Source organism: Siphateles boraxobius, unplaced genomic scaffold (genome assembly GCF_051911475.1).
Source record: "Siphateles boraxobius isolate OS27281-9 unplaced genomic scaffold, OSU_SipBor_1 46, whole genome shotgun sequence".
Taxonomy (NCBI): Eukaryota; Metazoa; Chordata; class Actinopteri; order Cypriniformes; family Leuciscidae; genus Siphateles; species Siphateles boraxobius.
Window position 1 is genome coordinate 19,324,340 of NW_027509097.1, and position 72,089 is coordinate 19,396,428.

General features: G+C 41.6%; 2 protein-coding genes across 2 annotated transcripts; both read right to left on the bottom strand.

Moving 5' to 3' along the window:
• Nucleotides 1-6,195: 6,195 nt before the first annotated feature.
• On the bottom strand, nucleotides 6,196-8,256 carry LOC143710337 (uncharacterized). The gene is made up of 5 exons (XM_077201295.1): nucleotides 8,070-8,256; nucleotides 6,710-6,820; nucleotides 6,559-6,627; nucleotides 6,426-6,473; nucleotides 6,196-6,297 (listed from the first exon to the last, which is right to left on the bottom strand). Exons 1-5 carry the CDS (start codon nucleotides 8,175-8,177, stop codon nucleotides 6,196-6,198), a joined length of 438 nt encoding a protein of 145 aa, XP_077057410.1. The 5' UTR covers nucleotides 8,178-8,256.
• Nucleotides 8,257-38,380: 30,124 nt separating this feature from the next.
• On the bottom strand, nucleotides 38,381-59,333 carry muc13b (mucin 13b, cell surface associated). The gene is made up of 14 exons (XM_077201198.1): nucleotides 58,985-59,333; nucleotides 56,949-57,053; nucleotides 49,463-49,564; nucleotides 48,684-48,788; nucleotides 41,802-41,918; nucleotides 41,392-41,498; nucleotides 41,156-41,214; nucleotides 40,694-40,809; nucleotides 40,440-40,571; nucleotides 40,303-40,345; nucleotides 39,832-39,869; nucleotides 39,634-39,721; nucleotides 39,345-39,540; nucleotides 38,381-39,246 (listed from the first exon to the last, which is right to left on the bottom strand). The coding sequence occupies exons 1-14, from the start codon at nucleotides 59,046-59,048 to the stop codon at nucleotides 39,109-39,111; spliced, it is 1,410 nt and encodes a 469-aa protein (XP_077057313.1). The 5' UTR covers nucleotides 59,049-59,333; the 3' UTR covers nucleotides 38,381-39,108.
• Between the last annotated feature and the right edge of the window lie 12,756 nt (nucleotides 59,334-72,089).

A 72,089-nucleotide genomic window follows, 5' to 3' on the forward strand; every position in this document is an offset into this window, starting at 1 on the left:
CAGATCTGGTGGAGACCTTCATGGCTGCCAGACAATCCAGAAGAGGCTATCATCTGGGTCTACAACAACAGGACTGGAAAAGACCCTACCAAGCAGCCCAAAGAGAGCCAGAAATGACAGTCCCTGGTAGGTCTGCGGGTGGTAATAGTCGTGTGTTTAGACCATCCAATAGCCCCAATGTTAGCCCCGCTCCAACTGGAACACCTAGAGTACCTATATGTCACGGTTGTGGTCAACAAGGTCACATCAGGCCCAATTGTACACTGAAGAAAGTTTCTGATTCCAGACTATGTTACCTACCTGGCCCTAGCAAGCACTTACCTTGTGTGTCTTCTGATGTTACTGTCCCTGTGAAGATAAGTGGAAAGATGGTCCAGGCTTTGGTTGACTCAGGAAGTAGTCAGTCTTTCGTGCTTCGCTCTTGTTTGAGGTCTGATTTCCAGCCTGTGGGCAAAGTGAGAGTCCGTTGTGTCCATGGTGATGAGTCTGAGCACCAGACCAGTGAGGTTCTCATAGATATTAATGGCCAAAAATATTTGTTAACCGTAGGGATTTTGGATAAATGCCCTTACGCAGTGATTTTAGGCCAGGATGTGCCAGTTCTTACAGAGCTATTGCAGAGTGTTAACACAGTCAGTGCTTATGTTACAACTAGAGCACAGGCCAATACCAAAATAGACTCCAATGTGTGGTCAGAGTTACCATTTGAGAATTGTCCTGGTGATAAACCTAAAAAGTCCAAGGCAGAGAAGCGTAGAGCAAAGGTGGCAGGTACATTGGTGCAGGAAAGTCTGTCCTTTCCACAGCTAGTGATCATTGAAGTATTTGAAGACTTCAAGAAGCTTCAACAGGAAGACCCCACACTTAGCTCTTGCTTTTCTTCTGTTAAGACCGATGATGAGGCTAGGGATGCCATGAGGGAGGGTGACAGGTGTTTTGTTATTAATAATGGGAAACTGTATCGGGTGAGTACAGACACAGAGCAGTTAGTGGTTCCTAAGACTCTAAGAGCCAAAGTGTTACACCTAGGTCATAGTATTCCATGGTCAGGACATCTAGGCAGGGAGAAGACTGAGAAGAGAATCCTGCAAAGATTTTATTGGCCAGGTGTTAACAGGGACATAGCAGAGTACTCTAGGTCTTGTCCAGAGTGCCAGTTGTCTGCTCGCTCCAAAAGAGGCTTAAAAGCTCCCCTCATCAGTCTCCCAATTATTGACACGCCTTTTAGTCGCATCGCTATGGATGTAGTTGGTCCCTTAGAGAGGAGTAGGGCAGGGCACCGCTATATCTTGGTAATTTGCGATTACGCAACACGTTACCCTGAAGCATTCCCCCTCAGAAATACTAAGGCAAGGCAAGTGGCCAATAGTTTGATTCAACTTTTCTCCCGTGTGGGTGTCCCCAAAGAAATCTTAACTGATCAGGGAACTAATTTCACCAGTAAGGCATTGAGACAGGTGTACTCCCTGTTAGGGATTCGGGGCATTAAAACCACACCCTACCACCCGCAGACCGACGGTATGGTTGAGAGATTCAATCAGACCCTGAAGTCGATGCTGCGGAAGTTCGTGTCGGAATCAGGAACTGACTGGGACCAGTGGCTTCCTTACCTATTGTTTGCCTACAGAGAGGTACCGCAGGCATCCACCGGGTTCTCCCCCTTCGAACTCTTGTTCGGGCGGGAAGTGAGAGGCCCACTTGACATTCTCCGAGAGAGTTGGGAGGGGGACGCTCCTCATCAGCCAACCAACATTGTGAGTTATGTCCTGAAAATGCGAGAGAAGCTGGAACAGCTGAGTTCTAGGGCTCACCAACATCTGGCTCAGGCTCAAACGAGGCAGAAAACGTGGTATGATCGGACAGCACGTAGTCGCACCTTTGTGTCCGGACAGAAAGTGCTGCTGCTGTTGCCTTCATCAGAAAGCAGTTTGCTGGCGAAGTGGCAAGGCCCTTTCAAGGTACTTCGCAAGGTCGGTGAGGTTACCTATGAAATCTCAGATTTCAGACAGACGTCGCTCTAAACAGATCTTCCACGTGAACCTCTTAAAACAATGGATTGATCGAACATCTTCTGTCCAAGATCAGCTGTGGGCGCGGACCGTGGAAGAGGAAGAAGAACCGTTGGAGCAGTACTTTCCTACTGTGGGCGGCGAGTCAACCAACCCCTCCGTTACCCATTTGACAAATGAACAGCAGGAGGACCTAAAGAAAATCATCCCAAGAGGCCTGTTCCGAGACCAGCCAGGGCGAACCGACGTCATCACCCACGACATCCGGCTGACTTCTCCAGGTCCTATCCGGCAGACCACCACCAGGGTTCCAGCGCGACTGATCCCCGCGCTGAAGCAGGGGGTGGTGGCGATGCTGGAAATGGGGGTGATCGAGACATCACACAGCGAGTGGTGCAGTCCCGTGGTCCTGGTACCAAAAAAGGATGGGGGGCTCCGCTTCTGTGTGGACTTTTCGAAGCTGAATACCATCTCAGCTTTTGATCCATATCCCATGCCTCGTGTAGACGAGCTGGTAGAGCGCCTGGGAAAGGCTGAGTTCCTCAGCACCTTGGACTTGTGTAAAGGGTACTGGCATGTGCCACTCAATGCCCAAGCACGAGAACTGACCGCCTTCAAAGCTCCATCTGGATTATTCCAGTTTTAAGGTCATGCCCTTTGGCCTTCATGGAGCAGCAGCAACATTCCAGCGTCTCATGGATGAAGTGCTGAGGGGCGCTGAGGACCATGCCGCTGCTTATATTGATGATGTCATCATTCACAGTTCATCGTGGGAAGAACATCTTCAACATCTTAGTGATGTCTTCCGAAGGATTCGTCAGGCCGGGTTGGTAGTGAATGCCAGCAAATGCCAGCTTGCCCGGGCTGAAGTGTGCTACTTGGGATATGTCCTGGGTTGCGGTACTATACGTCCTCAGGTCAGCAAGGTGGAAGCCATCCGCAACTCCCAGCCGCCTACAACCAAGAAGGGGGTTAGATCTTTTCTGGGGTTGGTCGGATGGTACCGGCGCTTTATTTCCAACTTTTCAAGCCGGGCAGCTCCCTTGTCAGATCTCACTCGTAAGACCAGCCCCAATAAGGTGGTCTGGACTGCGGAGTGCCAGGCAGCTTTCCACGACCTTAAGGAGAGTATGTGCCAAGAACCAGTTTTACAGAGTCCTGACTTTTCCTTACCCTTCACGGTGCAAACCGACGCTTCGGGCATTGGACTGGGAGCAGTGTTGTTGCAGGGTGAGGGGGAGGACAAAAGACCCATACAGTTTGTGAGCCGCAAACTGTTCCCTCGCGAGACTCGGTACTCCACCATTGAAAAGGAGTGCCTTGCCATCAAGTGGGCTCTGGACACTTTAAAATATTACCTTGTTGGCAAAGAGTTTGTCTTGGAGACAGACCACAGGCCCTTGCAATGGCTACACCGTATGCGTGACTTTAATTCCAGAATCACCCGATGGCACCTGTCCTTGCAGCCATACAGGTTTACTGTGAGGTATAGAGCGGGAAAGGATAACGTTATTGCTGACTTTCTTTCACGTCATGAGATGGACCTAGACGTTCTCTCTTAAGGGGGGGGGGTGTGTGACGGGGCGCATAGCTATCGTCACGGCAGCGATATGCTGCCTATTCCAGTTCACAAAGACTGAGTGCAAATGTGACCTGTATGTGTTTGTCTAGCACATTAATGTCTACTGTTAATATTTATACTGTTACAAATCTGGTGTTAATCTAGCCTTTCACTACAAAATCTCATATATCCCGTAGCTTTTGTGTGCACACTTTTAACAGCTAATACTGCGGTGATTTATATGCTATAGCTACTTCCATCAATACATATCTTGCCGTTTTAAAGAAAATCATGTCATTTACGTTACAGTCATAATCAGTTACAATAATCACGCAACACATGTTTTCAGTATGTATCCGTTTATTTAGTTTAAGAGAAACATAGCTTTGACATACCATCTTTGTCGTACTGACGTCTCCGGTGTGTTTGTGTAAAGGAAAATTTGCCGCGATTGTGGGGTTTAAATGACGCTATGACTTCCGGGTCAATAGCAAATGACCCGGAGTTTGAGTTATTTATTTGTAGCTGTAGAATATGACTTGTTGCTTGTCAATTGTTAGCTGAAAATGTAGAAATAATATTCTGTAATTTTCTAGTTTCATAGAAGTAGTATTTTAGCTGTCTTTAAGCATTTGTTTTTGTCAGCTGAGCCACCCCTGCACCATAATCATGTGTTGGTATGTTCCAATTCCAGGGGTGACCTCAGGACTATAAAGTTTAGTGTTGTCATTCTGTCGGGAGGAGCGTGAGTGACAGGACATAAGTCTGTCTTTACGTTAAATATAGTGACTTGTGTTAAGGTCAATTTCCAAACAGCTGTAACATTTGATTGTTGTTGTTGTTGTTGTTTTTTTGACTCATGTCAATTTGCTTTATTTACTAAACAGTTTTTTTTTCTTTTTTTTTCTTTTGTTAATTTTTTATTGCCTTGCATTGGCCTTAACTGGGAAAAATAAAAAATATTCCATCTGAACCAAACTCATCCAACCTCTCCTGAGTGCTTTCATCTGCTCACGACAATTCAGTCACGTCTACCCATAACAGAGCCACTGAAGACTGAACAAAGGGCGAATCCACTGGAGGCTGGGCAACATTTACAGGGTCACAGTCTTTTTCTTGAAATGAAAAGAACAGAACTATAATGACAAAACTGTGATTTAATAAGTAGTGTTGAGTTTAAATTGTTGATTTCTCAAATTTAATCAATTCTCATTTAGAAAATCTCATTCTAAAATCCCAAGAATTAACCTTTTACTCTATGCTGAGTATGCTCTATTCTGATTTAAGCTTGAAGCACACTTTGAGTTGCTGAATCATTCTAAGGAACTCAACACATTTGAAGACTATATACTTACACTGGAAAAGATTCCAAACACTTACACACAGACATTAATGTAGACTCACTGTAATCACAGACTGAACACAACTGTACTGACTCTATACATTTGGGCATGATGAGTTATAATCTGTCATGTACTGGATTTTATTTGGTAAATGTGTTTCCATATTAGTTTATGTGCATGTTTTCATGCAAAATGCACATAAAAATAGGTGGATGGACACATAGCGAGGTTTCAAACATGCAAGACCGATGGAGAGGGGGTTTGTAGTCACTAATAATACAAATTTCAACTGATAAAAATGTTTATTTAATGTTATCCATGTTATATTTCATCTTAACTAACAATGTGAACTTTCAAAAATATCCATTATTTCATCAAGTTTTAAATGCATCATTATGCATGAATTCTAGAAGAGTCTTTAGACTTTAGGCTTTAGAGTCTTTACAGGCTTTCCTGTAGCTCAACAGTAGAGTGTTGGCGCTAGCAACGCTCATGGGTTCGATTCCCAGGGAAAGCAAGAACTGACAAAATGTAAAATGTGTACCTTGAATGCAATGTAAGTCGCTTTGGATAAAAGCGTCTGCCAAATGCATAAATGTAAATGTCTTTACATGCAAGACCCATAATTTTCAGATCAACATACTACTTATTTTCTCTCAGGCTAGTAGCAAATTAAATTAAATTAAATGTGGAGGATATTAACTGTGAAAAGAGGATTGACAGGCCAGTTTATGGTGTCCATTAAAGACACAGTTTTATGACTGGATAGTATGTCCTAAAGCTTGGCTACTCTTGTCTCACACACTCAAAAGTATGTACTTTTTCTTCACAAAAAGAGCACATACTTTTAGGGCATGGAATAAGTAGGCAAACTGGGACGCAGGGATTCTTAACAAGCCTTAAGATCAAATTTAACAATCAGGCCAAAAATTATGATAATTTATCAATAAAAGGTAATGCATATGGCCAATTCAAAATCAAAAACTTGCTCAAGTCATACTGTGGTAGTAACTTACCAGATTATCAAAAGGTGATGTCCAAAGGACATACAATGTACAGAACGGTTTGATTCCATGATCTGAAATTGACCCAGTAGAAGTGCTCTCTATAGCATTTGAAGAAGTAGCTTCCTGGATTCTGAACACCTCACTGGCCATTTCATCTTTTCCAATAAAATCAAACAAGACCTAAAACAAAGAGCCCATGATGACAAATATTAATAAAATAAAGAAATCCAGAAATGAGGAAAAATAACTAAATAAAACATCTATGAAAAAAAACCTTAATCCTTCTTCACATCTCCATTTGGATATTTGGCTTTCAGATATTCTCCATCTAGAGGTTCAACACGGGCTGCCATTCGCTGGCGTCTTTCCTCAATGGCCTAAAAAAAATATGAATATGTATGTATATATATATATATATATATATATATATATATATATATATATATATATATATATATATATATAAAGAAAATTAAACAATAAAATATTTAGTGGCAGCACTAACCTTTTTGCGCTTTTCTTCCAGAACCTCGTAGCAGCGCCTCCTTCTGTCCTGCAATACCATATATGTAATACACATTTTTGGTTTTAAACAAAATTGAACCTTGGCAAGCAAACTGCGAATAGTCAAAAATGACCTTTTCTATATCTGCCAACAAAGAAGCATTATATTCTTCATCTTGCTGGGAACGTACAGCTCGCCACTCCTGAAGGAAATAAATTACAACTATGAGTCACAAATCAGTCATATTTACAACCATTGACAACATCAAAAATAACTTCACTCACACAGAGATTTACAGATTCTGTAGTCTCAGCACTGAAGGAGGTTTCATCAAGTGCTGTAGTGCTGGATGATTGTTGTGAGTTCTGGGGAATGGCTGCGGATGGTGTCATTACCTAAGAGAAGACAAAAAAATATAATGACAAAGAATTTGTTAGAGCCACTGCACAGTAAAGAAGTTACTTGAACTGTCACCTAACATTAAATGTGCACTGTGCATAAACATATAATTTATATTAAGGTTAAATGAAAGGCCAATTCAACTGGACATGTCTTAAAGAAATGTCACATTCATTTAAACATTTAGGGCCAGATTTACTTAACAGGACAAATTAGCATAAAAACACAATCCCATAAATGCACTGATGGATTATACAGTTCTGTGGCATATTTACATAAAATTACATTAAAGCTATAGTATACGATGTTAAAAATCGGTCGAGAAAGCCTGAGACGTTAGGGAAGTTTTAAAAAACTCATCCCACCCCTCCACATACACACCCCTCCCCTCTGTGCTACCTGATCCCTCCCACCGGGAAACGAATTGAACAACGTCACTCAGTCAAGCTGTGATCACCGGTAGTAAACATAGGAACTGAGACGTATGCTGTGTCAAGGACTTAGAGAAATATATTACTTTGACCCTTGATAGGCGATCGCGATGCTAAACGGCTAACATTCCAATGCCGACTGGCAGCATGAGCAAGTTGTCAAACTGATAAAAAGCTATTTATGTAACACGTCACACCATAAAAGTATAAATAAATGTTTACCTGCTCAACAAAACGTCAGCCGTGTCAGCGTCGGTCTTCAGTCCCAGATCTCCCTGAAGCTTCCTCCAACAGTCAATGGTGGACCCTGTATTTATCCTACTCAAAGTTCGGCGTTCTTCACTTTTTTTTTTTTTTAATCTCTGCTTGTTCCTCTAATGACTTTCTCTTTCGTCTTAACTTTACTGTAGTGGCAAGCAGGGGACGCTTGCTGCTGTCTTTTTTTTATTTATCCATTGCTGATATGCTACTTAGCTAGCTACCATAGACTGTCAGCTGCTTACACGCACAATTTCATGTCGCAGGAGGGGGGCGGGTGCAGTGGGGTGGAGACGTGAGCGCCAGGCGGAGTTTCAAGTGGAGCTGGTAATTGGATGAGAGCAGTTGACCAATGTAAGCTGTCCGGCCGGACAGCTTACATTGGTCAACTTTTTTGCGGCTGTACAGCCAATAGAGTGAATGGATTTTTTTCATTCTTTTTTCTATTCATATTGTTAGGATTGTACTATATAACCATAACCAGCATCTAAACGAAGATATTAATAATGAACAATCTTTGAAATCGTATACCCTAGCTTTAAATAACTTCACTCACACACAGATTTACAGATTCTGTAGTCTCAGCACTGAAGGAGGTTTCATCAAGTGCTGTAGTGCTGGATGATTGAGGTGAGTTCTGGGGAATGGCTGCGGATGGTGTCATTACCTAAGAGAAGACAAAAAAATACAATGACAAAGAATTTTTTAAGAGTTACTGCACAGTAAAGAAGTTACTTGAACTGTCACCTGGTTTCACAGACAAGGCTTAAGGCTAGTCCCAGACTAAAATGCATGTTTGAACTGTCTCAACTGAAAATATCTTGCTCTGACAGATGTTAAAATATGTCAGCTCCATTGTTCTTTCACAATATGCACACATGTAACATTTTCTTGCACATCATTTTAACTAAGGCCTATTGGCTTAAGCTAAGGCCTGTCTGTGAAACCGGGCCTTAATGTGCACTATGCAGAAACATATAATTTGTATTAAATTTAAATTAAAGGCCAATTCAACTGAACATGTCTTAAATAAATGTCTCGTTCATTTAAACATTTAGGGCCAGATTTACTAAACAGGACAAATTAGCATGAGAACACAATGCACTGATGGAAGTGTAAAGTTGAAAATACACATAAGCAACATAAAATAAACAACAGCTCATCAGCTAATCATATACTGTATGTAATAGATCAGGTTTAATATACAGATCACTACCAAGTTTGGTTAACAATAAGTAACATTTCCTGTTTTTAAAAGGATTATTTATTTCCCTGTATTTAAAATACGTTTATGCCCACCAAGAAAATACAATAAGAAAGTATAATAAGAAAATCATTGCAGTGTAGAGAGCTCCATTGATTATGAGTTTTTGAAAGTGTACTACTTTGCATACCTCAAATTGACCTAAAGTAATAAACAGCTTCAATGATTATAATGCTAGCAATCTTTGCTCACTTTTTTAAGGTTGTATTAAGGCTTTTCATGCTACTAACTACAAAATAAAAAGTTTTTGCTTTAATAAACTCATTGAAATGTGCAGCTAAATCCAAGTGACTATGATGACCATAGCAATGGATGAAACAAAACAATCTGATACTGTGTGTCAAATCAAATGATCTGTCCATTAAGTCTTAGAGTGTAAAAACTAAATTATTGAAAAAGAAATAAAAAAACAAGAGTTCTAAAAACTTGTTTTTATGATCTGTCATGACAGTAATTTCTTTTTATGAATAAACAGGATAAGCTAATGTTTTGAGCAACCTCCGTTACAAAATGGTTTTGAAATTTATTTTGGAATTACAATTCAAATAACACTGTGTTACATCTGAAATCCTTATGTATCAAGTATTTATTTACCCAATCCCATGTTCGCAGCCCGTTCAAGCTCTGACGGTAAAATCTCAATCTCTGGGCCAGAGAGGAGGAAAAGGTGTATTTGCCAGACAGAATTTTCTTGCCTTCCCGGTGGTCCTGGCATACACAAAAATACACAGTTAAATAATATCTTAAACATTGGTAAATCACTGTTAATTATGCAAATGGCTACCATAGCAAAGCCCTACTTACTGTGAAGTCCTTGGATCTGACGCCGGAAAAGGGCGTCTAATTGAAGTAAGGAGGTTGTTATTAGTGTTGATGAGAGCTGCTGTCTGGCTCTTGAGATGCTGTTAAAAATTCTGTCAAAGATTGCTGGCGGCATCTCTTGATCTGATGACATGGTAGGCTGAGAGAAACATTGCATTTGGAAGTTTAAAAAATGTTTCAATAGAAAATTAAAAAATACGTAATAAATTGTAAGACAGAAAACAATATGATAATGAAACAAATTAAACTTACATATTACATAGATTTGTGTGGATGAGCATGTACAGGATTGTCAAAAGCTGAAGCCGTGTTAAAATTATTCAAATAATGGTTTTACTAAATATATACTGGTTTAAAGTGGATTAAATGAATGCAGGTTTGTCTCCTTGGAGGGAGATGTCATAAATACAGATTAAACAATCACTGATTCCTCTTGTTCCTAAATCATATTATATTATTTACATACAAATAACATGTACTCGAACCTTTCAGTAATTGTATTACTCCTGTTTGGTTAAAAGGATCTTGTCCTTTATACACATTGTTCTAAAAAAACCATTTTTAATTCAAATCAAGAACTATTAGAATTTGTAACTGGCTTAAAACTTTTCGAAAAAAAAGAACATACGGTAAACATACGTTTTCTCAAAAGCATCTTGGCCAGGGATTCAATATTGCCTAAAATATCAAAAATTATTTTTTCTGTTTTCATACTTGCTTCTGTCTTGAATCAAGTCTGCACAGACCGATCAGCTTATGACATTAAATTAAGCAACAGGAAAACAAAACCTGGATATTTTAGACGTAGAAATGGCCCGTAATGGTCACTCTACAGAACAGATAGCATAGCTGCTACTATAACGTACATTGCAAAGTGGAATTATTCACTGCCTACACCAGCACATACCTTTGCAGCAATATGCCACATTTTTATATTTAAAGATAAGAGAAAATTATACATTACCAGCATCGAACATGACGATGCATGGAGCCAAACAAGATAGCCATTTTATTAACATTGGTCAAAACGCTACAATAAATAACTTACTCGTTTACGTTCCTACACGAAATCCGAAGACATTTCCACTGACATGTAATGACTAACGTTAAATGGAGCAAATCCGACCATATGTAAACATGGATAAACATTTAAAATCTAAAAAATAGCCTACACCAGATAACTTCTGTCTGATATATCACTTTTGTCACAGAACCACCAGTACCACCTGTCACACCATCAACACCTGATCACCTGACTCCACCCATCCACTCGTTATCACCAGATTACTGACTCTCTTCACCTGTACACGCTCATCACTACACACATATAAACCCACACATCCCTTTACTCAGTGTCTGGTCTCGTCAGAGAAACACTAGACTCTTCCTAACAGAAGTACTCGATCATCTGTCTGCAACCTGTGACTATCCGGTTCTGGATTCCGGCCCGATCTTCCTATCATCTGCAGCCTTCAGGACTATAAGGACTTTCAACTATCGCAACACCCGTTCCAGTTCTCTGTTTCACCAGCAAGTCTGTGTTCTACCACTTCCACTCCTTCTGTGTTTGAATAAACATCACTTACCACTTCATTCCATTGTCTCTCTCCTCTGTCCGTGACAGAAGACCAGACCGACAGGATGCAAAGATCCGCAGGAGCTGAAGAGGATCCTTCACGGGTTTCTCTCCCCGATTCAGCCGCCAGCCAACCACTTCCGCCCGGCTTTCACTCTCCTTCGCCTGCCTCTCACAGTCCCATGGCCCGACCAACGACCTACACCGGTGAGGCGGAAGGTTGCAGTCGATTTCTTCTGCAATGTTCCCTCTATTTTGAGATGCAGGCACTCGCTTTCCCTACCGACCGTAGCAAAATTTCCTATTTAATTTCCCTTCTCTCCGGTCCCGCTCTCCAATGGGCCCAATCCATCTGGGAGGCTAATGGGGCACTCACTCGCTCATGGGTAGCATTCACCACCCATTTCAAAGAGGTTTTCGGCATCAGTACCTCCGCTCTCTCCGTCCATGACCAGCTGTATCGCCTCCGTCAGGGGAATTCGTCTGTCAGTGAATATGCCCTACGTTTCCGTACCCTGGCTGCCAAATGTGGATGGAACGAAACCGCACTCATCACCTGTTTCCGGCACGGATTGAATCCCACCATCCGTCAGCAAATTGCCGTCCATGATGATGTCATCGGACTGGAGAATGTTATTCAGCGTACTATCCTCATCTCTCAACGCCTCACGGCTAGTGCCCGTGACCAGTCCACTGTACACCCTCTGCCTCCAGCACCGTCAATGACCCTTCCAGTAGCAGAACCGATGCAGCTAGAAGCATACCACCTCTCCGGAACAGAATGTCAACGGCGGATCAATCTCGGTCTCTGCCTTTACTGCGGGGCAGAGGGACACCTCATCCCTCAATGTCCGGTACGTCCACCACGCCCAGCGGTAAGTGTGGTCCATATTTCTCCCATGATCTTACCATTATCACGTACTCCAGTTACAATCCTGACCCGTTCACACTGTGTTCCAGCGCACGCCCTCGTTGACACTGGCTCCTCGGGGAACTTCATTTCCCACCAGCTCCTCAAGAAACTCCGCCTTTCGAGGAGAAGTATCACGGAGAAGTTAAAGATACACACCATATTACGTAAGCCGCTGGGCCGTGGTCAGATCTGTCACCAATCCCCCGTGATCACACTGTGCATCGGAAATCTTCACCAAGAGGAAATATCTTTTCTGGTGCTGGAGGGGTCCACCGCGGATATCATCCTGGGACGCCCATGGATGTCACTACATTCACCACAGGTAAACTGGACCACTGGAGAGATCACGCAATGGAGTAATTCTTGCTTCGCCTCTTGCATTCTACCCGTCACCAAAACCTGTCATCAGAAACCTCCTCCAGGGGTGTTCCAATCCTACCCTAATCTCCACATCAACTCGACATCAATCGAAAGTCCTGAATCCAACCTGAAACGAGAGATCCCTCCTGAGTACCGGGCGTTCCAGGATGTGTTCTGCAAGCAATGAGCAACTCAATTACCTCCTCATCGGCCATGGGACAGCGCCATCGACCTGGGGCCACTCCACCTAAAGGCCGAATCTACCCTATGTCCATCCCGGAGCAGAAGGCCATGGATGAGTACATCAAGGAAGCCATACAACAACGGTTCATTCGACCATCCACTTCCCCTGCTGCATCCAGCTTCTTCGTGGGTAAAAAGGACGGAGGCTTGTGGCCGTGTATCGATTACCGTGCACTCAACGAACAGACTGTCAAGTTCCGCTATCCCCTTCCTCTGGTGCCGGCTGCTCTGGAACAGTTGCGTGGGGCCCAAATCTTCAGCAAATTAGATCTCCGAAGTGCTTACAATCTTGTGCGTATCCGAAAGGGCGACGAGTGGAAAACTGCTTTCATCACTCCATCAGGTCATTATGAATACCTCGTTATGCCATATGGGCTGTCCAACTCTCCATCCGTCTTCCAGGCCTTCATGAATGAAGTGTTCCGTGAGTTTCTACAACAATTCGTGATTGTCTACATTGACGACATGTTAATCTTTTCCAAGAATGTAGCCGAACCTCGTGACCACGTCCAACAAGTTCTACAAAAACTCAGAGACCACAAACTGTTCCTAAAATTGGAAAAATGTGAGTTCCACCAAACCACGGTTCACTTCCTCGGATACGTCATTAGCCCTCAAGGAATTCAAGTGGACCAGAGGAAGGTGGATACCATCAAAAACTGGCCACAACCCACCACAGTTAAAGAACTTCAGCGATTCCTAGGATTCGCAAACTTTTACCGCCGTTTCATCCGTCAATACAGCCTCATCAGTTCACCACTCACCTCTCTCCTCAAAGACCGGCCCAAGTCTCTGTGCTGGAATCCCAACGCTTCTCAAGCATTCCAGCAGTTAAAGAAAGCCTTCTGTTCCGCTCCCATCCTGGTTCATCCTAATCCGGAACTTCCCTTCGTGGTCGAAGTTGACGCCTCATCGACATGGGTGGGAGCCATTCTTTCCCAGCAGCAGGGGAAACCTCCAGTAATCCATCCATGTGCCTTCTATTCAAGGAAACTGTCCCCGGCGGAGCTAAATTACGACATCGGTAACCGGGAACTGTTGGCCATTAAGATGGCTCTCGAGGAGTGGAGACACTGGCTGGAGGGAGCACACCATAAAGTAGAAGTCATCACAGATCACCGCAATCTCCAGTATCTTCGAGAAGCCAAACGGCTTAATCCTCGCCAGGCCCGGTGGGCCCTCTTCTTTACCTGCTTCAACTTCCGTGTGACATATCGTCCAGGACACAAGAACTTAAAAGCGGATGCACTCTCCCGTCTTCAGGCACCCAAATCCAACATATCACCTCCAGAAATCATACTCCCTCCAGCCATAATTGTCAGCCCCATCGAATGGACCATCGACGATCACATTCGTGAGGCCACTCGTTCCGAACCAGCTCCACCGGGAGGTCCTGAGGGACGGGTTTATGTTCCATCCTCTCTACGCCTGTCCCTCATGGACTCAGTTCACACGTCTCTGGGCTCTGGACACCCAGGCAGCCAGCGAACCCTCTCACTCCTTCGCAACCAGTTCTGGTGGCCCTCCATCTCGCAGGATGTCTCCCGATACGTTCGTGGATGTTCAGTCTGTGCCACCACCAATACTCCACGTCGGCTCCCTGAGGGAAAACTAAAACCACTACCCATACCCCGTCGTCCATGGTCCCATCTGGGCATTGACTTTATGACCGACCTCCCATCATCGGATTCTCATACCTGCATCCTGGTGGTAGTCGACCGTTTTTCCAAAGCATGCAAACTCATTCCTTTGAAGGGTCTTCCCACTGCCTTCGCAACTGCCAATCATCTATTCCATGTATTCCGTCACTTTGGTCTGCCTGAAACCATTGTGTCCGATAGAGGTCCCCAATTCATATCTCAAGTCTGGCGTGCCTTCTTCAGATTACTCGGTGTCTCAATCAGCTTATCCTCGGGGTACCATCCACAATCAAACGGCCAGACTGAACGCAAGGTACAGGAGATCGGGAGATACCTGCGAACTTACTGCCACCAGAACCAAGACAGCTGGAGCCGCTTCCTCCCATGGGCCGAGTATGCAAAGAAACTCACTACGCCAGGACACCACCGGTCTCACCCCATTTCAATGCATACTCGGGTACCAACCTCCTGACGGTTCTCCTGACCAGGGGAAAAGAGAAGTCCCAGCTGTCAACACCTGGTTCGAAGAGAGTGAGAGGGTATGGGACTCAGCACACGTCCACCTCCAGAGAGCAGTGCGAAGACACCAGAGCCAGGCCAACACCAAAAGAGGACCCACACCCAAATACCAACCAGGGCAAAAGGTCTGGCTCTCGACCAGAGACATCCGTCTTCGTCTGCCCTGTCGAAAGCTGAGTCCCCGCTACATAGGTCCCTTCACCATCGAGAGGCAGGTCAACGAGGTCACCTACCGTCTTAACCTTCCCTCAAACTACCGGATCGCACCATCCTTTCATGTCTCGCTATTGAAACCATTCACTGAACCTCTTGTGTCCTCTTCCCCAGAATCGGATGGTGCTAACATGCCTCCTCCAGAAGTTGAAGAAGAGAACATCATCTACCGTGTACGGGACATCCTGGATTCCCGTCGACGGGGCCACCTCCTACAATATCTCGTGGACTGGGAGGGATACGGCCCCGAGGAGCGCACGTGGGTCGCTAGGGACAACATCCTGGACCCATCCCTCCTTACCCAGTTCCACGAGTCTCTGCCCAGCTCCTAGAGGTCGAGGCCGGCCCCGTCGACGAACAACCGGGGCGTCAGGAGCCGCCCCTGGAGGAGGGGGTACTGTCACAGAACCACCAGTACCACCTGTCACACCATCAACACCTGATCACCTGACTCCACCCATCCGCTCGTTATCACCAGATTACTGACTCTCTTCACCTGTACACACTCATCACTACACACATATAAACCCACACATCCCTTCACTCAGTGTCTGGTCTCGTCAGAGAAACACTAGACTCTTCCTAACAGAAGTACTCGATCATCTGTCTGCAACCTGTGACTATCCGGTTCTGGATTCCGGCCCGATCTTCCTATCATCTGCAGCCTTCAGGACTATAAGGACTTTCAACTATCGCAACACCCGTTCCAGTTCTCTGTTTCACCAGCAAGTCTGTGTTCTACCACTTCCACTCCTTCTGTGTTTGAATAAACATCACTTACCACTTCATTCCGTTGTCTCTCTCCTCTGTCCGTGACAACTTTGATATTACAATTTATCAAACATTACGACAAAATGAAAAACATAAACGTATTTATTATGGGGCTAATGAGATGATACGACGGTATCTGACAACTTACCTTAATAAACGGTTAATTGACAACGCAAAACAATCCCGTGATTTGCAAATAAAGCAGTTACTATTCCATTGTTAATAACTTACACAGTCACTTTTACAGTAATTTTATTACCTGAAAACCAGGTCAGGCCGTTGCCGTTCTTCTGAGATTTTTTGGCGCGCTCCTCGAAGACAAAATGGTTTGAAAAGGCGTGGCTTAGCAAAGGGGTGGTTTGAGTAAACAATTAAGATATCTATCAAATAATTTCAACTAATGCGAAGGTTCATTCAAGATATCTACACTGAAATTCTTCCTAGTCACAAAGCTGAATGCAGATATCTCCAAAGAAAGATCCTCCTAGTCAAAAAGCAGACTGAGATATCTATAATTAAATTGAATATATCTTTACATGAGTTTTGACTAGGACGAGTTCCAATTCAAGATATCTCTAATTAAGTTTTGCCTAGTCAAAAATCCAGTTCAATATATCTACAACTGCAATTTGACTAGTTATAAATTACTTAGAATATAATTACTACATATTTTTGGATATCTTTAAAAACGATGAATTGATATATCCAATTTGATTATGACTAGACAAACCCCAGTTAGAGATATCTCAAATTATAATTTGCACTAGTGTCGATTCAATTAGAGATATCGGTAATTGAATTGCCAATAGTGCAAATTATAATTTGAGATATCTCTAATTAGAAATCCAGCGGAAATAATTTTTTTACAGATATGTTTATTTACAATTTCTACTAGTCAAAACTCATTTGTAGATATCTGAAAATATTTTCCAACTGAAGTCAATGGAAGAATATGACTAGTCATAAAAGCATTATAGATATCTGTAATGTATATTATGACTAGTCAAATTAACATTGCAGATATCTTCAATGCATATTATGACTAGTCACAATCACATTGTAGATATCTTAATTGCAATTACAACGAGTCAAAATTGCAGAAGAGATATCTGGAACTGGAATTATGACTAGTCAAAACTGATTTATGACTAATACGGGAAGGAGTATTTAATGTTAAAATGGCTTGCCATACCTACAGTACCCACAGTACCTGTTAGTGATGTTACGTATGACACTGAAGCTTCGATGTGCGTTTTGCGAAAGCGAAGCAATTTCTATTGAAGCCCCGTGTCGGGGTGTGTATTGGTTTCCCAGAGGTTACGTGATCGATGACAAACGAAGCCTCACTTTCTGTCCAATCACGTGCGCGTTTCGCTTTGGGTGTCAGAAGGCTCGAAGGTCCTTGTTGGCTCAGTCTGGTTGTTGGGTTTGTGAGGAGACTAGAGTGCTGTACTTTTAAAGTTGATCAATACATTACATTTAAATAACCAAAACTACTTATTATGTTTTTGTTATTGTTGTGTAATTTTGTTTTTGTAAGATTGTTGCACTTTTGGTGTTTTTTTTAGGTAATTTGGTGTTGGTATTTGGGTGTTTGGTGAAGGGTTTGTATTTACAGCAATGGCAACAGCCAAAAAAAGGAAGACTTCCCCTAACTGGGAATATTTTGAGCTTATGGCTTCCAATGAATGCATTTCTAAAAAAGTAGAAGAAAAAATAAATATTTATTTATTTATTATTATTTTATTTTTTATCATTGTATTGTATAGTATGTAGTCACTCCCAACAAAAAAAAAATGTATCCTCACACTTCTGAGGTGGAAACCTTTGTCTTCTGTTGGACAGTGCAGTAGACCAGCGCACACAAGCTCAAATGACACTTCTGATGCGATCCTAGAAGTGGATAAATACCTTACAGAGACAAACATACAAAGAGCTGAAGATCCACTTGAATACTGGAGAATGCATAAACATGTCTACCCCCATCTATATACATTGGCATTACAGAATAATTAATTTTTATCACCTTTCTGTCATTCCTACAGTTACATAAGCACTATCACTGCCAAGTGTCAGATGAACAGATGATCCTATCACACAATGTCCTTATTCACTATGTATGTGTGTGTGTGTGTGTGTGTGTGTGTGTGTGTGTGTGTGTGTGTGTGTGTGTGTGTGTGTGTGTGTGTGTGTGTGTGTGTGTGTGTGTGTGTGTGTGTGTGTGTGTGTGTGTGTGTGTGTGTGGAGAGAGAGCGAGGAGGCCTACATTAGATCTTAATAATATTTTGTCACACTTTAATGGGTAAAATAATTTATTTAATAATGAACAAATCAAACACAAACGTGTAAGGCTTTTTATTTGTACACATAACATTGAAACTATGGAGTGTGTTGTGGTTGCTTCATCTGACAGAGAAAGGCTTCTGGCTGCTTTATTTTAAATTAGCACCAGATGGCGCTGTTCTCGACACTCTCGAAGCTTTGAATCTTTTCCCGGAACAGTTAGGGGAAAGGCTCATTGCTTCACGAGGCTTCATTTCCCCATCCCTAGTACCTGTAGTAGGCTACTGCAGGTGGCAGTTATCGTGTGGCTAGTGACAGAGCTCAGATTGGGAATGTTTTTTTGTTTTTTTTATCCGCCCGGGCCATTATTATTTTTAATAGCGCAGGTTAAAATACGGGAGATCTACGGGAAAATACTAAGACGGGAGGACGGCGGGAAAGAAGGGTTAAATACGGGACTTTCCCGGCCAAAACGGGATACTTGACAGGTATGTTCATGACCCTTTAAAGTGCTGTCGGGCCTACCAATCTCTGTATAATGGGCGTTGGAGCCCTCTGCTGGTCGGGAATCGTAAGATGGCCGCTCGAACACTTCCGGTGGCTTAACTGCCTTATGGCAGATTAGAACGTCATGAGCTATCCAGTCATTATATAGATCAGTGAGTTAGACCTATCTCGCCATTTTGCGTCGCTCGCTTTTTATTGTTTTATTAATCTACGTTTTATTGTTTTATGGCATTATTGCAATACATTTAAAAACACGAATTAAATAAACAACTTTAAAAATCTCTATAAATTTTTCCATTTAAAACTGATTTATTTATGTACATTTTTATGTTTGAATTATTAAACTGATATATTGAATCTTCATTTAATTTTTATGGGGCACTCCTGGTCCTCCATAGAAATGTAGTCGAGAGTAGGCGGGTGCAGTGAGAGGAGGAGTGAAAAAAGCGCAGGCAAGTCGGACAGTTCTCGCTTCTCGCTGTGGATCTGACACCTGTGAGATCAATGATGGATATCGCGGGATTCAGGGGATTCACGCTCGTGCACAGTGTTGCTAATAAACTGGATGTAATTTAAGTTCTGTTACCTTTATATGAAAATAAATATAATGAACAAGACAATAAAAAGTACTTGTTATTTAATTCCATTCCAAATAAGTGTTTATGAATCATTTTTTCTTTAATACAGACATAGTGTGTGTGTGTGTGTGTGTGTGTGTGTGTGTGTGTGTGTGTGTGTGTGTGTGTGTGTGTGTGTGTGTGTGTGTGTGTGTGCGTGTGTGCGTGTGTGTGTGTGTGTTCTTTTTTCTATTTTTTATAATAAAATGACATTGCATAACTCATAGAAATCGCACTGTCTGAGAGTTTGGGAATATTCACACATAACATATAGGCCTACACATAAAACATGATATCCGAGTTTTAAATCAAACAATTTAAAAGAGAACAATAGGCCTACATCACGGTTGTTTTAACCAATCAACATTAAGCTGTGTCGTCAGCAAGTCGTTTCCCATCCTGCTTTTGATCAGGGCAGTCGGTGGAGAGCAACTGCACGCGACTGCAGAATCCGACAGGTGCGCCTTGCGCTCGAGAGAGTTTTTTGACGCACCGTCAGCATGACATCAGAGCAAGGCGGACCGCACTCGGACACATTTCTAACCGGCATGCATTACGCGCGCTGATCACCGGTGATCGGTTCTGCGCAGATTTTGCTCATCTCAAACAAGCCTATTCTCTCCTCTTGGTTGAAAGGTAGGTTGAACTTGGAAATAGTGATTGGCAAAATGAGGCTTCCTGAACCACTGAGACCTCGCAGCCCATTGCTTCACCCAAAGGTTCATTACTCGAAGCTTCATTCAGCATTGCTCACTAGTGACACCTAGCTACTGTGCAAAGAAATAGCAGACAAATTAATTAATTCTGAACCAATGACCTGAGCAGACTTATGATGTCCCTGTTACCCCCCTCCCCCCCCCTTCTGTGTCATTTATTTATTTATTTATTTATTTATTTATTTATTTATTTTGTTCTCACTGTTAATGTCTGTAACCTTTCATTTGCAATAATAAAAAGACCTGAGCAGACATTTGTCCATTGCCTGGGTATAAAATATGTAGCCTGTCTTTCTCTGTCTGAATTTACTTGTGCAAAGGCAACTGTCACATACACAGTTAATTAATTATTCATAAATTGTTTGGATAGTGACAGTACGAACAACAAAAGCAAAAGTGACTCTGTGTTGAGTGCAGTGCCTATGGTGGAGGGAGTGTAATAAAGCAAACTGCAACAGATTAGTCTGGGGTGGAAAAAAGTTAAGAATTGTTTCTGGGGGGGGGGGTTTGTGCAGTGAACTGTTACTAGTTTTAGTGCAGTGTTATGCTTATGGGACTGGGGATATAGAGGAACAAACTGCAGTTTGGGGTGGGTGAAGGAACGATTACAATATTTTTTTATTGAGAAACAGATTTTTTTCAAGTGTGTTGGGGTTTAGACGATTCCTCTTCTTGGACAAAACCTCTCCAGCCTTGGAAAAGATCCTTTCACAAGGAACAGAGGATGTAGGGGAACATAAAAATGCCAGTGCCAGCTGCTATAAATGAGGATACTTATGCTTCTGTTGAGCCCAGACAGGGGAGGATCTCCTCTTTCTTGCCGGCTCCATTACCAGGAAAAAGGAAGAGTCACAAAAAGCAAACAAATCCAAAATTGCAATCCAAAACAAAAAGCAGTCCAGATCCAAAAATCCAAAGCAATCCAAATAATCTTATCTCATTAATATAATAAGACTATAATATAGGTACTATAATTAATAATAACAATATTCTATATTCTAACCTGATAGACTATGTAATAATATACAGCCCTAACATATATGACTCAATAACGACAATGACAATGAGAGTTCTCTGACTCTCTGACACTACTACAAATGCTTCTACTACTCCTGATAACACCCACAAGGTGGCGCGAGTTTCGAACCCCCTTTATCCGAAAGCGACACTCAGACCGAACCGATGACGTATCCACACAAACCGAGGCCTCGTTTGTCATTAGCCACGTGATTTTCACGTCAACAACACAAGCCTCCAACCGCGGCTTCATCTGGCACGCCCATTTTTTCTCGACAAGCTCCGACGCCTCGGTTCAAATGTCACATCACTACTTGGAAATTTGTTTTAATTAATATACTTGATAATCCAACATGTGTTTTAGAGTTAATACGCTTATTTCACGCAGCCGTTATTTTGAAATCAAAGCGAGGCTCCGGTGGGAAGAAAACCGGAAGTGTCGCCTTTAATCATAGGAGAGTCGCGATGGCGTATTGTTGTGTTTAATGTAGAAATTAGTTATTCTAAAAATTTACATACATTTCTTTCATACTTTAGACTATACAGTGAAATTCATTTGGGCCTTTTTTTCAGAAAGTAAAAAAAGAAGCAGGAACGAACTATATCCTATATTGGATATTAACATCCAATAGTGTAAATCGCGGCAGCAGCTTCAGGTTGGTAGTCCAAGGCATTGTTGTTTACCTTTACTTCCGATGTTCTTCCCACCGAAGCCTCAATCGCTTTCGATTTCAAAATAACGGCTGAGTGAAAGAAGCGTATACTTGAGTCGTAATTAATCAAATTTTTGAATTTGCTCGACCGTTTGCGATAGGCCATAACGGTTAAACGTTAGTGCCAAGCTACATTACTCAGAGCTGGCAACTTTTGGCGTGAGACTACTCCAACGGAAGTTAACAAGTTTTTTTGTTGGTTTCACAACGTTAGACATTTTTTTTTATCCGATTCCGACACGTTTGTAGCTGCAGCTGTGGTAACTAGAGCAGAGATGGCAACCCGGATAACCCGCAAAACTACTGACTTCGTGATTGGTAGATAGGTGGAGGGTGGCGCATCAGACCAAAACACAACATGACAACATCAAGATCAGTTGAGGGCTGCAACTTCAATTTTTAAATGACAATATCTTGGCCGGACTACTGTTGTCAGTGATATAAGTATTTGAAATGAACATGATTTCTTAATGTCTAGTGACATATCAGGGCCATTTTATGATTAATTGAAATACATTTCTTACATACAGCTCCTTTAAGACTTGGATAGACTATCAACTAAAAGTCTTTATTTTTACTAAAGGGAAAAAAAGGACACATACATCTTGGATGGCCTGAAGGTGAGTACATTAACTAACGCTACCCTTTTAACAAGATTGATCCTTTAATCAAGATTGATTAAATATTGGTGTAAAGATAATTTATGATTTGTTGATGCATGTTTTATTTTCAGACTAAATTATAAATGCAAACACTGGTTCAGATGTATTTCTTAATTGCAAATCTGGCCAGTCGTTAAAACATTATTTTAGTTTTGTAAATTTTTATATTTCCCTGTCCTTTGCTATCATATATCTGCAAAATCTGATTCCCTAAAACTCCTTTAAATAATTCCTTTAAAAATTCCTTTATTTGGACTTTCTAAAATAAGAAAAAATAATCACAATTGCTTTATCACAGACTGAAAACATTCACCTGAGAAGAGTGTGTCCTGAAGGCCCTATTTTCTTCCTGAGAGAAAATCCTAAAGACCTCATCAAAAAGTACCTTGTGAGTTGAACGTCTGCATCACCAAGGTCAGATAAATCCCATCACATAGAGGCTCTTTCACCTAGATATCATCATATAGAGACTGTGTCTGTTCCCCGAATTTGGAAATCCAAAAAACGTCCAAACCGATCTAAGGTTAAAAATGTAATTGATATTCAACAAATAAAAAATAGATATAATGCAGATGAGCAAGCGATAAAGCTTGGGTTGCTGAATATTCGATCCCTTACTTCAGAAGCACTCATAGTTAATGATATGATTTCAGATTATAACCTAGATGTGCTGTGTATGACAGAAACCTGGCTAAAACCAGACGATTACATTACTTTAAATGAGTCCACCCCTCATGATTACTGTTATAAACATGAACCTCGCCTGAAAGGCAAAGGGGGAGGTGTTGCTGTAATTTATAGTAATATTTTCAAAACCACTAAAAAATCTAGTTTAAAATATATTTCTTTTGAAGTGTTGGTGCTTAATGTAAAAATATATAATGTAAAAGATAAATCAAGTTTGAGAATTCTGCTGGCAACTGTATACAGGCCATCAGGGCACCATAAAGATTTTATCAAAGAATTTGCTGACTTTCTATCAGAATTAGTATTGACTGCAGATAAAGTCCTAATTGTTGGTGATTTTAATATACATGTAGATAATGGAAAAGATGCAATGGGGTTGGCATTTAAAGACATTCTTAACTCTATTGGAGTTAGACAACACGTGTCAGGACCTACTCATTGTCGTAATCATACTCTAGATCTAATATTATCACATGGAATCAATGTTGATGCTGTTGAAATTCTCCAGCAGAGCGACGACATCTCAGATCTTTATCTAGTCTCATGTAAATTACATTTAGCCAAGGCTGCAAAGCCAACTCCATGTTACAAGTATGTTAGACCTATCACTTCTGCCACTAAAGATTGCTTTATCAATAATCTTCCTAATCAGTTTCATCGTCTCAGTGTCCCAGATAGCTTAGAAGAACTTGATATTGCAACAGAAACTTTTAACTCTCTCCTTTCCAGCACTTTAGATACAGTTGCTCCATTGCGCTTAAAGAAAATTAAAGAAAATAGTCCAACACCGTGGTACAACGAGCACACCCGGGCCCTTAAGAGTTATTTCGGATTTCATGGAAGGAGAGCTCGATTGCTTACAGAGAGGCTTTAAAAGCTGCCAGATCTGCTTATTTTTCAACTATATTAAAAGAAAATAAACATAATCCAAGGTATTTATTTGAAAAAGTGGCTACACTAACGAAAGAGAAAGCTTCAAGCCCAGAAGTTTCCAAGAAACACAGCAGTAATGACTTTATGAACTTCTTCACTTATAAGATTGATAATATTAGGGACAACATTATAACTATGCAACCGTCTACTACAGCATCACATCAGGGAGTGCATTATAGTCTCCCCGAGGTAAAATTTGATTCATTTGTTGCCATAGGAGAGGAAGAATTTTGCAAACTCGTTAATTCATCTAAATCGACAACATGTATGTTAGACCCTATACCGACTAAACTACTGAAAGAGATGCTTCCAGAAGTCATAGATCCTCTTCTTAACATCATTAATTTATCTTTGTCTCTAGGATACGTACCAAAAACCTTTAAGCTGGCTATGATTAAACCGCTTGTTAAAAAAACGCAACTTGATCCTACAGAATTAGTCAATAACAGGCCGATCTCAAATCTACCTTTTCTGTCAAAGATACTAGAAAAGGCAGTATCCTCACAACTGTGTTCCTTTCTTAAAAGAAATGGTATCTGCGAGGATTTCCAGTCGGGATTTAGACCGCACCATAGTACTTAGACTGCTCTCATTAGAGTCACAAATGATTTGCTCTTATCATCCGATCGTGGTTGTATCTCTCTATTAGTGTTACTTGATCTTAGTGCTGCATTTGACACCATTGACCACTACATTCTCTTAAATAGACTAGAAAACTATGTTGGCATTAGTGGAATTGCATTAGCATGGTTTAAATCATATTTATCTGACCGCTATCAGTTTGTAGCAGTAAATGAAGAGATGTCTTATCGATCACAAGTTCAGTATGGCGTACCACAAGGCTCAGTACTAGGACCGCTGCTGTTCACTCTGTACATGCTACCTTTAGGAGATATCATTAGGAAACATGGAATTAGCTTTCACTGTTATGCTGATGATACTCAGCTCTATATTTCTTCCAAACCTAACGAAACTCACCAATTCACAAAATTATCGGAATGCATAGTTGATATCAAAAATTGGATGACTAGTAATTTCCTACTACTAAATTCTGAAAAAACAGAGATTCTAATTATTGGACAAAAAACTTCCACACGTAATAACCTAGAATACCGTCTAACACTTGATGGCTGCTCTGTTAAGTCTTCGTCGTCAGTTAGGAACCTGGGTGTGCTCTTTGATACCAATCTTTCATTTGAAAGTCACGTGTCTAGTGTCTGTAAAACCGCATTTTTCCATCTTAAAAATATATCTAAATTACGTCATATGCTCTCATTGACAAATGCGGAACAACTAGTTCATGCGTTCATGACATCAAGGCTAGATTATTGTAATGCTCTACTGGGTGGTTGCCCTGCACGCTTAATAAACAAACTACAGCTAGTTCAAAACGCAGCCGCTAGAGTTCTTACCAGAACCAGGAAGTACAACCATATTAGCCCGGTTCTGTCAACACTGCATTGGCTCCTTATTAAACATCGTATACATTTTAAAATATTGCTGATTACTTACAAAGCACTAAATGGTTTAGCTCCCCAGTACTTGAGCGAGCTCTTAACGCATTATAGTCCTTCACGTCTATTGCGATCTCAAAACTCCGGCCAGTTGATAATACCTAGAATATATAAATCGACTGCTGGCGGTAGATCCTTTTCCTATTTAGCACCAAAACTTTGGAACAATCTTCCTAACATTGTCCGGGAAGCAGACACAGTCTGTCAGTTCAAAGCTAGACTAAAAACACATCTCTTTGACCTAGCATTCACATAACACTCTATAGCCTTCTATAATTCAATATTAGGCTGCTTAGATTTGGTCAGCCGGAACTGGGAACACTTCCCTCATATCCTGATGTACTCGTTACATCATAAGAAGAATGGCATCTACGCTAATTTTAGTGTCTTTGTTTATCCCGAGGTTTTCCCGCAGCCTGCTGGATCCAGGCCGTTTCCAGATCTGACGAAGGACTTTTGCCTGGACCTGATGACAATGCAGTGCTGAAGTGCCAACTAGCCTCTCCCTATGGAGGATCCCTATACCACTCTACAGATAAAGCGTTGTGGAATTTTTTGGTTTGCGTACCTACCCAAAGTGATAAGTTAAAATAAAAATTCTGCATCAAAATTTATAGACAAGTAGTTTGTTTAGGCATGGTTTGTAAGGAATTACAAACCTGCGCACATATATTCAAACGCACATAACGTCCTGGTTGCGTATGCAACCCACCGTTCCCTGAAGGAGGGAACGGAGGACGTAGTCGACGCCGACTGAAATGGGATCTCGCTAGAGAGCCTGTCTTCTTCGAGTACTATTGAACGAGCCAATGTAATTGGCGTGCGTGATTCGCATCACACACTCCGCCCCCGCGGCGCGGGTATAAATACGGAAGTGGATGCACGCACTAGTTGCTTTTCGCTGAGGAGCCGAGAGTAACCCGGGGTCAGCGGTGGTCCAGCGGTAGTGGCAAGGGGACTACGTCCTCCGTTCCCTCCTTCAGGGAACGGTGGGTTGCATACGCAACCAGGACGTTCCCTTTCAGTCGATAACGTCGGACGTAGTCGACGCCGACTGAAATGGGATCAACCATTGAACACGCCACTAACGCTGCCACCTTCCAGTGCCTAAACCAAAGCCTCCTGATGCCCCCGCAAACTTAAGGCGGGGAAGGACAGGGCTTAGGCCAGGGAAGTCACTGCTGTTCCTACAGGACCACTGGGAAAGCGTTCCCCGTACGTTGGAAGGAAGGGACGCTGCGGAAGCCACATCCAACCCAGAGGGAGGTAATGTGGAGAATACACATATGAACTGGGCGGAAACCGGGCAGTCTAACATATGGAATGTCACTGGGGTGGCTCCAGCCTAAGACGGGGGGAGACACACCGGACAGTGACGGCAGAGAGACTCTGCCGAGGGAAGACACGGGCTCACCGCAGGGAGCCGTATCGTGGAAGAATACACATATGGGGTCACCGAAGGGACCGCAACATATGGACCCAGCCTAACACAGGTTCCACACTGCTTACGAGTGGTAGGCCTAACACCAGACGTTCCGCACGTCCGACGTCGGAGGGGTGTGGAGGAACTCAACAGGGTTCAATTTTAAGGGAACTCAACTGGAGTAGAAAGGCGCACGTATCCAGTCCATAGGAGGGGAAATGGCGCAGCAAGCCGACACTTGAACCGGGCTCACGGTGAAACTGGCTTCATGAGAAGGGAGCCCACGTGAGGCAGCGGTTCAACTAGGTGTCGTCCAGCCCCCAACTCTAGAATCTGTTTTAGCAAAGCATATCGTCAACGCCCAGGCGGAGCACTTTACACTCATCATAGAGGAGCTCAACACCTAAGGGGACATGTTGCACCTCGGTCTTTGCCGAAATGAAGGCAAGCACTAAGTGCAACTTTGCATGGAAACAGCCTTCCCTCTCTGCTGAATTCCAACAGATATTTGAAGAGCTGGTCTGAGGTCTATGACTTGCATTCTGTACACGTCCAAGCGAACGGACAGAGAAGCCAGGGCTGGATTTTGCAGGAAAGAGAGCACTGAAGTGATCGAAAGCTTTCAGGATCTCCTCTGGAGAGAAGACGCACTCAACGACTAGGTTCCACTTCTAAAGGCGTAAGCACGCTACCCAATTCTAGGGGGTGCTCGCAGAAGTGATGGTAACTATCACATGTTCTTGTGATAGTCACCTGAACCTCCGCGTTCAGATGTAAGACCGCCCAGGCTCCGGGGGAAGAACGCGTGTGCCATCGTGCCCCGTCCCCGAAAGAGTTTTCAGGGGAAGTCAGGAAGGCTGTTGAAGGGAACCAGGTCTAGTTGGGCCAATAAGGGGCAACTATGAAGACCTGTTCCTCTCCTGACTTGGCACGTAGGTGCAAGCGACGGGCGCAAAAGACAGGAGCATTGCTCAACACAACATGTGAAGATCACTGGGCTTCAGGAGCATTTTCTGCTCAGCACTTGGGTGTGACAAGTTCACTGAGCTTCAGGAGCATTCCTGCTCAACACCTGAGTGTGATAAACTCACCGAGCTTCAGGAGCATTTCTGCTCAACACTTGAGTGCGAAGAACTTCACTGAACGACAGGAGCATTTCTGCTCAGCACTTGAGTGTGACAAGTTCACTGAGCTTCAGGAGCATTACTGCTCAACACCTGAGTGTGATAAACTCACTGAGCTGCAGGAGCATTTCTGCTCAACACTTGAGTGCGATGAACTTCACTGAGCACCAGGAGCATTTCTGCTCAGCACTGCGTGTGACGAATTCACTGAGCTACCTGTGATGAACTCACAGAGCTACAGGAGCATTGCTGCTCAACACCTGAGTGCGATGAACTTCACTGAGTTTCAGGAGCAATTCTGCTCAACATGAAGAGCTTTTAGAAGGCTCACTGGGGTTAAACGCATTTCTGCGGGCCCCTGGGGCAGCTGAGACCCAGTGTTTGTCCAAGGGTAGTCTGCTCGGTTTACTTCCCAAACACTGGCGGAAAAATAAAACCGGGGGGGCAACTGAGCGGCCCCGGAATGGTCATGACCCAGCCGGACCCAGGGGATGGAGTCTCCACTTGCCCTGGCTATAACTGTCGTGAGGCTCGATGGCGGCACGATTGAGTAAGCGGGAGGAGTGGAACAAGGCGCCCTCAGAAGCGTCTGACTCCAAGGAGGAGGTGACGGGTGAGTTTGTGACATGCAGGGGAAGCTTGCGCAACGGTCGCAATGTCTAACAACTCGAGGCACGAATGCCCGTGTAGTCGGGGGTCGCCCAGGCCCCCGTTAAAACACGCCCTTTGTACATGGCCCCTCTGTTGAAGAGGGTTTGGCAGCAGACCGGGATGAACTATAGTCACACAGGGTGAGCTGCTCTGCCACGGTCACCTCGGGACTCGATCGTGAAGCTAGCGCTGAAGCGGTCACATATGGAGGAAGCCAAAGGCTGCGACTACCATATACCCCAGGAGCCTCTGAAAGTTCTTTCAGTGGGACCCTTTCTCACTTCAACACCAGCTGAACACATTCTCATTGGAGAGACATGTTGGACCGAGTACCTCTCCAAAACTAAGAAAGAGATACTCAGCCCGTGGGCGAGACTACTCTCTTCCAGTTGACCTGACGACCCAACGGGCTCTGGAGCACTCGAGGGGAAGGACACTGTACTGATACTCCACCCTTAGACGTAACACACAGGATGGCCTGCGGTGCGGGAGGTAGAGATCTGAAGCACCTGTCTTTCAGGTCAAAGCTGCAGACCAATCTTGGGCCAAGATGGTCACGACCCACCCCCTAGTAGCACGAAGAACGAGTTTACAACTGGCCTTCGTACCGGCTGGAGGAGCGGCTATATCAAATCCTTCGCCAGCAGGATAAGATAAGCACGCACAAGTCAGGAGCACTGCTCAACACTCGGTGTGATGAATATCACTGAATTTTCAGGAGCACGTCTGCTCAACACCTAATGTGATGACTATCACTGACTTGAGCGGGGTAGCCGAGCCTGAGGTGGGGCAGCAAAGTAGAGAGAGTGGTGTTAGTGTGCTGTGCAACACTTACCTGTCTCCACAAGCGGCAGGGGGCGCGTGAGAAGGGGATGACCGGGTCCTCGAACGCACCAAGCTGCCTGCTGGCGACCAAGGGGGAGCTGAGGGGTGTAAGGCTATACAGGGTCACACCCGCCAGACTGGCCCTCTTGGGACCCAGGAACAGATGAAATTGCTCTCTCTTTGAAGTGTGGGTACCGCTTGCTCCGCTTTTTTTTTTTTTTTTTTAGGGAGCCAGCGGCGGAACAGACACACACACAAACAAAGGCTCCACCCGGCCCTCACCCGGGGGGAGGGAGTGATCGTGCCACTCCAAGAGCATCTCATCCATTCCTGGGCGGCCCGCTCCGGAATGCTTTCGCTGTCGCTTGCCACCTGGCTTGGCAGCGCCTGGAGCGGGCTGGGCGTCTCTACTGCGGCCGGCTCCATGCTGAGGCCTGGGTGGAGGCTGCTGCGGAGGGCCAGCAGGAGCGGCGGCCGGAGAACGCCCACGGCGACGAGCAGGCGGAGGAGCTGCCACCGGCGGCGGGTGGAGGCAGCAGCTGGCCACCGGGGCAGAATGTGCCGGATGACCTCCGTCTGCGCTTGAGCGGCAGAGAACTGTTTGATGCAGTTCTCCACCGCGTCGCCGACCAGCCCAACCTGGGAAATTGGGGAGACCAGGAACCGAACCTTGTCCGCATCCGCCATACCACCCAGGCTGAGCCAACGAAGGCGCTACTGGACCACCAAGGTGGACATCGCCAGACCGATCACGCACGCTATGACACCCGTACCCCGGAGGGTGAGGTCGGATGCAGTGCGGTGCTCACCTATGAGCGCACGGTCTGGATTACCCTCGTGCATGCCATGGGTGCCCTAGCCTGCAGCAACGCCATGGCACGCAAGAGGAAGGGGCTTGCCCACAGGCTTTGTAAGCTCTGCCCGTCGGAACAGACGAAACTCACCGGCCTTAGGGGGGAGACGAGGATCCCCCCAAAAGGCAGCGGCCGCCGGACACAGGTGCACCTGTGTCGACAGACCGCTCCAATGGAGGGACACCTCGCAACCCTTCACCGTTCCTCCATCAAGGGTAATGAGGGGGAAAAGCTAGTCAGGCAGTTTCTGGCAGAGAAAGATGCTGTTCACCACCTGATAAGCTCTCCATGCATTTCGGGAAAGAAAGGCACTGGGGCGGCGAGCTGAGAACCAGCGCGGCCCGCCCCAAGATACCAAACTCCAGATTCCAACCGAGACTGAACGGGACACGGTGGAGGTTCCACTCGAGCCCGGCAGCCTCGGCGGCCCGTTTCAGCATAGCTGATAATTCTGGATCCGGCTCGGGCAACATTGAACTCCCGGAGGTAGACAATGCAGCCGAGTAATCATCTCTAGAAGTCAGCTCACCCTCCGATGCTGCAATCGGCTCCTGTCCTCCAGGGGAGCCCCGAGTGAAACCGCTGGCCCACCCATTACAGATGGACCAGCAGACAACACAGGAGGCTCCAGTGGTTGCAGTGGAAGGGAGGAGTGAGGAGCCCACAGGGAATGGTTACCGGGCGGGACATCCAACACTATCCTCCGGTCACCCATCCCACACAGCACCCGAGGGTGGGGCATGGTAATGGGGACTCGCTCTCCGCGAACGAAGGCGAGTCTCGCCCTCAACACTGCGACAGTCATGTTCCCACAGAGAAAACATGAGCTGTCCACAAAAGCTGTCTCAGCGTGCTGTAAGCCAAACACGTGACACAGCAGTTGTGACCATCAGAGAGAGACAGGGAACGACCGCACCCAGAAACGCACGGGCGGAATGACATCTTGAAAAAGACGCAAACGCACCCGTGTTGCTCTTTCAGAAAATAGGACCGTCACCAGTGCCGGAGCACACAGGGGAATGACCGCGGCAACACTGAACAGAGAACTGAAACAGTGAAGCACTCACTTTTCCGCCCTCTAACCAGCCATCAACACACACAAACATTTAGAAATTTGTTGCTGTTAAAACAGCAGTTGAGAGCTCAAAGCTCGCGATCACCGCTGCACTCGCGCTGTAGAACACCAGCACTGGGAGAGTCTTCCTGAAGAACACCGACACACTCGCTCGTTGTAGACAACAGCACTCTCAGAGACATCAAACGATCGGCTCCGAAGCGAAAGGCAACTAGTGCGTGCATCCACTTCCGTATTTATACCCGCGCCGCGCGGGCGGAGTGTGTGATGCGAATCACGCACGCCAATTACATAGGCTCGTTCAATAGTACTCGAAGAAGACAGGCTCTCTAGCGAGATCCCATTTCAGTCGGCGTCGACTACGTCCGACGTTATCGACTGAAAGGGAACAATAACATCAATTCTTAATGCGCATGTGAACGCCATCAGCGTCTATCACAGGTTCACGTTTAAAGTCTGTTTAGAGAGAACGGTGTCGTCTTAGCGGCCCCTAATTTAATAATAAATGATCATTTAGACGGAAGTGAATCAACAAAACTAACTTTAGCTGGAAAAAACATTTTTCAAGAGCCACTATAAAACCAAACCAATCTCTGTTACCTTAAATTATATGTTTATCTCTGTAAAGCTGCTTTGAAACAATCTACATTGTTAAAAGCGCTATATAAATGAGGATGACTTGACTTGACTTGATATTCTATTTTGATTTATTTTTCAGAAAAAGTCTAAATGTGTGTGTTTTGTAGTTATGATAGCAAAAGGCAATAAAACTTGTTTGTTTTATGTACACTACTTTAGGATAACCAGACCGATGACTGTGAGAGTAATCTTGAGCTGCTCACCATGGCAGTGTTCATTATTTGGAAGGTGAGGGAGAACTTCATAAACCACCTGATGGCATTGGCTTTGTGATCGCGGGAGTTAAAGTTTTGAATCAACTTCAGAAACAGCTACATCAGCTTGTGCCCTGCTTCTGGGTATGATATGCATTATAAACCTAAAATGTTTATATTAAAATAAAATAGTGATACATTTAAGTTCAGTGTGTTTTAACTTAAACAACACTTTTATTCAAATGTCCAGTTAATTGAATGAATCAAGCACTTAAATTTGTAGTACATTTGTTCCACCTTCTGCCAGTTATACACTACTACAATCAATGGTTTTAGAACATTGTGCAGTTCTAATTTCCTTTTTGTTTTGGCATTCTTTAGATGCTAAACAAGTGATGGCTGAGAAAAAGGAAGCCTCAAATTTTGTATTTGGTTTTACTGCAAAAATGGCTCTGTTATGCCCCTGAACTGCTTGGGGACATTGCTCGTGGTGGAAACCCCTGAATTCATCAGAGTATCAATTCAATAAGGACATCCTTTTTGCATCAGAAGAGCAGCTTCAATTCTTGAAATGCTTCAAGTCCTGAACTGTGGTAGTGTTTCAGTCTGTAGCACTGTTTTTGTCTTTTTTGGTGAGAAAATTTGCATTTACTTCAATTTTACAAATGCACATTGCATTTATGTTGTCATGGTTTTCCAGGCTCTTCTCCTGGTATTTACTCAATGAATTCAGAATCAACAATTCCATGTAATTGTTTTAAGTCACTTTGCGTTCCATTTTATTATATTCTGTACTCAAGTTGTATTAAAAGTTATTTCCCCCCAGTTTCACAGTCAAGGCTTAAAGGGATAGTTCACCCAAAAATGTAAATTCTGTCAGTATTTACTCTCCCTGATGTTGTTCAACCCCGTAAGTCATTTGTTCATCTTCGGAACACAAATTAAGAAGTGTTTGATTAAATCTGAGAGTTGGATCACTCCTCCATAGGCTTCTAATGGATTGAAACTTGTTCCCCGAAAAGTTATTAAAGACATTGTTAAAATAGTCCAAGTGACTACAGTGGCTCAATTTTAAGTTTATCAAGCGACGTGAATACTTTTTGTGCGCAAAAACAAACAAAAATAACGACTTTATTTCAACTATTCATTTCCCTCTCTGTGGGCCTCGAGTGAGTTCACATGCATGATTGAGCTGTTTTAACTGAAAGCAACTTGCACTGATAAATCTTACTTAAATCGTACCATTGTCTTGTCTCAATATGCACAACAGGGATGTTTTTACTTAAATGTTCTATTTGCCTAATCCTGGCTTAATCTAAGTCCTGTCTGTGAAAACAGGCCATAATGTTTTATTTGTATAAAATGTTCATGGGTTTTAGTCACATTTTTAGAGCCACTGTTTTTCCTGAATGTAATGTTAATTCCTGTTCAAACAGTGTAGGGTCATACATAAAAACATTTGCATGTAAACTGAATGTTTAAAGTTGTTTACTTTGAGAGACTTTTTGATTCAACGCCGTATTAATTACATCCCTACGTTGGTTTTGATTGAAATGAGTAAAAATAGACAATTAACTGGCATAGAATCCTGCTGTACATAAAGCAAGATTGATTTGATATTGTTTCTATGTTGATTCAATGTTAAATAAATGATTTAATTAAGCTTGAAAAAACATTGATTTTATGTCGATCTTGATTGATTTTTCGTCGTTGAAATAACGTTATTTCAGGGTGCAAACCTGATGAAAAATCAATGTTAAATTTCAACATTGATTCAATGATCTTTTGGTTAATGCATTAACATTGATTCAATGTTGATTCAGTGTTGGTCTACTATCTGGGAGCACACTTTACGCGCATTCAGTCATGCCAAACCATGCACGCAGTAGCCTGCTTGATTTTATGTTATAACAGTGGTTTGTGTGTTAATGCTTTATAATTTATCAGGAGCATTTATGCTGATGTGTATGATGGCGACACGTAGGCTAACTTGAAAGTATTTGGAGGTGCAGAACAGAGGAGGAGAAAGTAACATAGAAAGTAGTTGAGAACGTCAGTTATAACGACCCACGTATTAAAATGGTCGGGTTTAAATCGGGCTCGGGCTCATAATTATAGTTAATGTGTCGGCCGGGCTCGAACACAATGTGCACTGGCTCGGGTAGGGTCAGGCTTGATTTTTTGGGCCCAATCTAAGCTCTAAGTTGAGCACGGACACTCCAATGTTTGGGTAAGATAATGACACACACAACTGGATGTTAGCTGGCTGAGCAAGTTCAGCATCACTGAAGATTAAACATAAAAAATAGTACTCATATTCATGAATGAATGTGTATTATATTATTAGCTTGCTAATCGCTAGTAAAGCTAATTATTAATTAGCCATCATGCTAGGTAAACTTGCATGAGTGCTGTTTTTTAATGTTTAATCTTCAGTGATGCTTAACTTGCTCACCCATCGAGTTGTGTGTGTCAACATCTTGTCAACTAAGGCATCTATCTAGGTGAACCGAACAATGGTGTAATGATTCAGTTCGACTCCCAAGACAAGACGATGCTCACCCGACTGGCCAATAGGAACGTTCCAATAGGAAAAAAAGAACATGGCCCCGCCCATGACACAAGTTTCACAGCTAAAGCAAAATCCTGACACTAGAGCAAAAAATTGCATCGAGAGCAAAGACAGTACGGAGCCCCCCTAGTCCCACTTTGTAAAAAAAAAAAAATATTATAACTATCTCGTGGCCTCAGGATATGATCTCGTGGCCTCAAGATAGTAACTCCTGGCCTCAAGATAGTAACTCGTGGCCTCAAGATAGTATGTGGCCTCAAGATAGTAACTTGTGGCCTCAAGATAGTAACTCCGGGCCTCAAGATAGTATCTCGTGGCCTCAAGATAGTATATGGTGGCCTCAAGATCAGTGTATATAAAAGGAGAATGCACAATGGAGCAGCTTTTCTCCCCAAAGCAGAAAGTGCGCGCTAAAGCTGCCACCCGCTTAAGACACATCTTGTCAGGCTAATAGCTATGGATAGAGAGCATTTGATAAAGTTGTATTTTAATTTAAGGATGCGTTACCAGCATATACTGAACTCACTTGCTTGCAAGGGATTATTGTGAGTTAAAGGCAGTTAAAGGAACACTCCACCGTTTTTTGAAATTTGGGTTATTCGCTGTCTCCCCTACATTTAGATAGGTGGGCAAATGCATTTTTGTCTCAGTGCATGCATTGTCTTATAGGCAGCGCCGCCGAAGTAGCAGGCGAAGCACTGATACTTGGGCACAGAGATCACGCAACACCTGAAATAAAGCTTGCCACAAAGAACCGGCAAAAGTAATGATTATGCATGAAACATTTAATTTTTCTTGTTAATAAACTAGTGTTTTCTATGTTAGTGGCTGCAAAGACAATGTTGACGATGCAGACTCGCCATCTTCGCAGTAGCTAGTGAACGCGCCTATAGATAGAAATGCACACTTCATATGAATTAGCCCACATAAGCAGAGAGTAGCCAATTTCTTTTAGTTTTTAATTGTTTTGTTTAAAAGTAGACATTTCGAGCTTTCTATAGATATACGTCTCAAGTCTGAGTTTTGGTTAATTTATGAGACGCGCTCCAGTTCACGCGCTGGCGCCCCCGTGTCCTGATTATTGTCTACCATATTTGTTTCTTATTTATTAATCCAGGCAAATTTGTTGATGAAACATTGCTTAAAATGAAGATACAATTTATACAAAACGAATTTTTCAAGCAAAAATAATATTCGAAGATTGCTGAGAATTATTCTATTATTATTTGAAAATCGCACCCCTCCACCACATGCACGTACACATGCATGTATAGGCTACACACCAGAGCATTTGAGCAAAGCGGAGCGGTGTGAGGCTTAAATATAAGTTAAAAAACTTAAACATACGTTTCATATTTATGTTTAAATAATATAATGTTATTTTTTTATTTCATCTATGTTGATTAAAGGGAACCGCATGAGATGAGTAAGATAAGATCATAAGATGACCAATATATCTGAAAACATTTGGAATGGGTCAGACATGATTTTGACCACTTATTAAGTTTTGTTTTGTAGAAAGCCTTTCTTTAAAGTGAATTTCGTTTTGTATAAATTGTATTTTCATTTTAATCAATGTTTCATCAACAAATTTGCCTGGATTAATAAATAAGAAGCAAATATAGTAGACATCAGTGCTTCGCCTGCTACTTCGGAATATTGCAAAAATGCATTTGCCCACCTATCTAAATGTAGGGGAGACAGTGAATAACCCCAATTTCAAAAAACGGTGGAGTGTTCCTTTAACTGCCTTTTACTGACAATAATCTTGAGGCCACGAGATAGTATCTTGAGGCCAGGAGATAGTTATAATTATTTTTTTTGTAGGGCATTTTGAGAGTAACACTTTTTTTTTTAGAAAATGTTTTCACACTGACAGCAAAAAAAATATATTTGAGATTTTTTTTCAAAGTACTTTGAGAGAGATTTTTATTCAAATTTATATTTTTTTATGTTCTATGAGAAAATACTTTCTCTCCAAACTTTTTTTAGTCTCAAATATTATTTTTTGCTATTGGTATGCAAACTTTTTCTCTCAAATATTCTTTTCTGCTCTCATGAAATGCTTTTTTGCTATCAGTGTGATAACTTTTTCTCTCAACCTTTTTTTTTCTCTCAGATCATTTATTTTCTCGCATGTAATAAAGACACAATTCTAGCTCCATATTTTTGCAAATAGAACAGGGTGATGCTATAAGTTATGTGATGAGTTTATCATTAACTTATAGAATTAAAAATGACTGAATGGCAGTGCAGTGGATAATATAGGCCTAGTGTATTTACAAGAGTGTTGTGCATTCCACAAGAGTGTATTTTACATTGATGGAATATATTTCGGAATTAAATAGCAAAAATGATGGCAGGAAGGAAACATTTTACTGGGCATATGCAAGAAACAAGCAAAAGTTGTTTAAGCTTTTAGTGTTCCTTGTATTTCTAGTTCCTATGTCTAATTCACATATTAATGTGCTTTGTAGAAATGAGAGCAAAGTTTCTCATTAAGTTTATCAAGAATTTCTCATTATTTTTGTTTCTCTGTATATCTAATATTTGAAGAGCTGTTTAAAGGATGGTTGATTATGATTTCACTTTTTTTTAACTTTAGTTAGTGTGTAGTGTTGCTGTTCGAGCATAAACAACATCTGCAAAGTTACGACGCATAAAGTTTAAAGCAAAGGGAGATATTTTCTTTCACAGAAATCTCTTTTTAGGGACTACAACAAATGGCTGGTAGGGACTACAGTGACCTTCTTCATGGGTTAGTGACATCACTATACCTAAAATTTACATAAACCCCACCCCCAGGAATGCAATTTATAGATTGTCATGACAGAATATGCTAATCAATGAATAGAAGATAGTTAACTCTACATCAGCTACATAAATTCATCAACTAACCATTCAGAAATGTCTTGTTGCATTCTACTTGTCACTCGAGTCTCTCCATCACTGTCAGACTTCGGTTTGAGCATAAAAGGCTAAAAGTTGTTGAAATTTTGAGTCTCTGTGTGAGGTAATCGGAGCTGCTAACACAGGAGCTCTTGAAGCTCCGCCTTCTGTGCTCACCCTCAAAAAGTGACAATTTTAACATGCTATAAAAATATCTGTGGAGTATTTTGAGCTTAAACTTCATACACACTCTGGGGACATCAGACTTATTTTACATCTTGCGAAAAGGGCATTAGGACCCCTTTAATGTCATACACTAATAGAGAATAGGAAAATAAGACACAAATACCTTTGAAAATATATATTTTTAAATCAAATAATTTATTAATGTTATAAATATTAAAAAATTATACCTTTTATTATATATTTTTTTTTAAAAATTGAAAGTGACGTGAAGGGCAAGTATAGTAACTCATACCTGAAATTTGTCCTCTGCATTTAACCCATCCAGGTTAGTGCACACACATTAGGAGCAGTGAGTAGTGAACACACACACAGCAAACCATGGACAAAACCACCCGGAGCAGTGGGCAGCCATTTTTGCTGTGGCACCCAGGGTGAGATTGGGGTTAGGTGCCTTGCTCAAGTCATTTCCTGCTGGTACTGAAAATCGAACCCGCAACCTTCGAGTTGTCAGACTCTCTAACCATTAGGCCCCCAACAAATATATATATTTTAAATAATAAGTAATAAAATACATTGGCATATTCATGGCATAGTACAATACATAATCTCATAGTTACAGTTAATCATCATTTCTCTTTCTGAATGAATTGGGTGTATTACTGCTTGAATATCTCGATTTGTTTAGATTAATTTTGTATACTTGAGATCCAGCTCAAGCATTAACAACACTAAAACCAAATAAAACCCAAAAATGTCAAAGAAAAACTTGAAAATATCTGACTTAAACATCCACTGATTTAAAAGCATGGATGTGTTTTGAAAGATTGTTTTGTTGGAACCAACAACAACAACACATTTTTTGTTTTGTGAGATGGTAAGTAAGAAAATTTAATGTAGAATAGAAGCTGTTGTAAAAACTAAGGTCCCTGCAAAACAGAAAAAAAAAACTTTTAAAGCAAAAGCTTAGATCAAGTGAAGCCCATGAGCTGAATTTCATTAGCTGCTAATAGTATAGAATGTAAATACAAAGGGAATCTGAACTATGTTCCTGTGGTTAAAGAAATGGGTATATAAAAATGAAAAAACTGTTTGTAGCATTTGTATTTCATTTCATTAACCTTTGAATTTTAGTCAACACAGAAATAAAAATAAAAAAATCAGTCCATATTAAGATTTGTCCTGATCAAGAGATGTTAATATCTGCGCGTTCTGTCATCATCTTGCCGAAAGTATGGGTTTTGGACACCATTTTCCCCTCCTCTTCCACCGTAACCGGAGTACGCTGAGGGAACTTGACCCCCATAGCTCACGTCCTCGTAATCAGAGTGGTGCTATAAAAACACAAATAATGATTATAAACACTTGCAGATTATTATTAATAATAAAGGAGATTTTATCACTTAGATCAAACTGTTAGAAACCTTCTTACCGCTTTGCTCTCTGGGCGATCTCTGGTCACCAGTGCCTGATTGCTTGCACTATTGGTCATCTCCAGATTGTCAGACTTCCAGCTGGCATCAGGGTTGGCCCGTGGGATCCTGGGAACTCCTGTAGGTTTGTGTAATTCCGTATTTCCATAGTTTGAGCTAAAGTCTACCTTGGGTGAAGAGCTTTCCTTTTGATCCCTATCGTAAATGGATGCACAGACAAAAATAAACGTGTTGCATCGATAGAATGTTTGTGTAGACAGACCCAGAAAATGTGTCCTTGACACTCACCTGCAGCTTACAACTATCAGGGCCAAAATAAAGATGATCAGCAATGCACCCAATACAGTGGACACCACGATCACAACCAAAAGATATGCTGTAACAAGAATTTTCATTGCACAGAGATGCATAAATATTCCTCAAAATACCTGAGGATACCAGAGAAGATGCAGCTTGATTCTGATGATGGCGATTATTATTACTTACGATCATTGCAATTAAATCCAGAAAAGCCAAACGAGCACCTAAAATCAGCAAAACAGCTTTCAGTGATAATGTGCAACCACAACACATAATGACATATATTACATTACATTTATGATTTGGCACTTGTTAGGCAAATTTAGGCAGCTGTTTCTTTACGGAGCTATTTCTGTTTGATCTTAAAAAAAATGACTTTTAGAATAATTTCTAAACTTTTAAAACTTTTTAAAATGACTATTAGAATAATATCATGTATTCAGGTTGATTCAATCATAATTAATAATATTTGATTTGAATAAAACCAATTACAGATCCATCACTTAAATTCAAAGGGCTTGAAACTAAATTTTCATGGGTGAGCCTAATGAGTGTGTTATATTAGAGGTCCTTAGTGGACCCTTGAATAACTTTAATAGAATTATTTATGAAATAATAATGAAATTTACATATATAATCATAAATGCAAGTGCATACTTTTCACATTTGTCATTCACTGCTTTTTCCCCATTCAGACAAGCTGTAAAAAGATGGGAGCACAATAGTAAAATTATCAGAACCAGTCTAAATTTTTCAAAGTTGTGCATAAATAACAGTAAAACAAAAATACTTACAAATGCATAAATGGGATGTGAATTGGTTTCTGATGTACCCTTCTTTGCAAGTACACTTTACAGTACCAAGCCCTTCTTCCTTACAGAATGTGGTGGAACTGTCACACATGCCAAGATTACACGGACTGACTCCTGTGATTTGAGTAAATAAGTTAAAATTTACTAATGTATGCTTCATTCCTAGTTTTTGAAATGGTTAAACATTTTAATATTCTTGAAGGTAAAATAAGTTAACAGAAGCCGTAGAAACATACTGATAAATTCTATTTTTTCTTTATATCCTTGGATAATCAGATTTTTAACTTCTTCGGCAGTGACATCGGATTTCAAATCATAGAAATTCTGCACATCTGCAACTATACTGCCGGAACTGAAAGAATGGGTAGAAGGAAAATATGATGAAAAGCACACATGCAACAAAACTTATTTTATATTAAATAATTCCTGTGGGGAAGCAAAATGCTGTTAAAAGTTTTAGATTTTAGCAAGGGGTCAAATTAAAACCCTCTACTTTGAGTTATATTGCTAAGACTGAAAGTCCCAATTATTATTTGCAATGTATTTAACTGAGGCTGAACTTTTAGTTTTCATTTAATCATTGTTATTCAAGAAAACTAAACGCTTAGCCTCAGTTAAATAACAATTATTAAAAGAAAACTAAAAACTCAGCCTCAAGTAATGTTTAAAAGAAAGGGTATTATAACAACTGTACTCACCTTAGACTCAAAACGGTGGAATTCAAGTAGCCATTGTCATTTTGCAGAATATCTCTGAGCTGTATTTTGGGTTGAAATTAGCTGTTACTTATTCACAACCATTTATTTTATTATGTGTATATCACTCATCCTTTACACAATAGGAAGAATGAGAAATCATTAAGCTGACATGCTGCCATACAGTGTTGGTTAGGACTGAATCTCTCCACAAATCAAAAGGAAATTCAGTCTCTTACCGCATTCTCAATTTCATCTGCTGTATCCTTAAACTGTTTAGATGCCCTGTCAGACATTGCAGGTACAAATGCCTTGTTTAAAGATAAACGACCAGGGAAGACCTTCGCTGCAATTGTAAAAAAAAAAAAGAAAAAAAAAAGAGTATAACATAAATGAATATATTCATTTATAAATTTGTAAAAAAAAATAAAAAAAATAAAAAAAAAAGGTATAATACTCAGTTGTGTCTGATGTTGTTGTGCTTGTATTGTTATATTCTCAGATCAGAGGAAAGCAGATGATGGCAGTTTGATTCATAATTAAGGTTAATTTCTATACAACAGGCTGCTTGGTGGCTGTTTTATGCATATTTATGTGTGTCACACATCTGCACATTATTTTTGATGATTCAAAACTGAGCAAGTCATACTTTGTGTACAGCCTGTTTCCAGATAAACCAGCCCAGACCGGCAGATGCAAGCAAACAAGCCCCCAAACCGTTCTTCACAGGTACTGTCTCCAACACAAGGACTTGATGCACAGGGACCTTGAAAAAAACAAAAAAAACACCAAAATGACATTTTTAACCTGTAGGAACTAGTAAACTATCTTCTCCAGCAGCAGTTTAAATATTGTAGTAAATTATTTTCTGGAAATTATATAGTTATATTCTAAAATGACAATTCTTACCCTCATGTCACTCCGCAGAACCCTTGTTTTTTATGTAAAATAAAAGGAGAAATTCTGGAGATTACACGATTACATGGATTACTCTTTTCCATTAAATTACAACAAACGGGACTGAAGTTTTCAAGCTTTAAAGACACTCAAAGCACCAGTATCATAAAAGTAGTCCATATGACCTATGCGGTATAGCCTATTCCAAGTTTTACGAAGCTAAATTTAGACCGAAATTTAGGTTATTATTCACTGAAAATCTAAGCATCTGCCTAGGGTGACCAGACATCCCGAAAAATTTGGGACAATCCCGAAATCTAAGCTGTTGTCCCGAATCCGGCCCTAATTGTCCTGAAAATCATACTAAAGCAAAATCTTGAGTAGTTCTTGTCTGATAAAACATTAAAAACTGTCCGTGGAGGTTGAGATGTCCTGCTGCCAGCCCCCGCCGGCTGCTCATTGGCTGCAGCATCTTTTTTGTTTATTTTTTTTAAGTTCTACAAAGATACCGTAGGCACGAATTTAGATATGAATTGATAAGCTAATTGTCATTAATTCGTTTCGTTGACATGGCTGGTGTACCGGAACTCCAACACCCCGCTAAAAAGCAAAAAAAGTCTGCAGGTATATACCGGGAGGAGTGGGTGGGGGAGTAAATATTTTATATATAAAAATATGTTGGGTTCATGTTTGAAATTCACTATCATTTATTTCTGTTAATTGTAAATTTATTTAAGGCCTTAACCCCAGCAAAACATTCATGGGGGAACCCATGGGCCGGATGGGCTAAATTTGTCCAGGGCCGAATTTTAGCCCCAGTCCAGCCATGGTTCACAGATTGGTCTGATAGCTCTTGGGTTTAACTCTGACTTAAGGCCCCGATATACTTCTAGTTAAATAGAAGAACGAACTGCTGTGATGTCATTTTAAGCAAAATGAGGAGGAGATAACAGCTCATTGGAGGGGATTCAAATGTAATAATGACTTAAATTTCACTCAGTTGAGTCACTCATCTCACACTAATCTACTGTATAGCTCAAAGGATTTAGATAACAGCAAACAGCAGTGTTACGAAGTTTCACTACAGAAATAAGTGACCTAGTCGGAAAAAAAACATTTTTTTTTTTATTCCTTAAACCGTTTCTACTCCCTTTCATAAAATGCCTCCTACTCTCCTGGGACTTTGTTGAAGGCCAAATGAGCATCTCATCACAGCATGAACATATTGTCCTCCAAACTCACAAGACACTTACACTATAGCCACTTTTTGAATAAAGATTGTACGAATTTGTATGATTTACAAATTTAATATGTGTGCACTGATGCCAATGAATTTTATTATTTAAGAAATATCTTACTGTTGCAGCTTGAAATGGCATTCGATGCTGAATCAAATTACTTTAGATGTAAAAAATAGTTGCAGTCAGTTTGTGGGTTCAGTAACATTGTCTTTAAATGCATGCATCTTAAGAATGAATAACAGCACCATTTCAGTTGAAAAGTACTTACACTAGCAATGGCATTACCAGACAGAGAAACATAATCACACACTAAATAATGATAAAGCGGTCAAGAAATTTTTTATTCTTGAAATAAACCCAATGAAACACAGGCCGTGACAGTCCAAATATATGAGCAACTAGAAAAACAAACCCAAGGGGATGTGCAACTTTGAAAGAAAGTCATATGGATCCCTTTATGACACTTCTGCAGTCAGATCGACTGTTTTTGTCAGCCTCGTTACCCGCTGTGAGTTTGTTTGTTTGCGTTTGTTTGTTTGCGCAAATACGGTTTGAACGTTGGTTGTTGGTCGTAGAGCGAGACACCGCTTCACTGCTGCTCGCCCTGCGATCGACTGCTTTGTCAGCCTCGTTACCCGCTGTGAGTCTGTTTGTTTGCGTTTGTTTGTTTGCGCAAATACGGTTTGAACATTGATTGTTGGTCGTAGAGCGAGACACCGCTTCACTGCTGCTCGCCCTGCGATCGACTGCTTTTGTCAGCCTCGTTGCCTGCTGTGAGTTTGTTTGTTTTCCCGTCTATCCTGCGTCTATATTACACCCATACCACTAAAAAGACGGTTATACCCAAGACTTGAGTCATAAATTAGTATAAATATTAATAGCATCACTGGTTGCATCATTGCTAACTTACTGTCCATCTGTTAAAATGGCGAATATATCAGGTGTATGTTATCTACCTCTTGGTGCAGATGAGAACAAATCTGAATTGCTTGCGGTGCAGTCTGAATTAGAAGCTGTAGAAAAGCAGATCCTTGACCTTCTAGAGAGACAAGCTGAGCTGAGAGACCGGCGTTTAGCTCTTGAAACATCACGCGCTGATGCACACGGATCAGTGATTAACGTTAGTAACCCGCTGACGCTGACCTCGTCTACTCCGTGCGTTTCTCAGCATTGGTCCCGAGCGTCCAGGTCACGATCAGCCATGATTTCATTCACTCCGGCTCCAACACACCACCACGAAGCCTGGGTGGTTCCGCGGAAGCCGCGAGCCAGGACAAGAATCTTTTCGCCCCTCCCGGTTTTCGAGATCTCCACTCAGAACCGCTTCTCCCCTCTTCGCGAAACGGAACGCGATGCTGTGATCATCGGCGATTCCACCGTCCGACACGTCCACGCTACGTTAGGTAAAAGTAAGGTGCACAGTCACTGCTTTCCTGGTGCTCGTGTTCTCGATATCACTGCGCGGGTAACTGAGATCTTGAACGGTGACGAGCGCGTCGGAGCTGTTGTGCTGCATGCGGGAGCTAACGACACTAGGCTGCGACAGACGGAGGTTCTGAAGAAAGACTTCAGGAGCCTTATCGATACGGTACGCAGCACATCGCCTGAAACATCGATTATTGTGTCTGGACCGCTTCCTACGTACCGACGAGGGCATGAAAAGTTCAGTAGATTATTCGCGCTAAATGAATGGTTATTGTCATGGTGCAATGAGCAGAAATTGATTTTTGTAAATAATTGGAATCTGTTTTGGGAGCGACCAAGGCTATTCCGCGCTGATGGCTTACACCCAAGTAGAATCGGGGCAGATCTTCTGTCGGATAACATCTCCAAGATGTTAAATACCATTTGACTAGTAACCAAAAATCCAAATCACAGTCTCTACTGCACCAATTTAATTGATATTAATACTAGTGTAGAACATTGCATAGAAACTGTGTCTATTCCTCGTTTACTAAGATCAAATAATAAATCTACTGCAGGATCTAGAAAAAATCTAATTGTTATTAAAACAAAAAATCTCGCTATTAGTGAACAAAAACAATTTCTAAAGCTAGGTCTTCTAAACATTAGATCGCTCACACCTAAGGCGGTTATTGTAAATGAAATGGTCACAGATAATAATTTCGATGTTCTGTGCCTTACTGAAACCTGGCTTAAACCAAATGATTATTTCGGTCTAAATGAGTCTACTCCGCCAGGATACTGTTATAAGCATGAGCCCCGTCTGATCGGTCGTGGCGGCGGTGTTGCAACAATCTACAGAGATATCCTTAATGTTACTCAGAAAACTCGTCATAGGTTTAATTCGTTTGAAGTGCTTGTGCTAAATGTTACGCTCTTAGATGTAAGAAAAAAATCCCTATTATCTCTAGCATTGGCTACCGTATATAGACCTCCAGGGCCTTATGCCAATTTCCTAAAAGAGTTTGCTGACTTTCTATCAGATCTTTTGGTCAACGTCGATAAAGCATTAATTGTTGGAGATTTTAACATACACGTAGATAATTTAAATGATGCGTTAGGGGCTGCGTTTACAGATTTATTAAACTCCTTCGGGGTCAAGCAAAACGTCACCGGACCAACTCATCGTCTTAATCATACACTCGATTTAATTATATCATATGGAACCGATCCAACCGATATAGATATCATTCCACAAAGTGATGATGTCACTGACCACTACTTGGTAACTTGCATATTACGCACTGCTGTAATATGTCATGCTGCGCCACGTTATCGACCAGGTAGAACAATTCGTCCATCCACCATAGATCATTTCTCAAATAGCTTATCTGATCTGTCTCAGCTGCTGCCTGAACCCAAACAAACAGATGAATTAGACGAACTAACTAGCACTATGAGCAACATTCTCTCTAGAACATTGGATATTGTTGCACCCATTAGATTAAAAAAGGTCAGAGAAAAAAGTATAGCACCATGGTACAATAATACTACGTATGTTTTAAAGAGAGAAACCCGTAATTTAGAGCGTAAATGGAAAAAAACTAATTTAGAGGTCTTTAGAATCGCGTGGAAAGACAGTATGTCACTTTATAAAAAGGCACTTAAAACGGCCAGGGCTGAGCACCTCAGCAAATTAATAGAAAACAACCGAAATAATCCAAGGTTTTTATTTAATACCGTGGCTAGACTAACAAATAAACAGACGTCGTCTGAACAAAATACCTCGTTACAGTTTAGTAGTAATGATTTCATGAACTTCTTCACCGAGAAAATTGAAAGCATCAGAATCAAAATCGTAAACGTTCGATCTTTGCTCGCGCCTTATAATTCGGCCGCAATTATCACCCCGCAAGAACAATTACAATGCTTTACAACCATAGAACAAAAAGAGTTAAATAAACTTATCACTTCATCTAAAACAACAACATGTTTATTAGATCCTATACCAACTGAACTACTGAAAGAAGTGTTACCTGTAGTGGAAGAGCCTCTTCTCAATATTATTAACTCATCTTTATCTTTAGGTCATGTTCCAAGAACGTTCAAGCTGGCAGTTATAAAACCTCTTATTAAGAAACCACAATTAGATCCAAATAACCTAGCAAATTACAGACCCATTTCGAATCTTCCATTTATGTCAAAAATATTAGAAAAAGTTGTGTCCGCTCAACTCGGCTCTTTCTTGCAAGAAAACGACATCTATGAAAAGTTTCAGTCTGGATTCAGGCCACATCATAGCACTGAAACTGCGCTTGTTAGAATCACAAATGATTTACTTTTAGCTTCGGACCAAGGCTGTATCTCAGTACTAGTTTTACTTGATCTTAGTGCTGCGTTCGATACTATAGATCACACAATACTCTTAGATCGACTACAAAATTACACTGGTGTTCAAGGACAAGCATTAAGCTGGTTCAGGTCATACTTATCTGACCGCTACCATTTCGTCTACTTAAATGGAGAAAAATCGATTATAACTTCGGCAAACTATGGAGTGCCGCAGGGATCTGTGTTAGGCCCTTTATTATTCTAAATATATATGCTGCCACTTGGTAATATTCTAAGGAAACATGGAATTAGTTTCCATTGTTATGCTGATGACACTCAAATATATATTTCCTCACGGCCAGATGAATACGCTAAATTATCCAAATTGACAGATTGTGTTAAAGATATAAAAGATTGGATGACGCATAATTTTCTTTTATTAAATCCAGACAAGACAGAGGTAATACTTATCGGTTCTAAAAACCGTCCACAAAACCTCTCACAGCACGACTTTAACATAGTAGGATGCCCTGTTACTCTATCCGCTACAGTAAAAGACCTGGGTGTTACATTAGACTGCAACCTGTCTTTTGAAAAGCATATTTCATATGTTACAAAAACAGCCTTTTTCCACCTTAGAAACATTGCTAAGCTACGTAATATGCTATCAGTCTCTGATGCAGAAAAGTTAGTTCATGCATTCATGACCTCGAGACTAGATTACTGTAATGCTTTATTAGCTGGTTGTCCTGCATCTTCAATAAACAAGCTACAGTTAGTCCAAAATGCAGCCGCTAGAGTTCTTACTAGATTAAGAAAATATGATCATATAACACCGATTTTATCATCACTTCATTGGTTACCTATAAAGTTCCGTATTAATTACAAGGTATTGCTTTTGACTTATAAAGCTCTAAATGGTTTAGCTCCAGTCTATTTAACGGATCTTCTATCGCCTTACAATCCATCGCGCTCTTTAAGATCACTAGATTCGAGGTTTCTGGTCATTCCTAGGATATCCAGATCCACCAAAGGAGGCAGAGCATTTTCACATTTAGCTCCGAAGCTCTGGAATAGCCTTCCTGATATTGTTCGTTGCTCAGACTCGCTCTCCCAGTTTAAAACTAGACTGAAGACGCATCTATTTAGCCAGGCATTCATATAAATTTTTTATCTTACAGTTACTGTAAATTCGGCCTCTAGTTCATAAACGCCAGAGGAGAACTGGCCCCCGACTGAGCCTGGGTTCTCCCAAGGTTTTTTTTTTTTTCTCCATTGGGTCACCTGATGGGGTGTTAGGACACCATTAGGTCACTGGATGGAGTTTTTCGGTTCCTTGCCACTGTTGCCTTTGGCTTGCTCAGTTGGGGATATTCAAATTAATTAACCAATCATACCATTGATCAGCTCTACCAAACTTGGATGTCTTTTTTCCAGTAATAAACAAACATTAAGTTGTTTTGATTGATACTGTGAAGCAGCTTTGATACAATCTGTATTGTGAAAAGCGCTATATAAATATATTTGACTTGACTTGACTTGACTTCTAGGATTTTTGTCCTTTTTGAAACTTGAAGGGATCATTTCTTATGATTAAAAGTTGCTATGTAGCCTTTGGGCCTGCTAATGGGATTTTTGGACTATGGAGGTGAGAGTACCTGGTGTTGTAATTGTGGTGGCAGCAGTTGTGATGGCAGAAGTATCATTTGTAGAATTGGATGTTGTGCCTGTGGTAAAAGTACCATTACTCGTCTCCTCAGGACCTGTAGGGAAAAGTTTTATGTTAGGGGAGGTTGCTGAAAAAACACAATAAACTCCAACAGGGTAAGGACCTTGAGCTGGGAATTGAACTTACGCAGTTTCGCTATATGTCGGAGTGCTGCCCATGAGGATATGTGCTCCAAAGGATAATCACTCATATCACCCTGAAGGCATTTGTTTTGTGATAATGACCAAATGACTGTATAGGCACATTGTCCCACTGGTAGCACTTTAAACAGTCCTATTCCCCATGTACATACTATGACTTATTATAGTTATTACAATAACTTGGTAATAATTAGATACTAACCATAGACCTACCTACCCCTAAACCTAACCTTATCTCATGTAGTTACCTTATATGAACCAGTACTTTCTTAGGTAAGTACACTGTAAGTACACGCACTGTACAATAAAGTGCAACCGTCCTACTTATTATACGACACATTAATGTAGCACCGTTTCAGTTAAATGAATGAGCAGACTGATATACATCATTGCCATGGACGACAGTGAATATTAAGAAATATCAGACAAGTGAATGACGTGATGGAACCATCCGAATGGAGTGATCCAGAGAGCTAAGAACAGATTAAGGATGACTTCTTAATGATTAATAGTTGTTGTGTTTGGACCTGCTGGTAGGTTTCGGACTATGGAGATGGGAGTAGGCTACCTTGTGTTGTAGTAGTTGTGGCGGCAGCAGTTGTGTTGGCAGGAGTATTGTCTGTAGAATTGGATCTTGTACCTGTGGTAAAAGTACCAGTACTCGTAGGAGCTGTGGGGAAAGGTTTTATGTTAGGGGAGGTTGCTGAAAGACCACAATAAACTCCGACAGGGTGATCAATCTTATATCACCCCGATGAAGTATGTTTAGATAATATATATAGATAATGACCAGGGGCCGTATTCACAAAGAATTTTAAGGCTAAAAGTAGCTCCTAACTGGCGAATTTAGTAGCAACTCCTAAAAATAATGGGCGTGTCACTCCTAACTTCAGGACTCCTAATTTTTTTCACTAAAAGTAATTCACGAAGCATTTTAGCCCTAAAAGTAGCACCTAAGCCTGGGACAGCTTAAAAGAAGTCGAGAGGACTCCTAACTCACTAAGACCTATTCACAAAGGATTGTAGCGCATATCACCGCCTCGCAGTCGTCCGGGCTCCGCGACACAAGCGGGAATGCTGCATTGATCTGCAAACAAATCTTCTCCTATGTCTCACGCTTAGTTTCACTTGATATCCCAGTGTCGAATTTCCCTTTTATTTTTATTTTTTTATTTTTTCAGCACCAACTGGGCCAGCAGCAGTAACTGATCCTGCTTTCCAGTTGGGCTTTCTTTTTCGTTTTGGCGAGTTCATAATCCACCGTCATTCAACTATTACATTACTTCAATAGGAGCAACATTTACTTGCTTTAAGTAGTCTATTTAGGCTATGGAAGCTTGTTTCCGCCACAGAATGAAAAATAAAAAAGCTAATTGCGACTTTTTATCTCACAACTGCGACTTTATTTCTCACAATTCTGACTTCATATCTCGCAATTGTGAGATAAAAAGTCGCAATTATTTTAATTTATTTTTATTCAGTGGCGGAAACAAGCTTCTATACTAATAGGATGTCAATTAACCAAGCAAGTGTTAATGCAAGTGTCGTTTTTCATTATTAGGCAAGTGGCGGTTTCATTAGGGTATTAGGCTACCTTAATTTAATTTAATTGAATTCACCACTTTTCTCTCTCTTTCTGCCTTTTTAGAATTACACTTCACTGGGGCCTGCACAAACATGTCATTATATATGCATTTCGATGACATTACTATTATTATTTTGTGTAGGACACAGACATATTTAGATGTCGTAATTCCATGATTTGTTGCGTCTGTGTTATGTTCCGCATGATGGCCCTGTCATCTAACAACCAATCACCGTGATCATTGCGAGGAAACTCGTGCATGAGAATTGACGTCATCCATAGCAACGAAGACTCACTCTTAGTTTAGGAGTTGTCATTTTCCCCTACTAAGAGTAGGTCTGAAAGGCGTTGTGAATAACTTTTAAGAGAAAACTCCTAGCTAAAATATTTTAATGGGATTTAGGAGTACTCCTAGTGGTAAAATAAAATTCTTTGTGAATACGGCCCCAGATGACTGTAGGTACAATATCCCAGATAATATAGGGCTACTCATCAATAAATACATAGACAAGAAATATTTATTTGAGTTTAAATAATCATATACCTTTACCTGTATTTAATCTTAGAGCTTCCGCTCAAACAAATAGTAAATTACAATGTACAAAACAACTGGCCTAAGAACAAGAAGAAACACTACAACAATATTACAATTATGTTAATACGGAAGTCCTCCAAAGTCATTTTCACTACGCTTTCATGCTGAACGCCACATGAAAAAAAGGAAAACAGCTCATCGGATCCGCTTGTTGGAGAAAGTATGAACTGTTGTTAATGGAAGTATGGAAGTATTTTAGGTGAATGCCATCTTTACTGTAGTATTTAGGGTGAGAAAGTTTTTTTGCTTAAAACAATTAATCTGCTGCAGAATGTTTTTCTTCTATTAGACACAACCAAATAAACATTATAACAAATGAAATATTATATCTTACATTTATTTTATATACATAAAATATACGTAATTTATTACATTTACACTTTTTTACTTTATGATAAAGTTCTTTTTAACATTATGAACACTTCAAAATAGATTTCCTTGGATACGAAACCCCAAAAAATAATATACAAATACATAAGGGTCATTGAAGAGATCAAATTGATAATCTGACTAGTTGATCAACCTCAGTTATATTTGCTACATATATTATGCCTGTAGTGAATGTGTAGTTTGGATTCTTTTTTAATGTGTTCTTTGGGCAAGAAACATTAATCGAATTTGGAGTAGTTAACCTTGAGCTGGCACTTCCTTGATGGTAAATGGCAATGTGAACTTTGTTATCTTCCTTATGAGGTCTGAGTAACTGCTGACATTTTATTGCTTGCAAAGTCCTTACCATTTTTATATATTTTATATATATAAAAATATGTTTGGTTCATGTTTGAAATTCACTATCATTTATTATAGGCTATGTAGTCTAATATCTAATATCATAGTAGGCCTAATATTTTCAAAAGCCTACTATCTTTTATTATTTGTTTCTGTTAATTGTAAATTTAGTTAAGGCCTTAACCCCAGCAAAACATTCAGGGGGGAACCCATGGGCCGGATGGGCTAAATTTGTCCAGGGCCGAATTTTAGCCCCAGTCCAGCCATGGTTCACAGATTGGTCTGATAGCTCTTGGGTTTAACTCTGACTTAAGGCCCCGATATACTTCTAGTTAAATAGAAGAACGAACTGATGTGATGTCATTTTAAGCAAAATGAGGAGGAGATAACAGCTCATTGGAGGGGATTCAAATGTGATAATGACTTAAATTTCACTCAGTTGAGTCACTCATCTCACACTAATCTACTGTATAGCTCAAAGGATTTAGATAACAGCAAACAGCAGTGTTACGAAGTTTCACTACAGAAATAAGTGACCTAGTCGGAAAAAAAACAAGCCCAAAAGAACATTGTTTTTTTTTTATTCCTTAAACCGTTTTCTAATCCCTTTCATAAAATGCCTCCTACTCTCCTGGGACTTTGTTGAAGGCCAAATGAGCATCTCATCACAGCATGAACATATTGTCCTCCAAACTCACAAGACACTTACACTATAGCCACTTTTTGAATAAAGATTGTACGAATTTGTATGATTTACAAATTTAATATGTGTGCACTGATGCAAATGAATTTTATTATTTAAGAAATATCTTACTGTTGCAGCTTGCAATGGCATTCGATGCTGAATCAAATTACTTTAGATGTAAAAAATAGTTTCAGTCAGTTTGTGGGTTCAGTAATATTGTCTTTAAATGCATGCATCTTAAGAATGAATAACAGCACCATTTCAGTTGAAAAGTACTTACACTAGCAATGGCATTACCAGACAGAAAAACATAATCACACACTAAATAATGATAAAGCGGTCAAGACATTTTGTATTCTGGAAATAAACCCAATGAAACACAATCCGTGACAGTCCAAATATATGAGCAACTAGAAAAAACAAACCCAAGGGTATGTGCAACTTTGAAAGAAAGTCATATGGATCCCTTTATGACACTTCTAGGATTTTTGTCCTTTTTGAAACTTGAAGGGATCATTTCTTATGATTAAAAGTTGCTATGTAGCCTTTGGGCCTGCTAATGGGATTTTGGACTATGGAGGTGAGAGTACCTTGTGTTGTAATTGTGGTGGCAGCAGTTGTGATGGCAGAAGTATCATTTGTAGAATTGGATGTTGTGCCTGTGGTAAAAGTACCATTACTCGTCTCCTCAGGACCTGTAGGGAAAAGTTTTATGTTAGGGGAGGTTGCTGAAAAAACACAATAAACTCCAACAGGGTAAGGACCTTGAGCTGAGAATTGAACTCAAGCAGTTTCGCTATATGTCGGAGTGCTGCCCATGAGGATATGTGCTCCAAAGGATAATCACTCATATCACCCTGAAGGCATTTGTTTTGTGACTGTATAGGCACATTGTCCCAATGGTAGCACTTTATACAGTCCTATTCCCCATGTACATACTATGACTTATTATAGTTATTACAATAACTTGGTAATAATTAGATACTAACCATAGACCTACCTACCCCTAAACCTAACCTTAACTATGTAGTTAATGTAGTTACCTTATATGAACCAGTACTTTCTTAGGTAAGTACACTGTAAGTACACACACTGTGCAATAAAGTGCAACCGTCCTACTTATTATACGACACATTAATGTAGCACCGTTTCAGTTTCATGAATGAGCAGACTGATATACACCATTGCCATGGACGACAGTGAATATTAAGAAATATCAGACAAGTGAATGACGTGATGGAACCATCCGAATGGAGTGATCCAGAGAGCTAAGAACAGATTATGGATGACTTCTTAATGATTAATAGTTGTTGTGTTTGGACCTGCTGGTAGGTTTCAGACTATGGAGATGGGAGTAGGCTACCTTGTGTTGTAGTTGTGGCGGCAGCAGTTGTGTTGGCAGGAGTATTGTCTGTAGAATTGGATGTTGTACCTGTGGTAAAAGTACCAGTAATCGTAGGAGCTGTGGGGAAAGGTTTTATGTTAGGGGAGGTTGCTGAAAGACCACAATAAACTCCAACAGGGTGATCAATCTTATATCACCCCGATGAAGTATGTTTAGATAATATATATCGATAATGACCAGATGACTGTAGGTACAATATCCCAGATAATATAGGGCTACTCATCAATAAATACATAGACAAGAAATATTTATTTGAGTTTAAATAATCATATACCTTTACCTGTATTTAATCTTAGAGCTTCCGCTCAAACAAATAGTAAATTACAATGTACAAAACAACTGGCCTAAGAACAAGAAGAAACACTACAACAATATTACAGTTATGTTAATACGGAAGACCTCCAAAGTCATTTTCACTACACTTTCATGCTGAAAGCCGCATGAAAAAAAGGAAAACAGCTCATCGGATCCGCTTGTTGGAGAAAGTATGAACATTTGTTAATGGAAGTATGAACTGATGGGGATATCTATGGACTTTTAAAGTAATCAGCTAAACATAGCTAGTTGTTGTTTATTCAAGTTTGATATCTGGGGCCTGTACCATGATGGTAGTTGAACAAACTCAGGGTTACAGGATTAGTTTTGAGTTGACATAACCAAACCAATCCAACCAGGCTTTGTTGGTACCATGATGCTGATCATCAACTTTGTCAACTCAGGCTTTGATCCTGAGTTTAGGAGTTTAGGTGTGACATCAGTAGCGAACAGCCAATCACATGTTGAGAAAGAGTGAAACTGAGATTAATTTCTCGCGAGAGAAGCAGCGCAATTCACTTATTATTACACTTATTATTATTCACTTATTAATTTAAAGTATTAAAATTGGAAGAATTTAAACAAATTTACACAGCAAGAGGAAAACAGCTGTCTATGAAAGAGGACAACTAAAAGAAAAAGTTGTGAAGTTATTTTATACAGCTGATAAAGGTTTAGAGAGAATTGAACATTTAAGCTCACATGTAGTTATTTTATAGCTTCATCTATTGATCCTAAAGTGTATTTATATTACCTTTATATATTTATTCTAGTGCTGTCAAACGATTAAAATATTTAATCGCGATTAATCGCATTAATGTCATAGTTAACTCGCGATTAATCACATTTAATCGCACATTTTTATCTATTCTAAATGTCTCTTGATTTCTTTTTGTCCCATTATTTTTTCTCATTTTAATGCTCTTATCAACATGGAAAAGTGGATCGGCTTGCTTTGTGCAAATGTTTTTTATTGAAAACAACATTGGCATATATTGTGTTCAATTTCACAATAAAACATTCTTACTTGCAGCAAATAATCTCTCACACAATGTAACACTGTCCATCAATAAAAGGGTGAAAGAAATACTGACGAGGTCCTGATATTGACGAGGGGGCGGAGAATTCGCATCAGCTGTGTGTGTGTGTGTGTGTGTGTGTGTGTGTGTGTGTGTGTGTGTGTGTGTGTGTGTGTGTGTGTGTGTGTGTGTGTGTGTGTGTGTGTGTGTGTGTTGGCCATCATCAAGTGGTATTTCAGACTGGACGTGCTGCGATGATGATAGCTCAGTTCACAACGACAAAACACACAGATCACTTTGGTCTCGTCAATGGAACCATTTGGCAACTTTTTAAAAGTAAACGTTCCATTCAGAATCTTATTGGCATCCATTTCGGTGTCTCGCGCTCGTCATCCACTCAAAACTGGACGTTTTGAACGTTCCTATAACATTCAGAAATAACGTTTTTATAACTTAATGGGAACGTTATGAAAACGTTCTTATAACCTAAAATTGTTAGCTGGGGAAGAGGAGAGATTCGCGATTGCACTGAACACGTTTTAAGTGCAGGCACATATTGTCTGAGCGAGCCCAGAGAAAATTCTAACAAGAGCAGCGTGTATCTGAGAGCGCGCGACTCGAGCAGAGAGATTCGTGCTCGGCACATTATATTCCACGCGCGAGCAGAGAGATTCGCGCTCGCGCATCCGGCTCGCAAGCCCAAACAAGTATGTGCGGCGTGCCTGTTGTTTTGTTTCCGGTCTAGCTAGATCCGCTTGCGCTTTCAAAACGTCCATGCCGCGTCCTATTGCAAAAGCATGTGAAAAAAACTACAAAGTTTGCTAGGCCAAAAAGACCGTTAATCGCGCGATAAAAAAATTAACGCCGTTAAAATGGGTTTGCGTTAACGCCGTTAATAACGCGTTTAACTGACAGCCCTAATTTATTCATTTAAACTGCGTAATAATAATTAATGAACTAAAATTGTACATCTGTGATTGATTAAGGGTATAATGATTACATAAATAATATCTTAATCATACAAATTTATTATTCTAAATAAGCATCACTAAAAACCAGACGATTTTGTCTTTAAAATCATTTGCTATGTAGTGACCTTTAATTTGGAGTAGAAACAGGTGGAGTGACTTTATCGCATCAGGCATGTGTCACTTTGCTCACAGCTGATTGGTCCTAGTTTGGTTTGCAACCTCTTACCTGGAACATAACCTGCACCGGACCAGGTTAGCCATGGAGCGTAAGTTACTATGGCGATGAACACTGCTTAAAGCGAAACCACTTTCATGGTCCCTAAAACCCAGGGTTTTCGCAAACTAAACTGAAACATAGCTGGCTAGCCACCTAAACCGGCTTCATGGTATAGGCCCATGAATGGTAGTTAGAAAAAAACAAAACAACTTTTAGATATTAATCTGCATATGCAATGGATATCGGTTATGCTCATCTTTAGTGGATCCTCTGAAGGCAACTTAAGTAACAGCTCAATATGTAGGACTAACAAAGCACAAGGGGACTGAAAGGGATGCAACTTGTTTAACAGAATATGGAATTTAGTTGCATATAACCCGTATTGGTAACTGAGACGCAATATGGCACCAGTTGCGTTTGTACGTAGCAAATGAGATATATGCCGTAAACTATCTTAAAAGGGGAACTTCTTATGATTAAAAGTTAATATGTAGGCCTACTGGTAGGGTTTCTGACTATGGATATGAGCGTACCTGCTGATGTGGTGCTTGAGATTGCAGCAGCTGTGCTGGTAGTAGGATTTGTGCTGTCAGATGCAGGATTGGGTGGCATGCCTGGGCCACTACTATCCAAGGCCTCTGTGGTGGAAGATTGAATGTTAAGGGAGGCAGCAGAAAGACCAAGCATGTCCAAAGACAAAATAATTTAATAGTTATTTTTTACCAGAACTAAAAAAAAAAGAAAAAAAAAGAAAATGTGTGTATAGTCAAAAAGTATATGTAGAACAAGACACTGGAAGAAGAAAATGAAATATTTAAACCTGAAAACAGTGGAAAACATTAGCATAACTCTCTCCTTCTCTCTACTCTTCAGTCACAGCTGGGAAAATTCCCACTGCCAAATCTAGACAAACTTTGTTTTCCATAGTCCATTCTGGCTGATGAAACTATCCCATATTTTCAATAAATAAAAAAAATTATATGATATTATGTGTATTTGACAGACATTATAGACCAGTGCTGGAATCCTAACTGTTAGCACAAGTTACAACAGTATCTCATGAGAGGGAATACCATGAACCATGATCATGAGCTTCCCTTGAATGTGATAATATGATTAATATGCACTAATCTTGGTTTCAACTGAATTTTTAAAAATCTATTAATAAAAAAAACATATTGTTTTATCCATCCATATCATTTGGTGTGAGGGAGGATAAGCAGGCTGCTGTTTATGAGTCTTCACAGCCCTTTCTGTTTATCCATAAAGATTAGTCTTTTTGTATTTGTATTTTAGGTGAATGCCATCTTTGCCGTAGTATTTAGGGTGAGAAAGGTTTTTTGCTTAAAACAATTAATCTGCTGCAGAATGGTTTTCTTCTATTAGACACAACCAAATAAACATTATAACAATTGAAATATTATATTTAACATTTATTTTATAAACATAAAATATACGTAATTTATTACATTTACACTTTTTTACTTTAAGAGATCAAATTGATAATCTGACTAGTTGATCAACCTCAGTTTTATTTGCTACATATATTATGCCTGTAGTGAATGTGTAGTTTGGATTATTTTTTAATGTGTTCTTTGGGCAAGAAACATTAATCTAATTTGGAGTAGTTAACCTTGAGCTGGCACTTCCTTGATGGTAAATGGCAATGTGAACTTTGTTATCTTCCTTATGAGGTCTGAGTAACTGCTGACAAAGTCCTTACCATTTTTTTTTATTGGCTTTTCCAAGATTATCTACTGAAATGACTAGATATGATGTGGCAAGGCCCCTAACTAAAAAACAAAAACAAAAAATAAACCTTACATACCATAATTGTTTTTCTTTTGCATTTTCTTCATATCTTCAAATAACATTAATAATGACTTGAGTTGATTCATGATCACATTAATCATATTTAAGCAAACACATCACCAGCCTACACCTCACTGATAACTTATAGTGAGGTTAGAAAAGAATTACATTTTAAAGCACACTAATCGAAAGCTCTAATAAATGGTTTACCAAACTGGCCAGCCTATATCTGCAGATAAATAACAGAAAATCCCAGTGTTAATTTAAGATTTTTAATTACTTGCAATAATAAAAGTTCTACTGTTATTCTATATTTGTAGACCACATTTGAACAAAAACTTTAAAACAATCGAAAACTGTTAATTATTTTTCTCAAAGTTTTCCAGTCATTAATAATTCCAATTCCACATAGATTAATATTTAATAACCTTAAATCTAAGCTCTTTTAATAAAAAAACTGAAATGCCAAATCTTCCATGTTAATACACATAAAATACTAATGAATAAGTATTAATCATTAACTTAAGGCAAGAAGACAAGGGAAAACGTATGTCCGATTAAATCATTAACAAAAGGACAACATTTACAACAATAATAAAATATTTCAAAACATGTGTAAAACAATTTGTAACCACGATTTAACAAACCAATAAAAGATTCTACAGTAGCTTCAAGGAACTTTTACTTTTTTGTTAAACTATGACATTCCTTTCAAATTTCTCGATTCCAATTTATTATAGGATCGAAAAACACTCACCTTCTTGTGTAGACAGAGCAATCAGTAAGCCGAAGATCAGAAGTGTCTTCAGTTGTATATGCATTTTCAGATTTTAGTCCCAGTGGCCGTAGGCTACAATACGTATGACAAGAAATAGGACACCGTAAAGAAATAAGCAGATCTTCCTGTGACAGGTTGTCTGGCACTGCCTTCAGTTCAGTGATTAGAAGGTGTTGGGTAACCCAGTTTAAACGCCGTGATCAAGGGGCAGCGCTAAAATGAATTATGACGTTCGTTGACGTCGCCGGCTAAGCCACGCCTCCTGGAAGGGTAAAGCAGTGTACCGCGAGCGGCGAGAGCAAGAGAGCAGATGCTATGCTTTCGAGTCGCTCTCGTGGTACTTTGATGCATATGAGGCGCCGGACTGGACAAAAGCAAAGCTAACTGCGCAAGAGAGACCGAGTGTGTCTGCGCGCGAGCGACAGTGCGCGAGAGAGACCGAGTAGGCTATGTTTTTAACAGTAAATTGACACTGTAGCAACAACACAATAAATGTATTTCATTCAATAGAAAGTTCAACGAACATTTCATTAAAAATGCAATTAAACCTCAATACAAAACTGTAGGCTATAGGTTTGTGTTTCTGTGCATTGGTGTCTTTTGTGTGCATGTATGTGTGTATGCTTGTCAAATAATGTCAAACATTTTTGTTAAAGATTTTAACATTTTACAAAAAAACAAAACAGTGATTAGTAATGAAATCTTACTACATAAATTCAATCTTATATAATCCTCTATATGAAAGTTTATGTGCTCGAATTATTTATAAAACAATAGTTCAAAACAAGACGTTTGTACTGATTGTTTGTTGTCCATAAATCAAATTTCCATGCGAAGCGAACTCAGCGAGAGAGACAGAGCGTATGGCAGGCACTTTTAACATTTAAAAGTTTGACTATCCGGAATTAACATTGTAGATATCAACAACGTCTTTCTGACTAGTCGTAATTAAATTTTGGATAGTTAGAATTGTCATTCAAGATATCTGTAACGTAATTGTGACTAGTCGAAACGACAGATAGTGATAGGCTATTTGTAATTCAGTTTTGACCAGGCAAAACGTCTCTGGTTACTTGCGTAACCTATGTTCTCTGAGTATGGAACAAGACGCTGCGGAAAGCGCAGTGGGATATCCTCTGGATGTGCCGATTGCCTGAAGCTCTATTGAATCACGCCAGTTCATTGGCTGATGGCGCTCGCGCAAAGCTGGCTCCGCCCCGACGCTCTTACGTCGTGGCATGAGGAACGCGCGCGCGCCATCCTCTCCTCAGATTTCTCTGCCGAAAAGAAGAACTGTCGGCAGCGCGAGGAGCTTGGCAGCGAACGCAGCGTCTCGTTCCCGATTCGGAGAACATAGGTTAAGCAAGTAACCAGAGACGTTCTCTTTCATAGGTTTACTCAAAGCTGCGGAAAGCGCATAGAAATACCAAACTCGCCAAGCTAAGCCCTGCCATAACTGGTACCAGACCAAATAATAATAACCATGACCGGTTCAAGCAGATAGAAGCTGGGAACCTGGAGTCATGTCAAGATCTAAATTATAGAACCTCACAAAGGTGTGCGGAGAGGACCAACCTGCCGCCACACAAATGTCTTCCAAGAGGGCCCCTCTAAAAAGAGCTTGAGAGGAAGCCACACTTCTGGTGGAATGTGCTCTGATGCTAAGAGGTGAAGGCAACCCACGCACCTCATAAGCCAGCGAAATAGCATCCGTTACCCAGTGGGAAATCCTCTGCTTTGATGCCGCAAGCCCGCGGCGGCCAGCACCAAAACACACCAAGAGCTGGTTAGATTTCCTCCAACCGCCTGATCGATCTACATACAACTTCAAAGAACGGACCGGGCAGAGCAGGTAAAGTTTTCTTTCTTCCTCAGAGGCAAAAGGAGGAGGGTGGAAAGCGTTAAGGTTAACAACCTGAGAGCGGAACGTCGTGGAAAGAACCTTGGGTATATATCCCGACCTTGGCCTCAAGGTAACCCTAACCAGGCCAGGAGCGAAGTCCAAGCATGACTCACTAATAGAGAGAGCCTGCAAATCCCCCATCCGCTTTAGTGAAGATAAAGCCAACAAAAGAGCAACCTTAAGAGTCAGAATCCGCTCAGGGGCTGACTCCAAGGGCTCGAAGGGAGCCTCTGTCAAACCCTCCAGGACGACTGACAGGTCCCACGAGGGAGCACCAGGGGGGCGAGCCAGTTTCTTGGCGCCTAACCCCACGCATGAGGGCCGAAACTAACCTCAGTTTCCCCAAGGGAATCTCATCTGATTCTCTATGAGCGGCAATAGCTGCGACATATACTCTGAGAGTGGTAGCAGCCGCTCCGGAAGCAAACTTTTCCTGCAGGAATTCCAGCACTGAGCCTACTGGGCAGCCAACTGGGTCCCTATCATGTGCTAAGCACCATGCCTCGAATACCCTCCACTTGGAGGAATACTGCCTCCTCGTAGAAGGGGCTCTAGCACTCGCAATGGTCTCCTGAACGTCAGTTGGGAGATCAAAGCTTAAAGCTAACGGCCTCTGATAGGCCAAACGTACAGCTTCCAAATGTCGGGGCGAGGATGCCATATCCTGCCCTGAAGCTGGGAAAGCAGGTCCTCCCTGACCGGGATCTCCCAGGGGGAGGATACCAACAGAGGGATCAGCTCCGAAATCCATGGCTGGGACGGCCAGAATGGGGCTACCAGAAGGAGGCGGACTCCGCTCTCCCTCACTCTGGACAGAACCGCCTTGATCAGCTTGATGGGCGGGAAGGCATAGAGTTTCTGCATCGGCCAAGGGTGGGTGAATGCATCTATCCCCAACGGAGCTGGAGGGCTCAAGGAGAACCAAAGCGGGCATTGGGACGACTCCTGAGATGCAAAGAGGTCCACTTCCGCTTTTCCGAACCTCTCCCAGATCAGGGCCACCGTCTGGCGGTTCAACATCCATTCCCCAGACCTGAGCTTTTCGACAGGAAATCTGCTGCGAGGTTCAGAATCCCTGGGACATGAACTGCTCTCAGAGAGAGGAACTTGTCCTGGGACCACAGGAGAAGGTGACGCGCATGCCTGTCTAGGGGGCGCGAACGTGAACCCCCTTGTCTGTTTACATGGTACACTACTGCCATATTGTCCGTTCTGACAATGACATGGTGCCCTTCGAGGAAAGGGAGAAAGTGGTAAAAGAAACAGCCCTCAGCTCCAAGCTGTTTATGTGCCACAAGAGGGTCTCGCCAGTCCAAACCCCACACGCTGGCCTGCCCTCGAAAACCGCTCCCCAGCCGGTCAGAGAGGCATCCGTCGTAACCATTTGGCGATGGAATACCGCACCCATACCGACTCCTTTCTGAAGGAAGAGGGGGTCCCGCCAGATTGACAGGGCGCAAAGGCAACTGCGCGACACCTTCAATAGGCGAAGGGCTGGCCCCGTGGGCCGAGCCCCTGAGAGCTTCATCCACCACAGAAAAGGTCTCATGTGGAGTAGCCCTAGAGGTAGCACAGGGGAGGCCACGGCCATAAGGCCCAGAAGTCTGCGGCAGGTGCTCACGGAAACATGCTGGCCTAGCACAAAGCGGGACAGACATGTCTCCATACTGGAAATCCGTGCAGGAGCCAAACGGGCCTGCATAAGAACGGAGTCCATGTGTACCCCCAAGAAAACCGTGCTCTGAGCTGGAGTAAGAACGCTCTTCTCCGTATTCAACCTCAAACTGAGAGACTGAATATGACGGAGGACAATGTCCCTGTGGTGAGTCACCAACTCTCTGGAGTGGGCTAAAAGAAGCCAATCGTCCAGGTAGTTGAGTATATGGATGCCCTGGAGCCGCAACGGGGCCAGAGCAGCATTCATACACTTTGTGAACGTCCTTGGTGCTAGAGCGAGGCCAAAGGGGAGGACCCTGTACTGGTACGCTTTCTCTCCAAAGGCGAACCTGAGAAACTTCCTGTGTCGCCGTACGACCTGGATGTGGAAATAAGCATCCTTGAGGTCTACTGTCACGAACCAGTCCCCCAGCCGGATATGAGATATGATGGCCTTCAGCGTCAACATTTTGAATTTCCCTTGTAAAGAGAGAAATTCAGCCGGCGAAGATATAGTATCGGCCGCAGGCCGCCTCCCTTCTTCGGGACCAGGAAGTAACGGCTGTAGAAGCCCTGTTCGACTTCCCCCGAAGGAATCTCTTCTATCTTCATTAGAAGGGATCAAATCTCCTGCTGTAGTACAGAAGCCTGAGCGGCGCTGTCGACTACAGTAGGAAAGACCCCGTTGAAGCAGACAAAACTGAAGCGTGTAGCCGAGCTGAACTGTGCGAAGGATCCAAGGCGATACCCCTGGTAAACGCTCCCATTCTTGAACGAAATGTGATAGAGGGAGAGGAGTGTTGCAGTGCAGGGGACATACCTGAGATAGGGTGTCACGCTGTCAATGGGGAGGCGTGGTTGACCGTGGAGGAGAGCACTTGGCATCCTGACACGTACTGGGGGGTACCACCACCTGGATAGAAGTAACTGGGTCTGCCTGCTCCAGAGGAAAACGAACTGTGCCTCCGAGGAAGCGATTGGCGGGTGAAGTGTGCGCCGGGAGCGAGGGGAGAAAGCAAGACGCATCTCCTTCCTCCTGCTCCGGACTGGGTGAAGAGAGTGAAACAGGACCTGCACTTCGAAACACACTGGGTGGCGAAGGTGACAGGGTTGGAGGAGAGCCGGTTGGAGGAGGGCAGAAACGCTTGCGCGGTCTGTCCCAACCTCGTAGATCTGGTGCGGCTCTCCTCCTTCTGACCTGAGGGTCAGGAACGGCTCGAGGAGGCTGGAGCGGCCGATGGTCCGCGGTGCTTCAGTTGGGCCTACTGCCCATGCGCCCGCTACAATGCTGGTTGAATGCTCGAGTGCCTCACCGAGCTTGGGTTCTCGGCTGCAGACGAATCAGAGCTCTGCAGCCCTGGTTAGCGGCTAACTGGTACCAGCCGGGGGTGACGATGGGAGCCATTTCATATCGAAAAGTCATCTCGACGGACGCCTCCAACCTGGGTTGGGGCGCTCTCTTCGAGGGCAGACCGGTCTTTGGCCTGTGGTCAGACCGAGAGAAATGCCTTCACTTAAATTGTCTGGAGATGATAACGGTTGAGAACGCGCTGAAGCACTTTCTCCCGCTCTTACGAGACCACCACGTTCTAGTCCGATCAGACAACATGTCTGTGGTGTCTTACGTGAACTGTCAGGGTGGTGTCAGATCCAGGAATCTCTACAATCTGCCATCTGAACGACGGCCCAGACAAACTGTCCAGGAACAACGTTCCCCCTGGGGAATGGTCCCTGCACCCCCAAGCAGTCCAGTTACTGTGGCGCCTCTTCGGCAAAGCGGAAGTCGACCCGTTTGCGTCAAAATACAATGCTCACTGCCCAATGTTCTTTTCAAAGGACGAGCACGCGCTGGCCCAAATATGGCCTAGCCTCCCACTCTATGCTTTCCCTCCGGTCTCTCTGTTACCACAGGTAATCAGGAGGATTTGGGAAGCGCGCCACTCGGTTTTCCTGATAGCCCCGCGATGGGAGAACCAAGTCTGGTTCCCGGAGCTGACACGGCTGTCACATAGAGCCCCGTGGCCGATTCCGGTGAGGATAGATCTCCTCTCTCAAGCCCGCGGCTCAATCTAGCATCCCCATCCAGAGCGCTGGTCTCTGCACGTATGGTTGATCAACGGGTACCCGTCGTCTTGCCAGAAGGAGTGGTGAACACGATTGTGCAATCCAAAGCTCCCTCTACGAAGCGGCTCTATGCGTCTAAATGGTCTGTGTTCTCCAAATGGTGTGCCGATCGAAATCTGGACCCACGGACATGTGGGGTATCCTGGCTGCTTAGTTTCCTTCAAGAGCTGCTGGACAGGGGCAGGTCCCCCTCCACGCTTAAAGTTTATATGGCGGCCGTTGCGGCATTCGCTGAATCAACGCACGGCCAGTCATTGGGAAGGAACGAGCTGGTCATCCGCTTCCTTCGGGGAGCCTGAAGGATGAACCCCCCACGACCCCCGTCGGTTCCTATATGGGATCTTTCTTTGGTCCTAGAGGCCCTGAAAGCATACCCCTTCGAACCGCTAGACTCCATGGACCTAAAGTACCTTTCCCTCAAAACCGTTTTTCTGACCGCTCTGTCATCAGTTAAACGCGTGGGGGATCTACACGCGCTATCCGTTAGCGCTGCGTGTCTTGAGTTTGGACCGAATGACTCTAAAGTTATCCTCAAACCGAGAAATGGCTATGTCCCTAAGTTGTTGGGCACTCCCTTTAGAACGCAGGTCATTTCTCTATCGGCTCTACCTGCATCCGATAGTGAGAGCGATGTTAGTCTCCTCTGCCCTGTTAGGGCGCTGAGGGCTTACATTACGCGCTCCGCCCCCTTCAGACGCTCGAAGCAGCTCTTTGTTTCGTTCGGTGGGCGCACCAAGGGTCTCGCCGCTCGAAACAGAGCTTATCCAGATGGATAGTGGACTCTATAGCGAATGCATATGTGTCTAAAGGTCTGCATTGCCCTTTGGGCATTAGGGCTCATTCCACTAGAGGCGTTGCCTCGTCGTGGTCTTGATCCAGCGAGATTTCCATTCACGACATTTGTGAGGCGGCGGGCTGGGCTTCCCCGTCCACATTTGTTAGGTTTTATAACCGGGAAGTCCCCGCCTTGCAGGCTAGACTTCTGTCAGTGTAAGTGGGATGTATGTTCTGCCCAGATCTGATCGTGAGCAGACTACTCTCACGTGACTTAGCTCTCCTGGTTGAGCTGCACTATATGGTTGATATGATAGACCGGCAACGCCGCTCTGTATTCCCTATGGGTGCTTATGAACAGTGTGTTGGCCCGCGCTGCTGGCCACCTGATTAACACTTATCTATGTTCCCCGGGACTCCCTGGGAATCATGAAGTGGATACTGGCGCGCAAGGCGTTGACAAGGGGTTCCCGTAGCATAAGCAACTTACGCAATACGAGAGTACCTCTCGTAAGAGAACGTACTCGGTTATGTACATATCCTCGGTTCTCTCTAGAAGAGGGAACAAGTATTGCGTAACCGGCCGTGCTGGCGCCACCAGCAGCCAATGAGCACGCTAGATAGCCTGCTCTAGGTCTGCTAGCTGCGCACTGCGTTGACAATAAATACAAAATTAAGGATAAGTTTTGGCTTCAATATCTCGAGAAAAAATGACTTTAACCGCAGCGTAAGCAACTTACGCATTACTCGTTCCCTCTTCTAGAGAGAACCGAGGTTACGTACGTAACCGAGTACGTTATGACTAGTCAGAATCAAATTGTAGATATCTCAAACTTGAATTACAGATATCTACAATTCAGTTGCAGATATCCGTAATTAGGGCTGGACGATTTTGGCTAAAATCATAATCGCGATTAATCGAACAAGTTACCTCGAAATAAAAACGTCTTATAAAAAAGTAATTAAGTTTTAATGTAAAAAGAAAGTTTCCTAAAAATGTAGAAAATAGTTATTTTTGTAAACAAAATAAATTATTGTATATATTGCCATCTTAAAAGTAAAATATAACTTGTATAAAACTAAAAAAACAAATCCTTTTCATATTGTGTAGCATTTGTAAATAATTGTGTTATCGAAACCTGCTTTGTGGAGTGGAGGCACTTGTTGCTGGGCGTTTGTCAGTCTCTCTCTTTTTTCGCGTGTTTCTTTGGAACAAGCGGCTCCTGTTGCTGAGTTGACTCAGTGTTTGAGTTCCCTTTCACACATAGATTCCGGAAAATACACGGATAAAGTGGCCCGGGATTTGACCCGGGTTCGTTTGACTTTGGTTCATTCACACTGCCAGTGATTTTCCAGAATCAAGAGCACCAAGGTGTTCACACAGACACACACAACCCGCAAAGACACGTAACATGTCCCAGCGGCATCTATAGTTTGCTTTTGAGCTGCGATTTCTCTCGAGAAACCACGCTTGTGCATTTTTTTTCTCTGATTCGATCATAAACTAGCGCATTACGAACCGTTTCAAGCTGGCGAACGATCCCGGCTTAGCGCCATCATTACGACACGGCATTGATTATGGCTTTTGTTCACACAGCGCACGTTCCGGGACTGAACACGGCCCAACCTGGCATCAATCCCGGGTCGTGTTTGCGCAGAAGGTGTTTGTTCTGGCAATTTCCTGGGATCAACGCGCTGTGTGAAAGGGGCTCATGTTGCTTCAATGTCGTAGACTGGACGGGGCAGAGTTACGTGACTACACACACGGTAATATGTTTTAAGGGGAAAGTATATTATCACACAGTGGGCGGAAATATTAATAGGATTAAAAAAAACAAAATAACCGAAATGGTAAAATTACGTCGGTTATAGGCTGTGAAATTCTGTTTCGATTATTTTTCGATTAATCATCCAGCCCTATCCGTAATTCACATAGTGGATATCTGCAACTGAATTGTAGATATCTGTAATGATAAACCCCATACAAATGAATGGTAAAAGTGACGTCATTTGTCCTAGGAAGAATGTCTTTGTGGATATCTGAAATGACAATTATGGATAGGAAGAATGTAGTTGCGGATATCTGAAATGTTCTTTTTGACTAGGCAAAACTGAATTACAGATATCTGCAACACATATCCAGTCTAGCTGTTGAATGTTAAAATGGCTTGCGATACCGAGTGTGTCTGCTTGCGAGCGACAGTGCCCGAGACTATGGCAAGCCGTTTTAGCTTAAATTGTACCCAGCCTTAAGCCTTGTTTATACTCGACACGTCCACACGAGGGCGAGTCTCCGCTGACTGCGCGCCCACCTCCCCAAACAGAGAGGCGTTTATACTCGCCGTTGTGCTATTCTGTGAAACGACAGGGGGCGACTCGGAGTAATTCTTCTCTAAAACACCAGGAATCAGCAGTGAAAAAGTAGTTTGCCGTTTATTAGTAGTTTATTAATTCCTGAAATTCATATAAAAAAGAAAAATAAAGGCAGTAGGTTGATTGTACTTTCACTGCATCTAAACTAGTTAAACAACTGAAGCCTTATTGAAGAGTCTTTAAACCTTAATTTCATCAGCAGGTCTTACCGTATTTTCCGCACTATAAGGCGCACTTAAAAGCCTTTAATTTTCTCAAAAAACGACAGTGCGCCTTATAATCCGGGGAGCCTTATATATGGATCAATTGGTTAATTGGATCAATTGGTTAATAACGCTCTGCGTTATTAAATTTGCCCGCGAACTCGAGCTCGTGTCCATCTTATGCCCGCTCTGTCACACGGCCAGTTCAACCTCGTATAATTCAGGTTATGCCCGCTCACGAGCGCTCACTCTTACTAACAGACATACGAACAGACACACTGTCCCCGGCGCTGCTCGCGCGTCACAGAATATTCATAAAGCGTTCCCCGTTCACAGTAACCGGGTCGTCTCATTCAAAACAGCCAGCTGTTGCTGTCAGCGAGCTGCCGCACATAAATACTCATATGAGTCAGGCTGCGAATGTAAGTTACGTGCCCGCCCCAGCGAGCTCACGCTTACTAATGAACGGCTCGCCTCTGGCGCCGCGCACTCGCTACAAAACTCCTAGAAAAGATTCCCCGTTCAAGCCAAGGTAACCGGGGCGTCATATATGAAACAGCGTGCCATCGCTGTCAGCGAGTCGCCGAACATGAATACTCATATGAGTCAGGCTGCGAATGTAAGTTACGTGCCCGCCCCAGCGCGCTCACGCTTACTAATTAACGCATCTTTATTAATACTACTTACTAGTAGCACTAATAGCACATTAAATAGCACATCTAGTGGATGCATAACGCAAACCCAGTCAAACGTTTGACTGCAGTATCTTATGCGCCTTATAATCCGGTGCGCCCTGTATACAGTTAATGTTCTAAAATAGGTCATTCATTGAAGTTGCGCCTTATAATCCGGTGCGCCTTATAGTGCGGAAAATACGGTACTTCTACTATTCATACTTTGCAGTCACGTGACTGCCATGGATACCTGGCGGGGAACAAACGCTCACAAAATGGCCAATACTACAATCAATTATATGGTGAGGCTATTTTGTTTCCATAGCACATTAACAAAACGTTTAATGACACAATAACACTAAAAACAATACAATTACTAAATATGAATAATATCACTCAAATGATATAGGCCTAAAAACAGTCTTTAGTTCACGAACAGCACTCTGCCATCTGTGAAAATCAAAAGCAGCTTCAAAAAAACTTGTTTAAAAAGTTAATGTAGGTCCAAAAGAGAAATATTAAGCCAGTAAATTAAGATAATCATCGCTATACCGTTATATCCATCGTCGTCTCTGAGAGAACGCGGCGTTAATGCAGCGACAGATGCTGAAAGCTCAGTCCGTTTCTACTTTCACTTTCGGGGAATGAGCGCGTTTACTATGGAAGCTTATGTGTAGCAATATTCAGTTTGAAATTTAATATGCAAAATGATAATGCAATATGTAAAATGACAATGCAATATGTAAAATGGCAATGCATTTCTGTATTTAAATTAACATTTTCCATTACATTTGTGCAACGTTTAGTGCAAAATGAAAATGATAATTCAATTATATAATTTACATTTGGCATTTCATACATATGTTTTAATATGTAAATTGAATACATATTTTAACGCTTTATAAGTTGCAAAATTAAAATTAAAATGTATTAAAGAAATTATTAGATCTGTTTAAAATGTTCAAGCAAAAACTGTAGCAAAATGATCATTTAAATGTTATTTTTCTTAATTGCATTTACACTCACAGTTAAGACACTTAAGATTGCATTTTCATTAAATGTCCCGGAATGAATGTAGCAAAATTCAATGTGCAAATTGAAAATGCATTCGGAGCCGATCACGCCCCTGCCCCACTCCGCCCCGCCCCATCCCGCTCTTGTCAAGCACTGCGTGAAGTTGGCCCCGCCCCCACCCAATGCAAAACGTCGGCAAAATAGGCTCAATCGTTTTTACTTCATTTGTGCTGTTACTTTGCTTTATTGTTTGTGCTGCTTCGATTTTTTTAGATATTTAAAGAATATTTATAGGTCATTCTGAGGTCACCCAGCCCCCCACATCCTCCAAATAAAATAGTCTCGTTCGTTTGTGCCGGTTAAAGTTTTGTTTGTGCGGCTTCCCGTCAGATTCCGTGATGACCCTATATATTTATAAATATCTGGTCAATATGCTTTATAAAATTGAAAAGGGAGATGGTTAAACATCACATGAGTCACTTTATTGAACATCACAGTCAGTTATGAAGAAATAAAGAGCGGTCACATTTTTTGGCCCATAAAATAAATTTGACCCATCATATTCAGTGATCTCCGAGTAGGTGCATTTGTAAAGAAAACCTGTAGGATCTCCAACATTATTGGGTAGTTATAGTTAATAGTAATAATAATAAAGTTAAGCATATGTGTATCAGACAATGAGAATATTTAATACAAAACGAAACAAGTCCTGCATGCATCAGACAACAACAGCGCAACATAATGTTGACATCAAACGGGTGATAAGGCAGAACATTCTCCCAGAAGGTCCAACAACGCACTGGTTCTATCACCTGCAAACGTGTAATAATCCTCGAAAACACTACAATTTCTCTGTTCACGCTTCCCTTCATCTGCCAGTAAATTTACGCTCGTATCAGCTCTGCCGCCGCCATGTTTCCTTCCAACACCTCAAAATGTTGCCGGGGCCTCGCCTCGATGCAGTGATTGACAAGAGCGGGAGGGGGCGAGGCGGAGCGGGGCAGGGGCGTGATCGGCTCGGAATGCATTTTCAATTTGCACATTGAATTTTGCTACATTCATTGCGGGACATTTAATGAAAATGCAATCGCAAGTGTCTTAACTGTGAATGTAAATGCAATTAAGAAAAATAATATTTAAATGATCATTTTGCTACAGTTTTTGCTTGAACATTTTAAACAGATCTAAAAATGTCTTTAATACATTTTCATTTTAATTTTGCAACTTATAAAGCGTTAAAATATGTATTCAATTTACATATTAAAAAATATGTATGAAATGGCAAATGTAAATTATATCATTTAATTATCATTTTCATTTTGTACCAAACGTTGCACAAATGTAATGGAAAATGTAAATTTAAATACAGAAATGCATTGCCATTTTACATATTGCATTATCATTTTGCATATTACATTTCAAATTGAATATTGCTACACATAAGCTTCCATAGTTTACATGCTAGTTCTTAACGCGATAATGCTGAATAATAGTGCATCCAATCGCACAAACACTATCTCGTATATTTTTCGCATCCGTAGCGAATATTTTGAGTGGTTTTGACAATTGAAAGCCACCAAATGACGAATATGAAAAAAAGAATACGACAGTTTCGGACTGCAAGGACAGGAACCTGCAAGTCAGGTGCAAGGACCTTAAACTTTTGAGGCTTGCGCAGCTTCTCGAGGAGAAAACAAACAAATGAGCGCCGTTTTCTAAAGTCTATGAGCGCAGACAATTGACCATCACTTAATGTACCATCACCTCACAATTGAAAATGTGACAATGATTTCATATGACAGTTCAACAAACAAGTTAATAACAAGTCACTTACATTTTAGACGAAATAATGACTGTTTTGGTCTATTTTAGCAGCGAACATATGAATCCAAACAAAGATCACAGCATATAGCGCATCTCACAGCAACACTCAATCGTGTTCTGAATGATTCAGTGTTGTGAACGAATCGGTTGATTCAAAGATTCAATAACCCATTCATAAACATCTGTTTGAACGAATCGTTTGAATGAACGACTCAATGACTCGCTTAATAAAACCGCTTATCACCGGCGCTACACCGGTGTCTTGATTTGAAGAATTTGATATCTATTAATTTGCGAACTAAGTTACACAAATAAAACCGACAGAGGGACGGCCAAACAACTACACAAATCAAACGTGTTTGCTAATTACAATGCTAACATCAAAGTTATAGTATCTAGCGTACTAGTAAGCCTGTAACAGACAGCGATCATAATAAAAACCTTTACAGACAATAGCAAACATCCTGAGGTCACAATTACTTGAAATGTAAACATTAAACAGTTTAGTCCAAAGATACTTACAAGTGCAACAGAAAGCC

Coding starts and splice junctions, on each gene's coding strand:
- muc13b (XM_077201198.1), bottom strand. CDS start 59,048: ATGCATATACAACTGAAGACACTTCTGATCTTCGGCTTACTGATTGCT. Junction 49,565..56,948: donor CTCAAGCACCACATCAGCAG/GTACGCTCATAT, acceptor CTTTCCCCACAG/CTCCTACGAGTACTGGTACT. Junction 41,919..48,683: donor CACCACAATTACAACACCAG/GTACTCTCACCT, acceptor GTTTTTTTCAAG/GTCCCTGTGCATCAAGTCCT.
- LOC143710337 (XM_077201295.1), bottom strand. CDS start 8,177: ATGACACCATCCGCAGCCATTCCCCAGAACTCACCTCAATCATCCAGC. Junction 6,821..8,069: donor CAGAATCTGTAAATCTGTGT/GTGAGTGAAGTT, acceptor GTCTTCTCTTAG/GTAATGACACCATCCGCAGC. Junction 6,298..6,425: donor TGGAAGAAAAGCGCAAAAAG/GTTAGTGCTGCC, acceptor TATTTTTTTTAG/GCCATTGAGGAAAGACGCCA.